The sequence below is a fragment of the Nicotiana tabacum genome, chromosome 11 (assembly GCF_000715075.1).
Source record: "Nicotiana tabacum cultivar K326 chromosome 11, ASM71507v2, whole genome shotgun sequence".
NCBI classification, from domain to species: Eukaryota; Viridiplantae; Streptophyta; class Magnoliopsida; order Solanales; family Solanaceae; genus Nicotiana; species Nicotiana tabacum.
Genome location: NC_134090.1, coordinates 83,001,299 through 83,073,387, shown reverse-complemented (window position 1 = coordinate 83,073,387; position 72,089 = coordinate 83,001,299). Strand labels below are relative to the sequence as shown.

Genomic DNA, 72,089 nt, shown 5'->3' with positions numbered 1-72,089 from the left:
CCGAACAACAACGAAAATAAGCACGGGAGAAACACCATTCTTGCTCGTTTATGGGACTGAGGCCTTAATTTCTGTGGAGATAGGAGAACCGAGTACATGGTACATGTATACAAATGAAGCGTCAAACCAGGAAGAACTTCGTACAAATTTAGATTTGATAGAAGAAAGACGGGAGACAGCTTTGGTTAGGATGACAACGCAAAAGTAGGGTATTGAACGGTACTACAATAGGAAGGCAAAGCTAAGGTATTTCAAGATTAGGGAATTTGTCCTTAAAAAGGTGTTTCGATCAACACACGCTGCAAATGCGGGAAAGCTGAGTCCAAACTGGGAAGGCAAATATCGAATTATAGGTATCACTGGAAATGGAGCATATGAGTTGGACACTATGGACGACAAGGTGTTACCATACCATTGGAATGCAGTTCACTTGAAGAGGTATTACTTCTGAAGAAAATAGTACACACGATCAAGTATCGTAAAAGTTCCTTTTTTACTTTGATTCGTTTTAGTTTGCTAAACATATTAGATGATAGGCAAAAGAAGAGCTATTACTTCTTAAGAAGATAGTACACACGATCAAGTATCGTAAAAGTTCCTTTTTTACTTTGATTCGTTTTAGTTTACTAACCATATTAGATGATAGGCAAAAGGCTAGCATGTACCAGATGATGACATTAGACTCTAAAGACATGCGAAATACTTAATTATTTTCGGTCTAGGTTACAATAATTCTGATAAAAAGGGTTAAGCAGTCACCATTTAAAAAGTTACCTCTGAGTCCTGTGTGTATTTCCTTTTTTAGGAAAAGGACCAAAGTAAGGAGTTGATCCAGTGTTCAAAAATTTATACATTACTGCTTAAACACTGGGGGGGGGGCTATACATATAGAGAAGTACACAAAGGAATAAGATGTACACCATGAAAGTATAGCTTAGCCAATGGAAAAACCTTGAAGAAAATGTCAAATTTTCAAGCTCGCAGAAAGAATAAGAAGTAAAGAGTTGAAGAACCTGCAGAAAACTCCCACAAGCTTTTAGGTTGAGCCATAAATTTAGTCACGGGGTTAGCATACCCATACTTGTAAACCCGCTATAAAGAAATCAGTTATGAAAATATTGTATATAAATATTTGTTTGAAAGTTCAAATAAAACTTCTTCAAATTACTTAATGTTCTGTAACTTTTACCAATATGAAGATGAGACGTCATCATCATCGGTGTTGTTAATATAAAAGAGTCATCTTTTATGAAAAGGTTTGTGCATATTAAGATGCGTCATATTAGATTATTTCGAATGCGAGTAAATGCTCAAAAAATTAAAGAGCAAAAAAACATTATATAAAATATGCAACAAAATAATATTAGCATTAGCGCCCCAAAAACAGGGAAGGAAAAGTTCCTAAATACACTTCAAACAAAAACAAAATGTTCCATAAACACTAAAAAAGGAAATTTCTAAGGTGAAGGCTACAAACTAAGGAGCATCATCAGCAGGTGTGGAAGGATCAACTTGAGAAAACGAAGGTTGGGCATCGGCTTGGTCTGCATCGCGCTCCCTTTTTCTCGCGAAATCAGATTTATGACATTTGGAGAGACAACTCGTTCCTTTTGGAAACTGGGTTTTCATTTGAAAAGTCGTCACCTAATAATTAAGGTGCATTAGGACACCAATAGATATTCAAATCTGAGTTGGTTTGAATAACCAGAGATTGGGTAAGGGTTTGAAATTATCCCAAGGGGAAGGTGTTAGGCACCCCTCAAGATCCACTAGTGTGGTTCCCGGCCAGACAGTTATTGTGAATTTAGCGAACAGACAAGTATGGGCTCAAATATTAGGGGATTTAAACACATAAAAGAAATAACATTTGAAAGAAGCGTTTTAAAAAAGAAAGAGTTTGCAAATAAAGGAAAGGGGTCCTTGATTTATATTTAATATGGATCACCCCACACAATGTCCGGTAATCACTCATCAATGAATGGATACACGTGACATTATCACGTGGTCATCATATCCATATCTACCATTCCCACCCCTTTAAGGTATTAAAGTGCGGATTGGTCTCGATTACTTATTGCATGCTATTACCCGTCCCATTCCTATCAGTCCCGGAGGCACTTAAGACTACTAATCCTAAGAGGGAGGGATATTAGACTGACTTGAGGTTTCAAAGGTAAAAATCTAAGGCGGCATACAAAACATATAGAAGACTGCACGTTAAAGGGGAAGCACATAACACATAAGGCTCAAGTATACCTCCTCAAACAAAAGCACATAACTAGCATAACTTGCACACACTTTTTTGGGTATGATTAAAGAACATAAAGATGAGAGAAGTTAATTATTGAGGCAGATTAGTTTATTACATAACTCAGATAAGAAGTCTGAATCAGGCCTGCTTGCTAGTTGTAGCGATTAACAAAAGCAGATGCAATTTACAGTTATTACTCAAAGGCTTGCCTAAGTGTTTAGACGGGGTCCTATAGACATGATATCTACTGAGTTCAGAAGGTGATGAGACAATAATAACTCAAAACAAAGTGTTTGAGATCCTATAGGCATGCTTGCTAAACCTTGTTAAGTAAGGGAATTAGATTATTAAAAGAGATGCAGAATGTATAAAATTAAATTAGACTGATTACAGATTCTGCAGGTGATAGTATCTACTATTACATATTTTAATCCCTATGAACATGATATCTAACATCAAATGTGAATAAAGTGAATCAGAATTATTTAAGAATCCATATAATCATGATTTCTATGCGTTACTGATTTTAGATCCTTATAGATATGATACCGAGCATTGCATGTGAGTAGAAACGAACATGATTTTACTTATGAACCCCTATAGGCATGATTTCTATATGTTACTGATTTTAACGCGTTTCTGGATTATAACCACTTGGGCCCTAAAACATGGTATCTAAACGGTGACAAATGCACAGGATTTTAGATGATCCCTATAGGCAGGTTATCTAGATATGAAGTTGAACAAGAAGTCCTATAGACATGGTTTCTAAATGCAGTTTGAATATGCAGAAATTTAAAATAGCCCTTTAGGCATGATTTCTACCCTTGACATGCATAAAATACCCACCCTTTTCACCAGCCAGCCCCAAATATTTATTACAACTTATTACAAATCAGGAATAATAAATACTAAATACATCAGGAAAATACAAAGAAAAGAATTACAACTAGAGGAAGCCTGATTCTTGGCTTCCTATCTGAGTTATGAGATGAACCAACTCAAAGACCCTGATCCAAAGCCTTTCTCGGACTTGAGTGTGTCAGAGTTACCTAAGGGACTCAATAGGAACCCGGGCAGTGCTCACACTCAAGTTTCATAACCAGAATAGGGACAAGTGCAGTGTGGAAATGCCATCCCTCATGTGTCCAAGTTCAGAGGGAGCTCATGGGTCCCAAGGCAAGGCTCACATGAGGGGGGAGGGGGGAAACTTAAGTCTAAGAGGAGAGTGAAAGTGCAGAAACAGATCTTTAAGAACTAAGGAAGTAAAGAAGAGGGAAAGAGGTGCTGGGAAACAGCCATTAACACTTCAAACAAGTTGATAATTTTACATAAAATGGGGCAGGAGTTTGGGAATCCATTGCAAGGAGCCTATACACTTAGGCATAAGTTAATTCTAGGCATGCACATCAATCGGGAGTGCTGTCATACTTGTAAAATCAACCAGAACACACAACATATAAGGGTAACATGGAGATTATGATCCTAAGAGGACCCAGTTTGAGTCATGTTCAACAATATTCAATGCTGCCATGCCCCAAACAAACCATAAGTATCAAACACATTTGGGTAGGGATTTAGGATTCATAATACATTGATTCAGAATAGGAGAAAAGAAATTACAACATGCTAAATAAGGTACTAAATTAGATTCAAGCAATAGGCAGTCAAGAAAGCAAGAATATTAAGTAACCATGTTGTTGTTGATGCTGAAAACTTAACTAGAACATACCAGTCAAAGAAGCAAAAAATGCAGTAAAGAAAGCTAGCAGGACTTCGAAATATAGCTTTGGCTTTCAGCCGGCTAAACATGCCACAGTACTAGCAGTGAAGCAAGAGAGAGTGTTTTTAGTGTAAGGGTGAGTTCAGAACTAAAAGTGTTCCTGTTTTTGAAAGAAGAGGGATGCAGAGTATTTATAGTTTTGAAAACATGTGAGAAATAAGGTAATAAGTAAAGTTTCAATACAAATATGGAAACAATCAACAGTCATAATCGATTAACCAGGTGATTCCCCTTTAATTAGGGAATCCTTGTTTAACGGTAATGACAGGTTTAAAATAAGGAAAGAAAATCAATTTGTAAGTAGACTGATTGTTGCCATAAAAGGAGCAGTAAAACCACTAAGTAAGTAATCAAGTCTAAATGCAGAAATATACTTATTCTGGAAAAAGATTCAGTAAGGCAAAATAAGGAAAGAAATCAATTAACTTTAACAGGCGAGTGCAATTAGAGTTCACAAAAGAATAGTTTTGAATTTAGTCACAAGATTGAAGGTGAATCAAATAGGGAACCTCAACATATAAATAGAGAGAACAAACCAGACATGCGAGGCCAAACCCATTGGCAAAAGAGATAGCATACAGAAATAGGCATAAGGTTCAGTAGTAAAGCAGACATTCGAATCATAGTAGTCAAGTAGGTCAAGTCACATTGAATCGATAGTGGAGAAAACAAAGTATCAGAAACATGCGAAGGTCTCACAGTAGTAGACGAGAAAAACCTCTTGAAAAGTTAGGGTTTCAAGCATAGTCGAGTTTTAAAGATAACAAAAACCCAGAATCAGAGGAATCACATAACGAAAAAAGGGGTTCTAAAACAAAGAACTTTAAATCTAGTCAGGTATTCAAACGAGCAGTTTCAGACCCAAAGACATAGATCCTTCAACAATAGTCGAGCTTAAAAGATGATAAACAGATAAATCAAACAAAAACTTAACCAAACAAGCACTCATCTAACAAACAGCCGAAAGAAAGTAGGGTTTTCAACATGCTAAATCAGATAAAAGAACAACACGAGCAACACATAGCAAAATCGGAAGCATGTTAAAGTCAGAGAAGATATTTTGATATAACTTAAGAGAAAAACCCTAACCGAAAAAGATAAAGAGTCGTTTTGAAAGCAAAGTTAAAGAAACTTTGAGAAAATATTTAAAAGTTCAAAGCAAGCACAGATCTAAAGTAGATCTGAAAGAAATCGAAAGGTTTTAGAAATTAGGGTTTCATAAGAACCCAAAAGAAACGAGAAAGGCCTTGAAAGTTACCGATCTAACCAGGAGAGTCAAAGGTCTGACTCGAGCGGCCATGACTGGCCGAAGAAAGGGTCAAAGATTACCGGAGAAAGGCCATGAACCAAAATCGAACGAAGACTGGACCAGAGTTCTTCATAGTCCGGCCTTGAAACCATAAGAACAAACACTTAGAAGCCATTGAAGGCTGGTACAAGTCTCCGATGACCTCGGAAGGCCATGGATTAGGGCGGATTAGGGTGGCGGCGGCTAGGGTTTGAGGGTGTTGTAGAGAGCATTTGGGAGAGGAGGGATTTCAGAGGTGGCTTATGGTAACAAATGAAATAGGTTAAGGGGGTCTTTTGGGTTTAATTAGGAAAGGGCAGCCGGTAGCCATTGATCTAAATGATCACCGACTAAGATTTAAGTGGTTAGGTGGGGATCCGAGTATGGGTCAGCTTTAATTGGGTCGGGGTCGGGTATGAGTAGGAATTGGTCCGGGGTAACTGGGTTTGAATTGGGGTAGAATTTAGGCTACAATTGAAATGAAATCTGGCTAGATTTTAAATAGCCATTTTTCCTTTTATTTTATAAAAACTAGTAATTTAATTCCTGGCAATAAATTAAAAATACTAAAATGATTTTTAACACATAATTATCAATTTAAAATACTGTACTTAATTTTATAAATATAAATGCAATTAAATCTTAAAAGGGGATAATATTGCAATTATATGCAATTTAGCTTTAAAAATACTAAATGAATTTGTAAAAATATGCAAAAATTATTTTAGCTATATTTTAGTATAAATATGAGAATAAAATAAATGAATCACCAAAATGATAATTTTGGGAATTATTACTGGGGGTTTTTATGAATAAAATAGGGGAATAAATTGGTTTAAAAATCTTTAAAAATTAAGAAAAAATAATAAAACATCTGGACATACTTATATATGCATACATATGTTATTTTGAAAGTATTTTGCATATTGAAAAATATATAGAGAAAAATTGGATATCAACAGCTGCCCCTCTTTATCCGGGAAGGTTGAAAGAGTTCTCGGGTAAAGATATGATGGCCAATTTTGATCGAGCAAAATAGTTCGAAGAGGATTAGGCCGTGCCCTAGCTTCTGAGCTGCCTACATATCCCTAGTTTTACAGGAATCAGGCCATATGTAGTTCAGGATCCGTCGGCGGAGTATGCCGATAGAGACTCTTCAAGAACGGACGCAATACCCAAGATGGGGTGGTTAAGGTTTGACATGGCTGCGGGAACTGGAGCGGGCTTGCTCCTGCCGGGATGGTCGTTGCTTGCCGGTGTACCTATAATTAGAAATAATACAGGCGTATACTGTGCATGAATTTAAACATGGTGCAAGTTCCCGTCGGACCATGAATGTTGTCTTTGGATGGTTAGGATGATGTCCTTTAGACCATGATGTCATGGGCCATGAAGCATGCAATAAAGGATTCGCAGGCCATGAGATGATTCCCTCGGGCTATAAGGATGATGCCTCCGAACCATGATGCCTTTGAATAATGATATGCAAAAGATTAAGGGGGGAGGGGGGTTCCTCAGGCCATGACATGGTGTTCTTGGCTATGAAAATGGTGCCTCCGAATGATGACGCCTTTGGATAATTTGGTGATTTTTCAGCCCATGAGATGCAGTAGGTGGCGATCTTTCAGCCCATGAAATGCAGTATTTGGCGATCTTTCAGCCATGCAAATGTAGGGGTGACGATCTTTTAGCCATGCAAATGTAGGGGTGGCGAACTATCAGCCATGGAAATGTAGGGGTGGCGATCTTTCAGCCATGCAAATGTAGGGGTGGCGAACTATCAGCCATGGAAATGTAAGGGTGGCGATCTTTCAGCCATGCAAATGTAGGGGTGGCGATCTTTCAGCCATGCAAATGTAGGGGTGGTGATCTTTCAGCCATGCAAATGTAGGGGTGGCGATCTTTTAGCCATGCAAATATAGGGGTGGCGATCTTTCAGCCATGCAAATGTAGGGAGAGGTAAAGCTTAACCTCGGAAGGCAGAATGGTAGCCTTATGCAATACAGAATTGCAGATGGAGACAACGTTTAGTCTCGGAAGGCATGCGATGCAGAAAATGTAGATAGAGACAACGTTTAGTCTCAGAAGGCAAAATGGTAGCCTTATGCGATGTAGAAAATACAGATAGAGACAACGTTTAGTCTCGAAAGACAGAATGGTAGCCTTATGCAAGAAAAAAGGGTAAATGGTAATAGAGTTTTCTTAGATGATAGCAGATTGCTGTATTGTGACTGTTGGGGACATTGTGACACACGGAATGTCACTGGTGTGCGTGGATAGCAAATGTTGGTAAGTGCGATAGTTCTGAGAGTTGTATTCTTGAACAATGTTTGTCTCGTGAATGTATAGTATGTCTGATGCTTTTGTAATCCCAGTGCCTGCATCCAAAGAAAAATCGTGAGTTTTGTAGAGGGGAGGGAGGTTAGTTCGTATCCTCGTTGGCTCTGCTTGACTTGTTCGGCTTTGATCTGGTGATACTGTATGTATCATTAGGGTAGCGTTGCTAAACAAAGCAATTTCAGTAATAAACATGCATGATTTTGTAAAATATGACATAAGTATGTAATTACGAATAACTTTTAGATGATCCGACGACTGTGACGTGGTTCAGGACATTGCAACCTCTCTTGCTATGGAATTTTGAGGGTCCTCTTCAAAATTCTGCCCCAGTTTAACGGGTTGAGGTTTCTGACTATTGTTTGCGACGAATGGCTGAAATTACTTCGGAATTTTGAGGGTCCTCCTCAAAATTCTGCCCTAGTTTCCAATTGTGAGGGGAATGAAAATTTTATTGAATTGTTACCTGAACCTATAGGGCTGCCTACGTATCCCCTCTTAAACGGGAATCAGGTTAGGCATAGTTCAAATTACATCATATAAGGAAAGCATAAAGATCACACATAGTAACGCTTGACTGCATCTAAATTGATCGGCTTTGGCCAGACTTCTCCGTCCATTTCTGCGAGTATGAGGGCTCCTCCTGTCAGAACCCGGTGAACCATGTATGGACCCTTCCAGTTGGGAGAGAACTTCCCTTTGGCTTCATATTGGTGCGGGAAACTTTTCTTTAACACTAATTGTCCCGGTGTGAACTGTCTCAGCTTGACTCTTTTGTCGAAGGCTCTGGACATTTTGTTCTGATAAAGCTGACCATGGAAAACTGCATTTATTCTCTTTCCATCTATAAGGGCTAGTTGCTCATAATGACTTTTCATCCATTCTACGTCGTCGAGCTCAGCTTCCTGTATCATCCTTAAGGAAGGAATTTCTACCTTAGTGGGAATGACATACTCTATACCGTAAACCAGCATATAGGGAGTTGCCCCGATTGATGTGCGAACTGTGGTGTGATACCCCAATAAAGCAAATGATAACTTCTCGTGCCACTGTTTATGCTTCTCTATCATTTTCCTCAATATCTTCTTGATATTCTTATTGGCGGTCTCTACAGCTCCATTCATTTGAGGCCGATAGGCTGTAGAATTCTTGTGTCTGATCTTGAAAGTTTTGCACATGGCTTTAATCAAGTCACTGTTGAGGTTGGAGCCATTATTAATAATGATTGATTCTGGAGTCCTGAATCGACAAACAAAGCGGTCGCGGACAAAGTATGCCACGACTTTCTTAGTCACTGCTCTGTAAGATGCTGCTTCAACCCATTTGGTGAAATAGTCGATTGCTACTAGGATAAACTTGTGCCCGTTGGAGGCGGCAGGCTCGATTGGCCTAATAACGTCCATTCCCCAGGCGACGAACGACCATGGTGATCTTGTTGTATTAAGCTCATTTGGATGCACCTTTATCATGTCTGCATGTATCTGGCAGTGGTGGCATTTCCAGACATACTGGATACAGTTTGTTTCCATAGTCATCCAAAAGTAACCAGCCCAGAGTATCTTCTTTGCTAAGACAAAACTGTTCATATGTGAACCGCAAGTCCCAGCGTGAATTTCCTCTAGTAGTTTGGATGCTTCCATGGCATCGACACACCTTAGTAATCCCAAATCAGGAGTCCTCCTATACAGGATTCGTCTGTTGTGAAAGAAGTTGTTGGAAAATCTCCGAAGCGTGCGTTTCTGAGTAGGATTTGTAAGCTCTGGGTACTCTCCTTTTGCCAAATATTCCCTGATATCATGAAACTAAGGTTTTGCATCTACTTCTTCTTCAACATGGGCACAATAAGCTGGCTGATCATAGATCTTTACTGGAATGGGATCAATGAATTTTTGTCTCGATGTCGTATCATGGATGGCAGGGTGGCCAATGCATCGGTGAACTCATTCTGGACTCTAGGAACATGTTGGAATTCCGTCTTCGTGAACCTTTTTCTTAATTCCTGCACGTGACGCAGATACGGGAGTATCTTAGAGTTCTTGGTTGGCCATTCTTCACGCACCTGATGTATGAGTAGGTCCAAATGTCCAATCACTAGCAATTCTTGAATGTTCATGTCAATGGCTATTTTGAGCCCTAGGATGTAAGCTTCATACTTGACCATGTTGTTGGTGCACGGGAACCTGAGTTTGGTAGACACCAGATAATGCTAACCGGTTTCTGATACCAGGACTGCTCCTATGCCAACTCCTTTGAAATTTGCTGCTCCATCGAAAAACAATCTCCAACCACCATAGGATTCTACAATGTCCTCTCATATGAACGATACCTCTTCATCAGGGAAATATGTTTTCAGCGGTTCGTATTCTCCATCCACGGGATTCTCGGCAAGGTGGTCTGCTAGTGCTTGTCCCTTGATTGCCTTCTGAGTCACGTACACAATGTCAAATTCACTAAACAGGATTTGCCACTTGGCTAGCTTGCCAGTGGGCATAGGCTTCTGAAAGATGTACTTCAAAGGATCCATCCTTGATATGAGATATGTTGAATAGGCATAGAAGTAATGCCTCAACTTCTGAGCTACCCAGGTCAAAGCACAACAGGTGCGCTCCAACAGAGAATACCGGGCCTCGTACGGGGTGAACTTCTTACTGAGGTAATAAATGGCCTGCTCCTTCCTTCATGTTTCATCATGCTGCCTCAGAACGCAACCGAACGCTCCATCTAATACTACGAGGTAGAGTAATAGAGGTCTACCTGGCTCGGGCGGGACCAAGACTGGTGGTGTCGACAGGTATTCGTTGATTTTGTCGAAAGCTTTTTGGTAGTCATCAGTCCATTTGGTAGCGACGTCCTTCTTCAACATCTTAAAGATTGGATCACAAATAACTGTGGATTATGCTATGAACTGACTGATGTAGTTAAGCCTCCCCAAGAAACTCATCACATCCTTCTTGTTCTTTGGCGGCAGCAACTCTTGAATAGCTTTGATCTTTGATGGATCCAATTTTATTCCTCGACGACTCACAATAAACCCAAGTAGTTTTCCAGCAGGAACCCCAAATGCACACTTTGCGGGATTCAGTTTCAGGTTGTACCTTCACAATCTATTGAAAAACCTCCTCAACTCTTCCATGTGATCAGTGGCCTTCTTGGACTTGATGATAACATCATCTACATACACCTCAATCTCCTTGTGTATCATATCATGAAAAATAGTAGCCATGGCCCTCATGTAGGTGGCCCCTGTATTCTTTAACCCAAACGGCATCATCTTGTAACAATACATTCCCCACAGCATAATGAAAGCCGTTTTCTCAGCATCTTCTTCATCCATCCAGATTTGATGATAACTAGCAAAGCAATCTACGAATGACTGTAATTCGTGCTTGGCTCAATTGTCGATTAGGATGTGTATATTTGGTAAAGGGAAGTCATCTTTCGGACTGGCCTGGTTGAGATACCGGTAGTCGACACAGACTCTAACCTTTCCATCCTTCTTTGGTACTAGCACTATGTTGGCTAACCATGTCGGGTATTCTACTACCCTGAGAACCTTAGCTTTGACCTGCTTAGTGACTTCTTCCTTAATTTTCAAACTCATATCAGGCTTGAACTTTCTGAGCTTTTGCTTTACCGGCAGACATGTTGGATCGGTTGGCAGTTTGTGATCCACAATAGATGTACTTAGGCCAGTCATGTCATCATACGACCAGACAAATATGTCCTCATATTCTTTTAGAAATTCTGTGTATTCCTTCTTTTCTGATTGTGATAAGTGAACGCTGATTCGTGTTTCTTTGACATTTTCTGCATCTCCCAGGTTGACAATCTCAGTCTCGTCCAGGTTGAACTTAGGTCTGTTCTTAAGATTCTCAACTTCCTTAACAATCTCTTCTGGTATGTCATCTTCCTCCGAATCTATGTCCGTTTGTTGCTTTGTCTCGTTGCATGTCACAGTCATTGGTTCATCAAGATAAGTAATAGTAATGCTGTGTAAGTAAAGTAATGAGAGAAAAATAATAATGAGTGTTGATTTATAAGAGAAGTCAAAATACTTTGATAAATTGCATAATCGTTTTGAACATTGGAGATCCTATTGCAGGAATTGAAAACATGCGAGAAATAAAAATCTTTTAGTAAATAAGACAGTGCTTGTTTTAGCCTTGCTACCCCGAGGCTCGTCGAGCTCTGGTTTTCCTGATGTCCAGTTATTGAGGCATGCCCCTCTGCTTACTGCATGTATAGAAGGGCCTTCCTCCCCTCCTCCTCGAGAACAACACAACATTCCATGTCATTATCTTCTAGGAACAAGTTCTTCACCGCTGCTAGTGCTTCTTTTTCTTCTAACCCATAAATAATATGGGCCGGTTGGAAAGACTGCTCCAAATGTGGTATTGGCTGCTCCAGCAGATAGTAAGGACCACGCCATGGTGGCGACCAATTGTTGAATTCTTCCCAAGTGTACTCATATCAGACCAAAAGTGGTGCCATGTTTCTTGAGTTTTATGGGCTTAGCGATTCCTTGGAGGTTCTTGACGAGCCCTTTGCTAGGTATGTATCCACTCCAATTCAGTATACTCTCGATCTTGTTATCCCGCCATTTGTCTTTGTCAACAGCATTTACTCGTTCGATGTGATGGTAAGTATCTCCACCTAGCTTTCTTCTTCCCTCGATTGATGGAATAGTCTGGCGACTGTATATAGGGTTGCTACCATCGCCGTGAATGATCACTTCCTGGTGGTTCCACTCGAACTTTACTGCCTGATGCAGTGTTGATGCTACGACTCCTGCAGCATGAATCCATGGCCGTCCCAACAGTAGATTGTAGGATTCTAGCACGTCTATCAATTGGAAATCAACATCGAACCAAGTTGGCCCCATTTGCAAACACAGACTAATCTCCCCAATGGTGGACCTTTGGGAGCCGTCGAAGGTTTTCACGTTGATAGCTCCGTCCTTTATTTCATGCAATCCCTTGCCCAATTTTTTGAGTGTTACCAACGGACAAATGTTGAGACTAGACCCTCCATCGATCAAGATTCTAGTGATAAAATAGTCTTTGTATTACACGGTGATGTGCAGTGCCTTGTTGTGACTCAACCCTTCAGGTGGTAGCTCATCCTCATGAAAAGTAATTTTATGACTTTCTAATACCTGTCCCACCATGTTAGCCATTTCCCTGCCAGTGATGTTGCTTGGCACGTATGCTTCACTCAGCACCCTCAACAGGGCATTCTTGTGTGCCTCAGAATTTTGTAGCAAAGCAAGGATGGAAATTTGCGCCGGTATTTTGTTCAACTAGTCGATGACCGAGTATTCCTTGGCCTGTATCTTTCTCCAAAGATCGTCTGGACTTGTCTCAATGATGGGTGACAAATTAGAGGCCTGCTTGCTTGACTCAGCTAAGTGTTCCGGGGTATAGACCCTACCAGTTCTCGTTATACCCTATGCGGCAATAGTTTCCTCGAACCTAACCTTGCCTTTCCTCCTTGCCTCGGCTATATAGTCCCATGGTATAGCCTTTGTATGGAATGGTATCATGGTTGACATCGCCACTGGGATCGGTGTGGGTATCTTTACTCCGAACGGAGCATGTGCCTTAGGCGACAAGACTACAACTTCAAATGGTATGTGTGCATTTGCTGGAGACACGAATTCAACCTTAATTGGCGCTGGTGTCTTTGTGGATGACGTTGCTTCAAACTCAAGCGACACAGACATATTTACCTCAGCGTCCCCAGATGTATGCATCTGGACCATGATCGGATTAAGAGTAACTATTGGCTTCTTTGGGTTATCACCCTCTACGATCAACCCGATTGATCCCTTGGGACCCTAATCATCCTCTATTTCAATTATGCGAACACCTCCACCATTGTGGTCTGGTAGAGGATTATTGCAGACATTTGGAGCAGGTTCCTTTGCCACAATAATCTTGTTATCAATTAAAGTCTGGATCTTGTCTTTCAGAGAACGACATTCGTCAATGGTGTGTCCTTTCATGCCGGAGTGGTATGCGCAAGATTTGTTTGGGTTAACCCACTGAGAAGGGTTTTTTCAAGAGTTGCAGTAGGGATAGAGGTGATATAACCAGCAGCTTTGAGTCTCTCGTATAATTGGTCAATAGGTTCAACAATGGCGGTATATTGTTTCGGAGGTCTAGAGTCAAAATTCGGTTGAGGTCTAGGGAAGTTTTGGCGTGTAGGAGGTGATTGATAGTGGGATGGTTGGGCATTGTAGGTTTGGTAAACATGTGCGGGTTGGGAATATCTGGGTGAAGTAGGCTGATATGTGGGAGGTGGAAGTGATTGATAATCGGGTGGTGGAGTTTGGTAGGAGGGTGAGGGTGCTTGGTAGTTCAGAGTAGGCTGATATGTCAGTGGAGGCATTGGGTAGGTTTGGTATTTAATGGGAGATTTGGTTCTATGCGCAACCATTACGGCTCCTACGTCCCTTTTCTTGTACACACCACCAGACTGTAAGGCCTTATTTGTAGCTTGCAAGGCCTCGAAGTTTGTAACCATACCGCTTTTGATGCCCTCTTCGATCCTTTCACCCAGCTTGATATTGTCAGAAAATTTATGGCTCTCAATCAATATTAGTCGTTCAAAATACTGTGGGTCTTGGGCCCGGACAAAGAATTTGTTCATCCTTCCTCCTCTAAGGCAGGTCTGACCTTAGCAGCTTCGGACCTCCAACGAGTAATATACTCATGAAATATTTCTGTGGGCTTCTTCTTTAGGTTCTGAATGTAAAACACATCCGGCGCATTCTCTGTGTTGAACCTGAATCTGTCCATGAAGTCGGATGCCATGCCTACCCAGTTCGACCGCTTCTTTGGATCTTGGCTAATATACCAAGACAAAACATATCCCTTCAAACTCCTCATGAACAACTTCATGCGGATTCTCTCGTCTTTCCCTACTCCAACCAGCTTGTCACAGTAAGTTCTCAAATGGACCCTTGGATCCTCTGTACCATCAATCATTTTGAACTTTGGAGGTTTGTACCCCTCGGGCAGTTCGACATCAGGTTGTATGCAAAGATCTTCATAGTTCAGCCCTTCAATTCCCTTACTTCCTTTAACACCTTGAATTCGGCTAGTCAATTTCTTAAGTTCTTCAGCCAGGTTCCTGATGAACGAGTCTTTATCATCAGACTCGGGTGTGTTTGAGATGGGTTAGGTGGAGCATGGCATAGTCTCCACGTAGATGGGGGTGCTATGATGGGTGTGGAAATGGTCATTTGTGGAGTTCAGGGGTTCTGGGATGAGCAGCGGGGTGTTGTTTGAGGTATGGCAAGTGTTGCAGTGGCGGTGAGGAACGAGATGGTTTTGTTGCTTTGGGATATTCTGTGGAGGTGTGGGGTTCTGAGAATTTGGGAAATTGATATCTGGAGTGGTGAGAGAAAATGACAGATTTTCCAGATTCCGAACCTGATCAAGTTCTTCTTGAAATTTCAGCAGCTTTTGTTCGAGTTGGGATGTATTTTCTTTGGAAATCTGAGTACCATGACCATGAGTGACCTCTACCCGTTCAGTTGAGTTCTCTTTTCTGGCATTGTTCAAATCTCCCATCTTCCTTTGCTCTTGTTTTTGACAGGACTGAGATGAAGAGTGGGTGGAGGGCCCCTGGATCTCGTGGAATAAGATGATGTTGCCAGAGTGCACGAACTAACCTTTGGGGATGGGGTAATAATAAACAAAAGTAAAAAAAAAGGTAACCAAGTTAGTGGGGATTATAAAAAGGGTTGCGATATTTAAATGCAAGAATGTAAATCGTGTCTTAATATGGGGACCTCTTTGTGCCTGAGGTAGGCCTAGCGATAAATTGATTTGGAGAACTTAGAATGCTAAATGCCTCATTTTATTGATAAAAAGTAGACGAATCCCAAATCGATACTAAATAACAGGAAATAAAAGTCACTAGTGGCCATTGGCCTTATTACATTTCATAAAGCAAAAAGAGAAACTCCTATCTATTTGGTCCCAGAAGGCCCTTCCCCAGATTCGGCATCCTTGTCTCCGTCGAACAGCTTTCCCAGCTTGCGAAGTCCTAGCAGTAGGTAGGCTCTGGCTAGATGTCCACCTTCGTTTCCTTCAGCATTTTGGCAGTCTTCGACCCTCTTGAGAAACTTTCTTTCCAACTCTACTATGCCCCGCTCCAAGTATCCCAGTCGCTTGTTGGCACTGACAACCATGTCCTTCCATTCCTCAATTAACTTCTGATTGGCTTCTTGTATTTCACGGTGCTCGCTTTCGCACTCACGGATCCTCTTGTGTAATTGGTTTTATTTGACCTGTGCCTCGGCCCTTTCATCTATGATCCTGTGGCCCCTAACAAACCCTGGTTGGCCCAGTCCATCATGATTATTTTCCAACTAGCCTGAATAGTAGGGAGCGTAACCAGTGTGGTATCTGTCTAGCTCGATGGTATCTCTCCCCATGACTATCTTGCAGTGCCACATATGTTGAGCTGGGCACTTATAAGGACTATCATCAGCCTGGAAGTTAGCCCGGAAGTGACTCATCTTGTCGACCCTAGGTATAACCTGCTTCCTACCAGCCTGTCTCATAACTCGGAGAGGGACATAAGGATATGCTCCTCTCAGACCGATTAATATCAGAAATGGTGCATCCCTGGATTGGGCGATGAATTCCTCGGTAGGGAACCACTCGAACATCTATTGTACCTGACCCTCCGTTAGATTATCAAATAACTCTACCCATCCTTTGGCATCTTCCGGCTGAGCGAACATATTGGGCATGTAATTCATTCGCCTTGGATGATGGAAGGCGATATGATCATCCCAGTCCCTTCGCTGGATCTCTTGTTGGTACTCAGCCCTTTGGAGATGCTCCATGAACCAGAGCTGAAGTAGCAAATTGCAGCATTCGAAGTGTTTGGCTCCTCGTTGACACTTCTAAGGTGAAGTCTAAATGCACAGTTTAAACAGAGTAAGGATGCTATGGGGTTTTAGACTGGTACCCTTGAGTGGACAACTCAAAGGGGGAAAGACACGGAACCGTCGACTATACCATTGATCGATTGGTTTTACCGCTAATATACCTTTTCTGGATTTAGGGGTGATAATATCGGAAGAGCGCAACCACTCATTATAAGCGTTACTATGGGATTTGTTTGTAACGAGTGGAATATTATGTTGAGCATGATTATGCAATAATTAAAAATATGTTGGCACGTATTTGCATGCTAAGAAAGCAGTAAATACAGCAGTTTCATAATTTAAAGTAGTAATAAAAGGAGGAAACAAAAAGAGAAGCCAGTTTTGCAATTGGAAAGAGAATATAATGCTTAAAAAAATTAAACAAGTAATTGCACATAAAGGAGCATAAATTCACAATAATAGTCTGAAATGGTAAAAACCTAAAAATCCCTAGCAGAGTCGCCATGCTGTCGCACCCCCTTTTTCTCGCGAAATTGGGTTTATGACATTTGGAGGGACAACTCGTTCCTTTTGAGAACTGGGTTTGCATTTGAAGAGTCGCCACCTAGTGATTAAGGTGCATTAGGAAACCAATAGAGATTCAACTCTGAGTTGGTTTGAATAACCAGAGAATGGGTATTAAAGCGCGGATTGATCTCGATTACTTATTGCATGTTATTACCCGTCCCATTACTATCAGTTCCGGAGGCACTTAAGACTACTAATAATAAGAGGGAGGGATATTAGGCTGACTTGAGGTTTCAAAGGTAAAAATCTAAGGCGACATACAAAACATATAGAAGACTGCACGTTAAAGGGGAAGCACATAACACATAAGGCTCAAGTATACCTCCTCAAACAAAAGCACATAACTAGCTTGACTTGCTCACACTTTTTTGGGTCTGATTAAAGCACATAAAGACGAGGGAAGTTAATTATTGAGGCAGATTAGTTTATTACATAACTCAGATAAGAAGTCCGAATCAGGCCTGCTTGCTAGTTGTAGCGATTAACAGAAGCAGATGCAATTTACAGTTATTACTCAAAGGCTTGCCTAAGTGTTTAGACGGGGTCCTATAGACATGATATCTACTGAGTTCAGAAGGTGATGTGACAGTAATAACTCAAAACGAAGTGTTTGAGATCCTATATTCATGCTTGCTAAACCTTGTTAAGTAAGGGAATTAGATTATTAAAAGAGATGCAGAATGTATAAAATTAAATTAGACTGATTACAGATTCTGCAGGTGATAGTATCTACTATTACATATTTTAATCCCTATGAACATGATATCTAACATCAAATGTGAATAAAGTGAATCAGAATTATTTAAGAATCCATATAATCATGATTTCTATGCGTTACTGATTTTAGATCCTTATAGACATGATACCTAACATTGCATGTGAGTAGAAACGAACATGATTTTACTTATGAACCCCTATAGGCATGATTTCTATATGTTACTGATTTTAACGCGTTACTAGATTATAACCACTTGGGCCCTAAAACATGGTATCTAAACGGTGACAAATGCACAGGATTTTAGATGATCCCTATAGGCAGGTTATCTAGATGTGAAGTTGAACAAGAAGTCCTATAGACATGGTTTCTAAATGCAGTTTGAATATGCAGAAATTTAAAATAGCCCTTTAGGCATGGTTTCTACCCTTGACATGCATAAAATACCCAACTCTTTTCACTAACCAGCCCCAAATGTTTATTACAACTTATTACAAATTGGGAATAATAAATACTAAATACATCAGGAAAATACAAAGAAAAGAATTACAACTAGAGGAAGCCTGATTCTTGACTTCCTATATGAGTTATGAGATGAACCAACTCAAAGACCCTGATCTAAAGCCTTTCTCGGACTTGAGTGTGTCAGAGTTCCCTAAGGGCCTCAATAGGACCCCAGGCAGTGCTCACACCCAAGTTTTATAACCAGAATAGGGACAAGTGCAATGTGAAAATGCCAGCCCTCATGTGTCCAAGTTCGGAGGGAGCTCATGGGTCCCAAGGCAAGGCTCACATGAGGGGGGCAGAACTTAAGTCTAAGAGGAGAGTGCAAGTGCAGAAACAAAGCTTTAAGAACTAAGGGAGTAAAGAAGAGGTAAAGAGGTGCTGGGAAACAACCATTAACACTTCAAACAAGTTGATAATTTTACATAAATGGGGGCAGGGGTTTGGGAATCCATTGCAAGGAGCCTATATACTTAGGCATAAGTTAATTCTGGGCATGCACAACAATAGAGAGTGCTGTCATGCTTGTAAAATCAACCAGAACACACAACATATAAGGGTAACATGGAGGTTATGATCCTAGGAGGACCAAGTTTGAGTCATGTTCAGCAATATTCAATGCTGTCATGCCCCGAATAAACCATATGTATCAAACACGTTGAGGTAGGGATTTAGGATTCATAATATATTGATTCAGAACAGGAGAAAATAAATTACAGCATGCGTAATAAGGTACTGAATTAGATACAAGCAATAGGCAGACAAGAAGGCAAGAATATTAAGTAACCATGTTGTTGTTGATGCTGAAAACATAACTAGAACATACCAGTCAAAGGAGCAAAAAATTCAGTAAAGAAAGGTAGCAGGACTTCGAAATATAGCTTTGGCTTTCAGCCAGCTAAACATGCCACAGTACAAGTAGTAAAGCAAGAGAGAGTGTTTTTAGTATAAATGTGAGTTTAGAACTAAAAGTGTTCCTGTGTTTGAAAAAAGAGGGATGCGGGGTATTTATAGTTTTGAAAACATATGAGAAATAAGGTAATAAGTAAAGTTTCAATACAAATATGGAAACAATCAACAGTCATAATCGATTAACCAAGTGATTCCCCTTTAATTAGGGAATCCTTGTTTAATGGTAGTGACAAGTTTAAAATAAGGAAAGAAAATTAATTTGTAAGCAGACTGATTGTTGCCATAAAAGGAGCAGTAAAACCGCTAAGTAAGTAATCAAGTCTAAATGCAGAAATATACTTATTCTGGAAAAAGATTCAGTAAGGCAAAATAAGAAAAGGAATCAATTAATTTTAACATACGAGTACAATTAGAGTTCACAAAAGAAAAGTTTTGAATTCAGTCACAAGATTGAAGGTCAATCAAATAGGGAACCTCAGCATATAAATAGAGTGAACAAACCAGACATGCGAGGCCAAACCCATTGGCAAAAGAAACAACATATAGAAATAGGCATAAGGTTCAGTAGTAAAGCAGACATTCGAAGCATAGTAGTCAAGTAGGTCAACACATATTGAATCGATAGTGGAGAAAACAAAGTATCAGAAACATGCGAAGGTCTCACAGTAGCAGACGAGAAAAACCTCTTGAAAAGTTAGGGTTTCAAGCATAGTCGAGTTTTAAAGATAACAAAAACCCAGAATCAGAGGAATCACATAACGAAAAAAGGGGTTCTAAAACAAAGAACTTTAAATCTAGTCAGGTATTCAAACGAGCAGTATCAGACCCAAAGACATAGATCCTTCAACAATAGTCGAGCTTAAAAGATGATAAACAGATAAATCAAACAAAAACTTAACCAAACAAGCACTCATCTAACAAACAACCGAAAGAAAGTAGGGTTTTCAACATGCTAAATCAGATAAAAGAACAACACAAGCAACACATAGCAAAATCGGAAGCATGTTAAAGTCAGAGAAGATATTTTGAAATAACTTAAGAGAAAAACCCTAACCGAAAAAGATAAAGAGTCGTTTTGAAAGCAAAGTTAAAGAAACTTCGAGAAAATGCTTAAAAGTTCAAAGTAAGCACATATATAAAGTAGATTGAAAGAAATCGAAAGGTTTTAGAAATTAGGGTTTCAGAAGAACCCAAAAGCAATGAGAAAGGCCTTTAAATTTACCGATCTAACCAGGAGAGTCAAAGGTATGACTCGAGCGGCCATGGCTGGCCAAAGAAAGGGTAAAAAATTATCGGAGAAAGGCCATGAACCAAAATCGAACGAAGACTGGACCAAAGTTCTTCATAGTCTGGCCTTGAAACCATAAGAACAAACATGTAGAAGCCATGGAAAGGTGGTACAAGTCTCCGATGACCTCGGAAGGCCATGGATTAAGGTGGATTAGGGTGGCGGCGTCTAGGGTTTGAGGGTGTTGTAGAGAGGATTTGGGAGAGGAGGGATTTCAGAGGTGGCGTATGGTAACAAATGAAATAGGTTAAGGGAGTCTTTTGGGTTTAATTAGGAAAGGGCAGTCGGTGGCCATTGATCTAAATGATCAACGACTGAGATTTAAGGGGTTAGGTGGGGATCCAGGTATGGGTCAGCTTTAATTGGGTTGGGGTCGGGTATGAGTAGGAATTGGGCCGAGGTAATTGGGTTTGAATTTGGGCTACAATTGAAATAAAATCTGGCTAGATTTTAAATAGCCATTTTTCCCTTTATTTTATAAAAAATAGTAAATTAATTCCTGGCAATAAATTAAAAGTACTAAAATGATTTGTAACACATAATTATCAATTTAAAATACTGGATTTAATTTTTATAAATATAAACGCAAATAAATCTTAAAAGGGGCTAATATTGCAATTATATGCAATTTAGCTTTAAAAATACTAAATGAATTTGTAAAATATGCAAAATTATCTTAGCTATATTTTAGTATAAATATAAGAATCCAATAAATAAATCACTAAAATGATAATTTTGGGAATTATTACTGGGGGTTTTATGAATAAAATATGGGAATAAATTGGTTTAAAAATCTTTAAAAATTAAGGAAAAATAATAAAACATCTGGACATACTTATATATGCATACATATATTATTTTGAAAGTATTTTGCATATTGAAAAATATATAGTGAAAAATTGGGTATCAATAGTTAGCTGGCAGACCGTCTTCATCACCTTTGGAACTTTCATCCTCGGATGTTGAAAAACTTTGACGTTGCTGAGTCTTTTAAATTTCCTGTTTAGCTTTGGCAATTTCAACCTTGAGGTGTAAACTCTCCTGGTTAGCCTCGATCAAAGTCTCTAGACGAGTGTTTGGAAAAGCCCAGCTAACATCAAGTGTTAATTTGTCTTAGAGAGCTTCATAATTTTTCTCAAGTTGCTCTATCTCTGCTCTCAGGTCTTCTTTTTCAGCTTCTGATGCTTCATAGGATGCCTACAAAGTTTCAAGGGTATCCTCAAGAAACTTGATCTTGTCAGAAGAGGCACACAGATCCTCTCGAGCTTGAGTAATCATTTGAACTATCTCACCGACGTACAACTACTTCTGATTTAGAAGTTCCTTTAGGCTCATAATCTCCTTAGTAGCGCTAGAGAGGTTCTTAACAAAGGAGGATTCCATTATATCCTTGTCTTTTTTAATCTGATTGGAAGAAGCCTTTGAAACAGCCAATTCAGCAGATGTAAATTTGAGCAGCTACTCCAAAGTCTCTTTTTCTTCAGCTAAGGCCTCTTTTTCAAGCTGAAGGCTTTCAAATTGCTCCTTCTAGTTGTCAGCCTTTGTACGGAGCTCTTCCACTTGCTGCTCAGTCCAAGATATCCTTCTCATCAACTCCGTACCTGTTAAATTGATCTGCATAAAGACAATATAGAAAGGTTACAAACTTATAAGAGAAGAAGAAAACATATAAGAAGAGGAGTATACCTTAAGGGCAGAATGAATAAGATCATTCATTAAGGTTATAGAGATGTGAGACTCGAGCTTTTCCCTCTCCATGGGGATTATTAACAGTTTCAATCACACCACAACCCGGCCAGACTTCTTTAACAAGTTCCCACCATCAGGGACTTCGATCAAAACTTGCTTCATACCTCTTCTCCTGTTAAAAGGGCCAGCTTTTTCACGGGAGACAATAGCAGGTGTAGTAACAGTAACAACTACAGCTGTGGAAGCAAAAGAGATGAAAAGATTAACAACAGGAGCAATGGGGTTCATTGGAAGTGTAGCAAGAGGTGGCTCTTCAAAAACTGCGCCTAGATCTTCTTTACTCTCAAATCCTTTTAGCAAAAAGTCTATCAATAGGACTTGAAGGAGGATTGACAGAGTGGACAATATCTTCATCATCTAAGAGGACTAAGGGGACACTCTCGGGCTCATCAAGAAGTTTGAAAGGCACAGGGCCAGGAGGTGGATCTTAAGGAGCAGGAGCTTCATCATCTAAAACCATAAGTCTCCTGACTCGTGACATTCTTACCAAAGAGCCATCATCATCATCTTCCTCTTCTTTAGAGTCGCGAGCTTCAACATTCTTCATTGTTGAAGAGGACGCACTCAGAATTTGTTCATATGCTATGCTAACAGAAAGCCTAGTAGTAGCAACATAAGCGGGACGAATGCCACAAGCAGCAAACCCTAAGAACAACGAAAAACGTAAGAACAAAAGAAAATGCAATAAGGAAAAGTCATGGTAAAAAATACTGTGGGTTTTCACTTTCCACCCAAACTTCTCGGAGAGAAATTTCCATGATCTCTGTTCCATAGGGGAGACGTTCAACATTTTTTCTACCCAATCACGAAAGTCAGGAAGTTCACCAAAAAATTTCATGATTGCTGAAAATTAAAAAATGCACGCCTGAGAAAATTGAAACCTTAAGAGAAGCAAAAAAGTAAAGAAAAATACTCATGTGCAAAGTTCCACTTCTCAGGTAAGGGCATGTTTTCATCATCCACCAAATCACGAGTGAGAACAACCACGAATCCGGATACTAGCCACGGTCACGATCATCTCGGGGATGACTAAAAACTCTCTTGCTCCTCGCCACAAGTGAGAAAACACCTTCACAAAAAACCTTTGGGGAATACAAATGGAGTAAGTGTTGAAAAGTAAAAGGGGCAGATACCAAGTTTGACAAATAACGAAGGCAAGCTACTGCCCTCCACATAATCCGACCTATCTGACTAAGACAAACATTAAAATAACGACAAAATTCAATGATCACAGGGTCGATAGGTGGGTTGAATCTTAAGGTAAGAGAATAGGTATAAACAAACGAATAACCTTCATGATAGGAGGTTATTCGATCATCAACACCAGGATCTATCACGGGAATATTAGATCTCCAGTTGCATTCACGACGAACTAGAGGAAGGAAACCAGGAGTGATCAAAGAAGGGTAATGATCGGCAGGGTTGAGTGTCTCTATGGAAGAAACTTGTTTTCTCATAGCTTCACAGTCCGATATAAATGAAAATTCCTGAGGGACAATTTCAGAAACAATAGGTTCTTGCATCGGTTCATTATGGTCTTTACCCGAGAAGAGGATCTAGGAGTTGATGCAATTTTGGCTTTGGAGGAAGAAGGTTTTGTGGCATTTTTTTGGGAAGGAGTAGAGCTATGGCTTGATAAAGAACCTAAGCTACGAAGTCTACCACATCTTCTACTCCTGACTGGGGCAAAAGAGGGAGTAAGTTCATCAACAATAACAACTTTACGAGGGTCAGTCGATGAAGAAGGATTCGAAGAAGGGGAAGTCATCTTTAATGGTGAAAGCACGAAGAGAGGGAGAAATTGAAGAAGAAGTTGGAATATAGATGCAAGAAAGAAGAAGAAATTTTTTAGAAGTATGTGATGCGATATTTATAAAGAAAGACCGTCATTATGGAACTGTCACTTCGAATTGACGCAGTCGTAGAAAATTCTAAAAAGGCGTTATAAACTGCAGAGCCAATCATAACAGGACACGTGTCCCGAGCATTAAATGAAAAGGACGTATGTCTCTTCGCTTATGAGGAAAGCATAATGACGTTGGGAAGAGGCGGCAAGACATTCCCACCATAAATAAACTTGTCACTTCCCGAATATTCAGTTGAGAATATTCAGAAAGTGGGGGGACTATTTGTATTGGTAGAAAAAATAGGTGTGACACATGGATTAATGGAGCGATGACAGATGACATTTGTATTAGGTTAATAAAGAAAAATGATGAGGCACGATTAAGATACGCACGGGATTTATGAAAGAAGGTACTATACCTGACAATTGGGAAAGAAGAAACATGCACAAGATGCATGATAACCATAAAAGGGGAAGATTCATGAATCAGTTATAAATATGGAAAGAGAATCAGCATTATCCCTGATTATGCGCGATCGCCTATTATTACCATAACTGTTACAAGTAGTTTTAGTAACGGAAAATTAATGTAGTTAATGTTAGTAACATGTAGGAATTAAGTAAAGGAAACTGTTACATCTGTGTATCCATATATAAGGCCATTACCTTATTTTGTACAATTATCTGAATATTCTCTAATATATGCAATCAATCTTTTACTTTTATACTTCTGTTTGATTGAAGATTCAAATCCATAATTCTGGGAAGAAAACAATGATCATCAATAAGATTTCTTTCCTTAATTTATCATTTCAATTGTTTATTTTACTTTCGCATTTTTGGAAAAGTACGGTAAATTTGGTTATTAGAAACCCGATTTTCTTTAATATTGACTTTGGCCACAAAAACTATTTTTTGGTTAAACATTAATAAAGTAAGGTAAAGGAATTGTTAAATCTGAAAATTTAAAGAAACTGTACAGTTCATGAATACCTTTCCATGAATCAACACTTGAACAAGAATGAGAGCTGAATTTGACAATCTATTTTGAAGCTTATGAACACAAGTACAGTGGCTAAATATGTGTCATCCTCCAATAAGAATCAGACCAATGGCTGTAATAATAAGCGTAGATGGAACTCCAAATTTCAGATGACTCCAGAATGACAGATTGTAGCCGAAGTGTTGAGCGCGACGAGCCTGCTCACACACTATTAAGTTTGCTGCTGAGCCTAATAGTGAAAGGTTCCCTGCAACAGTGCTGACCCAGGCTAAGATAAGCCATGCTTTCTGCTCGCTAGCAGGAGATATTGTAGCTGCTGATGCAGCTACGCGTGCTCCAAGCAGCAACACTGAGACCAAGTAAAAACATGTCATTATAACCAAGATGCATGCATATACACTGGATCAACAACCATTCTTATCAGCAGCATTATCAATCACTATGGAACTGTAAAAGCTAGACAACTGTGCAACAATAAGGAATATCATGTTAGCTCAAAAAGTGTACTTAGAAAGGAAGTTACAAGGCAATATTTGGGCAGATTAAACAAATAGTGTTACTAGATCATATATTGAAGTTCTATATATTGTCAAACACCCCAAAGTTTATCAGCTGGTTGTCTATTCATAAATTATCGAGGAGGCAGCAGAAGGCGCTATACTCTTTTACAGAACTGAAGTTGCTGTGATTTTCTTCTTTAGGACATACATACATGTCCTTTGTTTTCCTTCTCTGTCTATATTTTTTTAGTACTTCAAAGAAGTAAATTGAAAATTAGTTCTTGAATTAGGATATACTATGTTAGTATGATTTTAACTCACATTTAGGCAAGAGAGTATGCTGACCGCTTGATTTACTTTTTGTCATGGTTCTCAACAGACTAGTAACCATAGGAGAATGAAAGACTTGTTTTTCGAGTGAACATCTAGGTAAAAATCATCTCTCAACTAAAGGCAAGTAATCCCAGAAGAAACTGTTATTTCCTGGATAATTTGCTCTAAGTTAACTAACAAATCATGTCAGAAGTTTCATAGACATTGTCAATATGCTTATCTTATTCATTCTTTCTTTTTCTTCTTCCCTTCCTCTAGGATTTCACATAGCATCATAATACTCCTTAGGCACTTGTCTATATATTATTTTTGTAAACACATATTGGCGAACAATTGTATCTCGTAAAGCATATAGTAGATGAAGAAATGAAATGCAAGCATATGTAAGAAAAAGAGGGTTAATTTGGGGCTCAAAGAGTGCAGAGACACACACCAGTAGGCACATTTGAAGCCACATTTGACAGAACTAGTATGACCAGAGCAAGAACTGCTATTCCCGCAGCATGATCTATCTTGGAATATGGCTCCATAAGATCCCAAAGAGCACTTGGAATCCCAGTTTTGTTAAAGCCATCAACCGTGATGAACATACCACAGAAGAATATCAAGAGCGAATAGGAAACCTGTACAGCCAAATACGAATAAGCTTTTATCTGGTGTATATGTTTTAGTACATCAACACTTGATAGATGAAGAGGGAAATCAGTTACCTTTTCTAAGGATGGCCTAGCATCTTTGAAATCAAGAACGACGAGTACAAGTGCTGCAGTGATAGCAGTCCAAGACATATTCAGACCGATTAACAAAGCTATTAGCATCCCGATGGTAACCAGATAAACACATACTTTCCACAACATATTTTTCCATTTCTCTTTTTCGTCATAAGATGTGAAATTTTCGTCTTCATATTCATCGGTTTTTGAAGACACATTCTCTTCTCTTTTCTGTACTGATCCATCATTTGATCCTTCTTTCGAGGCATTTTCTATTTCACTTTCTCCAAAATTGCCACGATTTCTAAGTGTCTCAGCATGATTCCTAGGAGAGCTGCTGATAGTCATTGAATCCAAGGCATTGTTCAATTCTTGAGAATTCGAGGAATTAAGATGTGACATTGTTGCTGGAGAAAACCGATGGGAGACTACTTCTTCCTTAGGAACTACGTCTTCTACGTCCTTCTGGACAGACAACACCTTCCAATACATACAAAGCAGCAGCACGGCATTAACAACTACGCCAACAAGCAGTGCAGGAAGAATTCCAAATAAAAACTTCCCGAAAGATATCTTGCTTTGTACTGCTATAACTAAATTCTGAGGATTCCCAATTGGAGTTGCCGATGAGCCAATATTTGCACTCGAGGCTAGAGCTAATAAGAAAGGATGGGGTGGGAGATTTTGTTGCCTAGCTATTTTCAATACAAACTCGGTTAACACAACACAAGAAGTATCGTTGGTAAAAAAGGCGCTTGAAACAGCTGAAATCAAGCAGATTCGACAAAGTAAATCCTTGGCTCCTTGGCTCTTCCAAGCAAGCAATTTACCCAAATACTTAAACATGTCTGCTCTTTCTAGATAAACACTAACAACCATAGTCCCAAAGAGAAGGCCTAAAATTGGAAGATCAATAGCAGCATAGGCTTGATCTGGAGTCAAGACTCGAAAAAGGACCATGAGCATAGCCCCAAGCAGAGACCCTGCAGTTCTTCCAATAGGCATGAAAGGGACAGCAGGAAAAACTGCCAACACCCAAAAAATAGCAAAGGCAATTGAACCAAGAACCACTTTAACAGTTGGTTCCATAGCCATTTTTTGTACCTAATTAGTATAAGTCCAAACTCCGATTGTCACAATCAGAGCTGATGCGAGTTAGCTCTTTCTGTACAAATTATGGAAAACACATCAAGACCAAATGAATCACAAAATAACACAAACAATTTCTAACATCCAAAATATTCAGAGCATCGAAATACAAAATTCTTGGAAGTTAGGATCTTAGATCATTCAATAGAATCAGAGTAAGTTCAGATTCTTTCACAGCTCAAAAAGATCTATAAATTTGTATCACAACAAAAGTTGGGAAAGTCAAACTTCAAGAACAAAAATTTATGCCCAAAAAAAAGAAAGATTAGAAAACTCACTTTGACCAAAAAAGCAAGTGTACTTTCCACTGAATCTTTAGCCAAAAAGGTTGTAGGATGCAAAGGGATTCTTTGGCATTACTCTCTGTACTCTGGATTTGAATACTTATTTAGCAACAGTTTGAAAAGGGAACTAATCCACTTTTCACCAAAACATTTTAAGAATCTATTATGTCAGTATGGTTTTCAGTAAAATACACACCGACTCTACGTCGCCAGTATTCACATGCTGAGAACTGATATTGACAGCCTCAGGGATCTATGTTTCAGCTTCAGCAATTATTGTTTGAATAAAAATAAAAAAAATTTGTCATGCAATTAGTTAAAAGAGTGTTTAGTTTGCTTAATCATGTACTATCATTGATTATGATATTTCATCGTAATATGTTATTTAATGTTTCTTGACTTGTTTGCTTTTATTTAACTTATCCCCAAACCGACGACGCCATCACACTGGCTACTTACTAAAAGGGGAAAAGAAAATTGGAAAATGAAACTCGTTTGTCCATACAATTTCTTTTTATTTTTTTCCAAAACTTGTTTGGTAATACATTGGACTGAATTTTTTAAAATATTTTTGAAGATGAGTTTCCGAATTTAAAAAGTAGTAAAATTTCATTTTACCTCACAAAAATGTAACATGTTATTCGAGTGAAATACATATCCAAGTACAATTCAAATTCCAAATAACGTTTTTTAACTTAACTCTAAAAATTACTTTTTTCAGAAATTATATTTTTGTATGTCCAAATGTCTATAAGATCGATGAAGTCTGTGGATGACTGGATGCCAATAGGTTCGTTATATACTTTTATATTTTATAATTTCTTTCTTTTACGTGATTGATGTTACCACAAACCAAAATCAAGAAAGCTCATGACGAGGCGTAGTAGTTTGGTTGGTGAATAATGTCATGAGATGTTCTTATAATATTTATAGTTTATAAATGATATTGTCCGGTTTTTGTTCCGTGTCATCAACAAACTTTATCTTTAACTCTTTCGCCGTATCAGACTTTCTTGTTCTATTTTTGTACAAGTATACGACAAGTATTTACAGTGCAAATAAAAAATTAATTAGACAAGGAGCTTAATTATAATAAAAGATAATCAGACCAGAGATCCCTGTACTATTTCTTGTTAAACTATCACATCTAGATACTGCGATATAATATTACTTCCACGTCCCAATTTGCAAACTCAATTAAGTAACCTGTTGGAGTTCCAGATCTATCTCAGCCCACTACAGAGTTCAGAAGGCCCAATTGGAGCATCCTTGACCCATTAGACTTAGTTTAATTATTCAATATGTCCATTCTTTTTCCTGCAAATATATAAAGAGATCTGTTTTTTTTTACCTTGTACAGATTTTATTCATCACTTAATAATATCATTTTCTTTCTCCACACACTCATCTATGTTCTCTCTAAGACCTAGGGTTTGTATCACATATTTGATCAAAACTAGCTCGAATTCTGAATATTATCATGGTATTAGAGCAAGGAATTGACTAGCCCCGATCATTCCCGTTCCTCCGGTGTTACCCTTGTCGGGTGATTCGACATTTTTGTTCGATTTTTTTGATGGCCATCTTATGGCATTCAGGCGAGTATTTCAGTGATTTTTTTGATTGTTCTATTGTTTTCCTTTTCCAAGTTATTGTCAAAGTTTGGTAATTTCTCGTCATTCTCGTTTTTTGCTACTGCTTCCGTGGACTTGTGTTGGTTTTCGTCGGAATTTTACCAATTTTGCTCGATTGTGCTTGGTGTGGGTGATTTTGTCTCGGTGAAATTGTTGTCTGATTGTTTGTGTGATAATCATAATCCGAATTTGCTTTAGTATAGTTGAATTATGGGATTTGTTGGGGATTCTTCTATTGTCGGCTCTTTCAGCACGTCTTCTATTGTTGAACCGTCTCATCCCATATATTTGTACCCTTCTGACTCCTCTGGCACAATATTGGTGGCTAAATCCTTTAATGGCATTGGTTATGGAGGTTGGAGGAGGAGTATGTTGATAGGTTTATCTTACAAAAATAAATTAGGGATTATTAATGGGACGGTTGTTAAACCAAATGAAAACTCTCCTCTATTTGCACCATGGTGTCGATGTAATGATATGGTGACTGCTTGGATATTAAACAGTTTAGAGACATAAATTAGGAAAAATGTTATGTACACCGAGTCTGCACAAAAGCTATGGAAGGAAAATGAGCAACGTTAGGAAAAACCAAATGGTACTAAGCTCTTTCAGATGAGAAAAGACATTGCTTCCATCTCCTAAGGCTCTTCAAACATTGCTTCTTATTTTAATTGCATTAAGAAGCTTTGGGATGAACTTGCCTATTCCATCTCATACCCAGAATGTATACCTTTGGATGTAAGGAGGCATTTCAGAAGTTGGAGGATGAACAAAAGGTGCATCAATTTCTTATGGGTTTGAATGAGGCTTATTCTGGTGTTTGGAGGAATATCTTACTCATGAAGCCGCTGCTTGACATTGATAGTGTCTATGCTATGTTAATTGAGGATGAGATTCAGGCAGAGGTTCAGCCTGTTACTCTAAGTTTAAGTACTGACTCAACCTCCTTTTGATGCTTCTAATAAGGTGAATTTTGATGCTTCCAGAAAAGGGAATTCTAATATGGTGTGAAGATATTGTAAGAAGCCCGGGCATTCGATTGATAAATGTTACAAATTGCATGGATATCCCCTGGTTCTAGCTCTAAAATCAAAAGAACAACAGTTTATGCTCATGTCATCCATCTAGAGCAGGTGTGCCTGACAATCACCATCATGTTACTGAAGGGTCCAAGACTGTTCCACTTGATATTAGGGGCAATATTTTGTCAAAAGCGCAATATAAACAGCTGGTTTCTTTGCTTCAACTTTCCAAGCAATCCTCCACTCCTCAGGACCTTAGTGCTGCCTCTGCCAATTTTGCAGGTTTGATAAGTGTGTTGATTTTAGTAATTGTGTATCTCATACTTGCAATTTCTCTAAAGTAGATGATAGTTTGTGGATCATTGACTCTGGTGCTACTAATCACATGACACCTTACAAATCTTTACTTACTGATATCACACTTCTACCTTTGCCTTACCTGGTAACTCTCCCAAATGGGTTCAAGGTTAAGGTTACCTGTACTGGCTCACTTTCTCTTTCTCCCACTATTTCTCTTCCTCATGTGTTATTGGTCCCTTCCTTTCACTATAATCTGATTTCTTTGCATCAATTGCTTCTTCATCTCAAGTGTAATGCTTTCTTTACTCCTGCTCTTTATGCTTTGTTACAGGGCCTTTTTCTGAAGAAGCCTCTGGTTCTTGGTAAACTTCAGAAAGGGCTATACATTCTGCAATCTAATGCTTTCTATGATTCTAGTTTTTCTAGTCTTTTCTCTGTAAATACCATAACTGCTAGTGTAAATAATTGAGTAAGAGCAGTTTTACTTCTTGTTCTTCTGTGTCTGCTCTTTTGATATTGTTTTACCTGGTTTTGATATTTCTGTTATTTCTACTTTATCTGTTGACCATATGTGGCACTTGAGATTAGGCTATCCTTTCACTAAAATGAAACATATGCCCTGTCTTTCTGGTAAATTACCTCAAAAGCAAATTTTTCTTTGCCATATTTGTCCTATGGCTAGGCAGCAAAGACTTCCTTTTTCTTGAAAGTTCCATTCATTCTACTTATCCTTTTCAATTGATACATGTAGATTTATGGGGTCCCTATTACACTCAAACATACAATGGCTTTAGATATTTTTTGACTATTATGGATGAATTTACCAGGGCTACATGGTCTCACCTTTTGTCTTCTAAGGCTAATGCCTTCACTGTTTGAAATCTTTTATTCATATGGTTCACACTCAGTTTGGTTCCCATGTTAAAACTGTAAGATCAGACAATGCATTTGAGTTGTGGTAGTAGTTCTGAAGTTATTTTTTTCCTGCTCAAGGCATTATCCATCAAACTTCCTGTACACACACACCTTAATAGAATGGTGTGGTAGAAAGGAAGTACAAACATCTTTTTGAGATTGTTAGGACACTCCTTTTTCAATCCAAATTGCCTGTTAAGTATTGGGGTGAGTGTGTTTTAACAACAACATATCTCATCAATAGGTTCCCCTTTCCTTTACTTTAACATAAATAACCTTTTGAAATTCTGCATGGACGTTCTCCATCCTTCACACATTTAAAGACTTTTGGTTGTTTATGTTTTGCTGCTGTGCCTAAGCCCTGTAGGGACAAGTTCAAGTCTAGGACAATTTCAGTTGTTTCTATTGGTTATAGTACTGGCAAGAAAGCTTATAAATTGTTAAACTTGTCCACTTCTGCTATTTTTCATTCAAGGGATGTAGTGTTTCATGTACATATTTTTCCTTAATCTAACTCCTCTACTACTCACTTGTTCCCTCCTCACCTACTAACTCTCCCTTTTCTGTCTCTTCCTCCCTCTTCAGCTCTCTGTTCCCTCTTTTATTCCTCCTCGCAACCCTACACTCTGCTCCACCTCTCAGAAGATCTGGTAGATCAACTCAAACTCCTGCCTATCTAAGTAATTATGTATGCACCTATGTTTCTGATTCTAAGGCTATTCCTTCTTCTTTCTCTGAGAGTTGCCAGCTTGAGCCTCAATTTTATCATCATGTTGCTTCAAATCTGCTTGGCAAGAGGCTATGATGCAAGAATTTCACGCTTTGGAGGCAAATAATACTTGGTTTATTGTGCCTCTTCCTTCGGGGAAGAAAGCTATTCCTTGTAAATGGGTGTATAAGATAAAACAAAAAGCAGATAGTTCTATTGAAAGATACAAAGCTAGACTAGTCATTAACGGTGATAATTAACAAGAGGGAGTGGATTTCACTGGGACTTTTTCTCCTGTGGTCAAATTGACTACAGTTAGATATTTGTTGACTGTGGCTATTAAAAAAATTGGGTTGTTTATCAATTGGATGTAAATAATGTTTTTTTGCATGGTGATTTGGACGAAGAGGTGTACATGAAGTTACCCCCTGGTTTGTCTGTCCAGTCCACTGATAATTCTACTCTTGCTTGTAAACTTCATAAGTCTTTTTATGGCCTTAGACAAGCTTCTAGGCAATTGTATGCTTAGTTGTCCGTTGCTCTTCAATCTACGAGGTTCCAACCTAGTGTAAATGATTACTCTTTGTTTACTAAGCTTTATGATGGTTGTTTAACTGTGGTGGTTGTTTATGTTGATGATATTCTTGTGTCTGGGGACATCCTCTATGAGATAGATGCTCTCAAATTTTTTTTGGATGCCCAATTCAAGATCAAAGATCTTGGTGAGATACATTATTTTCTTGGGCTTGAGGTTGTCAAGCAGTCCTCTGGTTTCTTGATCAACCAGCACAAGTTTCTCCAGGACCTTCTATTAGAGTTTCATTGTTCAGATGTTACCCCTATGGTGTCTCCCATTGATCCTCATATTAAGTTGTCCTCTGAGGTTTGGTACTTGTTATCTGATCCTTCATTATATAGACGGTTCGTGGGTAAATTGAATTTCTTGCAACATACTAGGCTAGACATTTCTTTTACGGTTCAACACCTAAGTTAGTTCATGTCAGCCCCTAGATTGCCCCACTTGGCTGTTGCGTATCATGTTCTCAGGTACTTGGCTCACACTCCAACTTTTGGTATTTCTCTCTCTAATTCTCCTGGTTTTGATCTCAAAGGATATTGTGACTCTGACTGGGCCAGTTGTGTTGATTCTAGATGGTCAGTTAGTGATTTTATTTTATTTCTTAGTGGCTGTCCCATTTCATGAAAATTTAAAAAGCAACCAACTCTTGCTCTCTCTTCTGTTTAAGCAGAATATAGAGCCCTTACGTTGCTGGTTGCTGAGGTTGTTTGGGTTGTTCGATTATTGACTGGGTTTGGTCTTGTCAATTAGGTTCCTGTTGAGGTTTATTGTGATAGTCAGTCGGCTATCCACATTTCCAAGAATCTTGTCTTTCATGAACGGACTAAACGCATAGAGGTCGATTGCCATTTTGTTAGGGATGCTTTAAAGTCTGGGTTTATCAGTTTACATGCTACTTTAACTTATTCTCAGATTGTTGATGTTTTTACCAAGTCTTTGCTAGGTGCTCAACAACAGAGCTCCATTTCCAAGCTTGGAATGGGCTCCCCTTCCAGCTTGAGGGGGGCTATTGGAGATCCAGATCTGTCTCAGCCCACAACAGAGTTCAGCAGGCCCAATAAGGGTGATCAGGCCCAACTGCAGCCTTCTTGACCCATTAGACTTAGTTTAATTATTCAATATGTCCATTCTTTTTACTGTAAATATATAAAGAGATCTGTTTTTACCTTGTACAGATTTTATTCATCACTTAATAATATCATTTTCTTTCTCCACATGCTCATCTATATTCTCTCTGAGACCTAGGGTTTGTATCACATATTTAATCAAAACTAGCTCGAATTCTGAATGTTATCATGAACTAGTATCATAATGGTAATATATTTATTTGCGCCACATATTTATATCAAATTAATAAATGCATGATATATGTTTGCACATAGACTTCCATCATTTAATCATGATATATATATATATATATAACGACCCGACCGGTCGTTTTAAGAATTTATGTCCCGATTCCCTATTAACTGCTTTCCCTGTGTTTGTTTCTGTTGTTGTGAGTTACCGAGGAGAATTATTGGGAGTTTCGTAGAGTTTTGGGACACTTAGTCCCTAAATGAGAGCTTAAGTTTTGGAAATTTGACCGTAGTCGGAATAGTGTGAAGACGGCCTCGGAATGGAATTCTGATGGTTCCGTTAGCTTCGTTGGGTGATTTGGGGTTTAGGAGCATGTTCGGATGGTATTTTGGAGGTCCGTAGCTAATTTAGGCTTGAAATGGCGAAAGTTGAATTTTTGAAGTTTCCGGTTCAATAGTGAGATTTTGATCCGAGAGTCGGAATGGAATTATGGAAGTTGGAGTAGCTCCGTAATGTTGAATGTGACATGTGTGCAAAATTTCAGGTCATTCGGACGAGGTTTGATAGACTTTTTGAGCGAAAGCGTATTTTCAGAGTTTTTGAAGTTCTTGGGCTTGAATCCGATGCTATATTGGTGTTGATGTTGTTTTGAGTGTTCCGAAGATTGGAACAAGTTTGAATTGTGTTTTAGGATTGGTTGGCATGTTTGGTTGAGGTCCCGGGAGCCTCGGGTATGTTTCAGATGCTTAACGGTGCATTTTGGAACTTGTTGAAATTGCAGAAAAACTGCAGCATCCCAGTTCTAGTTTCCTTCTTCGCGTTTGCGAGTAGGGTATCGCATTCGCGAAGAGGATCTGGTGCTAGGGGAGTTTTTGTGCTTCGCGTTCGCAAAGAGTCTCCCCCGTTCGCGAAGCTGGGAGGTTTCATACCCACGCGTTCGCCATGTTGTTCCCGCGTTCGCGTGGGAGCATGAGGTGTTGCATCGCGTTCGCGACCTGGGCATCGCGTTCATGACCTGGGTATCGCATTCGCGATGAAGGAATCCAGACCCAAGTGAATTTGTACTTCACAAACGCGAGGGGCCTTCCGCGTTCGCGAAGAAGGAATACCTGGGTAGTATTTAAATAGTCCATCCGCGACCCTTTTTCATTTTTTCCACCATTTTTGAATGGGATTGAAGCTTTTGAGGATGATTTTTGAGGAAACCAAAGGGTAATCACTTGGAGGTAATATTTTTGACTTCATAACTCGTTTATATGTGATTAAAGGTCTAATTAGTGGTAAAAAATTTGGAAAAATGGGTGATTAAGGCTTGAGATTAAAAGACCTTAACATGGGTATTTGACGGGTCAATTGAACTCCGATTTCAGTGTTCTTGTTATGTATAGACTCATGAGAGTGTGAGGATTCTGAAAATATAAATATCACCCAATTTCGAGACGTGAGACCGAGGGGCATTTGGGTCATTCTACCTAATTTCGCGTATTAGCTTAGAATTTATTTGTAAAATCAGTTACTTGAAGTGTTATTTACATTATGCAATTAAATTGAATAGATTTGAGCCATTTGGAGTCGAGTACTCGTGGCAAGAACGCGGTTTTGAGTTGACTTTTGAGCCGGTTCGAGGTAAGTGGCTTGCCTAACCTTGTGTGGGGGACATTCCCCTTAAGATTTGGTATTGTGGTAATTGAAATGTCTTGTACGTGAGGTGACGAGTGCGTACTTGTGCTAATTGTTGAAAATCCTGTTTTCACTTAAGTAGCTTTAATTGTGTTTTCCTTTCTCGCTTACTCTACTTGAAACTTAAATCTGCTGTTAGCTTAGAAAAACATGTTTAATTTCCTTAATTGCTTTATTGCTTAAAACTGCCGTAATTGTATTATGTGAAGCATGTTAGGTTAAAATTGCCTATTTTACTTGGTATGAAATTTAGCTTAATTGAGTATTCCTTGTGTTGTTGCTGTGTGTTTTACTTTGGGACTACGGGACGACATCCCGGGAAATCCCCTGTACGTATTTATGATTTGAGTTGAGGTGTGGGATACTGAGAGATCACTAGCACGTATATTGAGGATACCAAGAGATCCTTGGGATACCAAGAGATCACTAGCACGTATATTGAGGATACCAAGAGATTCTCGGGATACCAAGAGATCCCTAGCATATATTGAGGATACCAAGAGATCCCTGACATGTATTGAGAGTACTAAAAGATCCTCAGAATACTGAGAGATCCCCCATTATTATCTTTGAGAAGAGTGGTATTCCTAGTGATTGTTTCTGTTCAGTTATAGTTATCCTTATTATCCTGTATTGATTCTTATTGTTATCTTGCAATTGTGCTGCTTTATCTTATACTGTCGCACCTTATATTTCATTTAATCTTAGTAGGGTCCTGACCTTCCTCGTCATTATCCGACTGAGGTTAAGCTTGACACTTATTGAGTACCGATGTGGTGTACTCATGCCCTTTCTGTGCATGTTTTCCATGTGCAGATCCAGGTACCTCCATTCAGACTCATCACGCTTGAGACGAGGTGCTTGTAGAGACTCCGAGGTATATCTGCTGCGTCCGCATACCGAAGAGTCTCTTTTTACTTCCCCTTTTTAGTATTAGCCCTTTTGTATTTTCCCTTCCTTTGTTAGATATTCTGGAGTTAGATACTTGTAGACATTCAAAGGCTTGTGATCATGAGATTCCGGGTTTTTGGAAAATGTATTCAGATTTCGAGAGTTGTTATTGTGTATGTCGAGCGACACTTTTAAATACTGTTTTATTTCACTATTTCGTTTTTATTATGTCTTCCACAAATTGATTTATTTTTCGCATTGTTAGGCTTACCTAGTCGTAGAGACTAGGTGCCGCGATGGTTCACGGAAGACGAATCGGGGTCGTGACAATATATATATATATATATATATATATATATATATATATATATATATATATATATATCTTACTTTCAATCATAAGCAGAATTAACAAAATAATTAGGCCTATTAGATTAAGAACAAGCAATGTGGAAAGAGATTAGATTTATAATGTGTAACAAGTTTAAGATTTCTTTGTTTTTAACCTCACGGCCTCAACAAAAGGAAATCACGTGCAGACTGAAGCTTCAGGATATTAGAAGAATGTATTATAAAATGATATGAAAGATTAATCAAAGAAGAATATGGTGGCATCAAATCATGTTAGTTTTCGGAAAATGTTATAATGAACAATTATCGTTAATTAAAAAAATATATCATAAAAGAACAATAATTATTGGATGAGACTTGAATGTCAAGTCATCTTGTAAGTGCCAACGATATTACTGAACCTTAAATTAGAGTAGTTGAACTTGACCATGACGGATGACCTGGATAATAGGTCCATCTCCAGTACTCTGTCACTGCTAGTAGTTCCTTTTTTTTTGAGTCCGAAACCGAAATTTTGTCTTTTTGGACTCAAAATACTTTTTTAGATGGAAAAAAAACTAAGCTATCAAAATATATAAAATGCGGTTTTGAACCGCGTTTTGCCTTAACGGCCGTTTGGGACGTTAAGATAAAACGCGGTGCAAGACTGCGTTTGTGATTTTACAAAAACGTGGTTTCAAACCACGTTTTACTTTAATTCTCCTTTTCACTCTTACCTTTAGTTGAACTTAGGCAGCAAAAATGATCGTTATTAGGCAAGAAGTAGAAACCAATCGTTGCTAGCTTTAGGTATAGTAGATTCACCTCATGCCCTGATTTCTGCAAACCTTTAACATAAGCCAATTGCCAATCTTGAACAAGATCCAAACCAACTAGGCTCTTTGGAAACTTAACTCCTCCTAGATTTTTACCTCTAGGTCCAAATATATTACACGCCGGATGGTCCCTATCTTCTCCTTGTGGTAAATACGTTCTCCAATACCAATCCCTATCTTCAATTTAAGTTAAAAAGTTTACCATCCAATCTATTCTCAGATTCAGTCCTCTTTTGCCACCAAACATTGGATGAAGGAGAATATTGCCTAATATTTCGACCCTGTTTTCAGCAGCCCTCGATCGCAAAATTTAACCTAATTTTTGCCTTTAGTTTCTTTAATCACTTTATTACCCCTCTTACCTTTTCAAGGCATCGACCTGTTAAGAGCAGCTTGGTTATTAATAAATGAAAATAGTTTCTACCTAGTTCAAACATTACTTATACATGATGTTTAAAATGAAGCGACATAAACAGTGAAAATTCATAAATGTGATTTTAATATTTGTGATTATGACTTTACAAGGTGGACCGGATAACTTTCAATATGCTTTAGGAGATAAATTACAGGAACTCCAGTCCTGGCCTAGTTACCGTTTTGATAGTAAACCTTAAACCACGGTCCTCATCACAACCTTTTCATGCCTATCCACGCTTTAACGGGTTAACCGAGGACCACCAATTAAGTTGCCTTAACCAAGGTTTATTAACAAAACTATTAACTGCCTGAGCTATATAGTTCCAACCTTCAGCACCATTGGGGTGACTCAGTTGTAGCTTAATAGCAAATCATGTTTTGTAAATAGCTTATGGATACTAAGTTTAACACTTAAGTTTTTAGCCTATCATTTAGGCTAAACAGTAATAAGCAAGGTGGACCGGATCGCTTCCAATATGCTTTAGGAGATAAATTACAGGAACTCCAGTCCTGACCTAGTTATCGTTTTGATAGTAAACCTTAAACCACGATCCTCTTCACAACCTTTTCATGCCTATCCACGCTTTAACGGGTTAACCTAGGACCACCGGTTAAGTTTCCTTAACAAAGGTTTATTAACAAAACTAATAACTGCATGGGCTATATAGTTCCAACCTTCAGCACCATCGGGGTGACTCAGTTGTAGCTTAATAGCAAAGCATGTTTTGTAAATAGCCTATGGATACTAAGTTTAACACTTAAGTTTTTAGCTTATCATTTAGGCTAAACAGTAATAAGAATAAGTATATAAATAAACAAACCAAAATTCAATACCTGAGACCGCCAGATTCTTGGCCACGTAACCTTTTTGATTTTTATTTTTAATTTAAAAGATTACAGAAGGGTTCTTTACAAGAGTAGAGATAAGTTAGAGAGAAAGGAGAGCGATGCCTAATGTCTGCCTCTCTTTAAAGAATAAAATGATCCTTTTATAATGGATCAACAGCAAAAACAAACCGACATAATAATTACAAGATGACCAACACGAAAATACCATTATTACTACCGGATAATCTACTTTTATAAAAGTAGATTCCCTCTAATAATGGAGGATCCATGACTTTATTAAAGTTTTGTCTTTGTTCCCCAATAATTGATGTGCGGGGTTAGGCCTTCAATTATTCAAGCTTTATCTTTTCCTTTGTTGTCGTTTTTTTGCAGAAGATTCTTCTGCATTTTCTTTCAATCTTGCCAAGAATTCTTCAAGCTCCTCAAGATTAACACTTGTATTTTGGCTTCCTTGAACTTCCCCTGCTATACAGGTTTCTTTATCTGAAGTATTACAAATGGAAGTCACTGATATATCATCACTGACTTCTGCTCCGAAATTTCTTGCCAAGTCCTTTTTTATTTCTTCAAAGTATGATTCAAGGATTTCCTTTTTGGAGATGGCTCATTTATTCATTTGAAGTTTTCTGCTTGTTGAAATGGACTTAATTCTACCACTTCAGTTTCTTGCATTTCCTGAGTTGCATAAGCCTCTACCTACAGAAAACCAAGAACATGAAGAAGTAAGATAGGGAAGAGCTCCAGGCTGCGAATGCCAATAGCTACCTAGAGACTCCTCGGATTTGCCTGAGCCGAAAATGATCAGCACTCGGGAGCGGGACCAGATATGCCTGAATCTTCACACAGGGTGCAGGGAGTAAAGTGAGTACTCCAACTCAATGAGTAATAGTCATAAATAAAGACTGAAAGCAAGAAATCACGTAAGGCACAAAACATGCTATAATGAAGTAGTAAAACCATTAAAATAGTAAACCAGTGAAAGATAGGTAAAAATCCTTTAACTCAAATTTAACTTCATGAAAAGCCTTTTTCAACAATTAAGCATCGTAATTGACAGGCAATTAAGATAAGATAAACACATAAAGGTTTGCCCCTCGAGCACCGTATCAACAAATCTGCCCCTCGGGCAACATCTCAGAACAATACCAGCCCTTCGAGCTCAATCTCACATCACAATGGGTACCCGCGCTTACTGGGGGTGTGCAGACTCCTGAAGGGGCCCTTTATGGCCCAAACGCAATATCAAGCCATCTCGTGACATCATCACTAGGCCCTTGGCCTCATATCAATCAAGCCACCTCGTGGCATACATTTCTAGGCCCTCGGCTCATAATCAGTATCAAATGTTTCCTCACAACATAGGCCCTCGGCCTTACTCAGTCAAAAACCTCACAAGCCCCTCGGGCAACAGTAAAACAGTGATTCTCAGCCCAATTATCATTAAAAGTTCATTTAAGTATTTAAAATATAGTAAACATGGCTGAGTACGAAAACAGTGAAATATATCATGACTGAGTTCAAGTATAAAGTCGAAACGGTGATGAAATATCAAAAATCTCCAAAGGGTTCAAATAGTTGGCACAATGCCCAAATATGACATTCAGCCCAAATCATGATGATAACAAATAGATTTCAGTCAAATACGGGTAAAATAGTCATCCGGGACGGACTAAGTCACAATCCCCAACAGTGCACGACCCCACGCTCATCATCAAACATGTGTGTCACCTCAATATAGCACACCGATGTGCAAGTCCAGGGTTTCATACCCTCAGAACATCATTTACAATCATTACTCACCTCGAACCGGTCAAATCTCTAGCTCGCGACGCCTTTGCACCTTGAATCAACCTCCACTCGTGTCGAATCTATCCAAAATCATAACGAGGACGTCAAAATATGCTAAGGGAACGAAGACCAAGCGAAAATAATCAATTTACAACATAAATCCCGAAATTACCAAAACCCGACTCCCAGGCCCACGTCTCGGAATTCGATAATTTTTACATCAATAGATTTCTTATCTCACCACGAATGCATACATATCAAAAGTTCTGAAATCTGACCTCAAATGATCCTTCAAATCCTCAAGCAAAAATTTAAGTTTCCAAGCCCTAGTTCTTCAATGTTTTTGGCTTAACACCACTGTTTATAATGTAATTAATTTTTGGCAACTTTGTTGCTGCCTCCTTTTTCTTTTCTTTGAACAGAATTGATATACAAAATACTGACTTCTAACTAAAAGCAAAGATGTGTTGTATTATTTTTATAAATTCCGAATATATATATACCTTGAATATCTGATTTATCAAGTTAAAACATTTTAAAAACTTGAATTACCATGGCAAAGTGAATTGTTGTTGGATTGTTTCTCATGGTTTATGATAAAATTGCACTTCAAACTTGAGGATATTGTCCTGAAGTTTGAAGATAAGAAGTTGTGCCATTATTTTTATGTTGTATTATATTTTAAAAGGATTTTTTCATACCTATACACTATTTGAAACTTTATTACCCTTAATGTCCATGTTTAGTTAATTACCCTGCATAACCAAGTTTTGTTTACAAAATATATATAATCTACCTTATAAGGCTCCTAAATTCATTATTTGTGCCTTCAATCAAGGGATTTAGTTACCTCCTTTTTTTTTTTAAATGATACCACTTGATCCTAACTAGTTCAATCCTATAGGAAGTGTCTAACTTGGAAAATAGATAGAATTTGAAGTCATAATCTCGTCAGTTTTGTGTTCCCTTTAGCAACAGTGCTATATTTTTACAGTGAAATGTACTTTGGTTCTTAGTTCTTAATTTTCAGGTGAGTTTATTCCTAAGTTCAAAAGAAGCTTAAAATCTAGTAACTCACTCTCGATAATCCAAAAGTGCTACTCCATTCATTTTAGAAGCTTGATGAATGATGATTGAAGGATTCTATCGCAATCTATGCTGCTTATAAGGTGAATCTTAAACAAAGCTCTGTATATTAGACTACAAACAAGATCAACAAATTTGGCATTGGAACATAGTCAAGCCAGTGTATGGTGTAGTGACAATTGGTATGAAAACTGATTTTGTAAGATAGTTTGTTATTGACAAGTTGGAAGTGGGATTCTTCCCACAACGGAAGAAAGAAGTTCCGTGCCTGTCATGTGAAACACTCCCGGGACCGACCTTACTCGTACCGTGTCTGTTAGCCTCGGAACTAATCATTATAAAATAGCACATAACAGGCACGAGATTGTCTCAACAGGCACGAGACTGACTCAACAGGCACAAGATTGTCTCAACAGGCACGAGACTGACTCAACAGGCACGAGATTGACTCAACAGGCACGAGATCCTAGAGTTAATTATTTTTAACAGAAAAATAAAATTTATTTGAATTTTAGATTCAAAATTCGAATAAATAGCCGTGTCTGTTTGTGAAACAAGACATCTTTTCTGAAAGGGTCTGTTGGTTGCCTATAAATACACAAGAATTCTAACGAAGTGGATATAGAAAATCACAAGTGTTATTGCAGGCTCTGTTGTATCCTGAAGAGAATCGTTTTGTATTTTCCCTAAATAATTATACAGGCGATAACTCTTTAAGGACAGTCGATTTTCACGCCTCAAAGCCAATTTTGTTATTATTTTCTAACAATCTTAAAGAGTTATTCTGCTATAGAGAAATTGATGTCTGTTGTTGAGAATCCGAAGGAGTTCATCAAACTTGATCGCTTTGATGGAACGAACTTTACCCGTTGGAGAGACAAGATGATATTCTTGTTGTCCGCTCTCAATATCTACTATGTTCTTGATTCTGCCTTGCCTCCGATGCCTGAGCCCACAACAGAAGATTCTGACGTAGTCAAGGAAGAAAGGAAGAAACGAGAACATGATGAACTGTTGTGTCGCGGCCATATTCTAAATACTTTGACAGATCGACTCTATGATCTTTACTGCAATCTGAAGTCGCCAAGAGAGATTTGGACTGCTCTACAAACTGTATACCAGAATGAAAAACGAGGTATTGACAAATTCCTGGCTCTGCAGTACTTTGAATTTAAAATATTTGATACTAGACCTATAATGGATCAGATTCATGAACTGCAAATCTTAGTATCAAAACTAAGTGATCTTGAAGTTAAAATTCCTGATGCACTTCAAATAGGTGCTATTCTTTCGAAATTGCCTTCCTCGTGGAATGACTATAGAAAGAAAATCCTACATTCTATGGATAAAATGACTGTGGAACAATTTCGTACTCACATTCAAATTGAAAGTGAGACTCGTGCTCGTGATGCTATTAGTCAGCCTTCGAGTTCCGCAGTCAATTTTGTCAGTCAGAATGATTCAGGAAGTGGGAAAAAATATTTGAAAGTTTTCAAAAAGTCTTCTTTTAAAAAGAGAAAGAACTTTAGTTGTCATCATTGTGGAAAGAAAGGCCATATGATTTGGGACTGCAGATATAGAAATGCAGGAATAAATTTCAATGCAGGCAAAACCGAAAAGTCTGAAAAGATTAAAAAATCTGGAAATTCTAAAAAGGCAAACCTAGTGGAAAATTCTGCCCAAGGACTGGTTGCCATGGTTTCCGCAATGCAAATTGGTATGGTCACAGAGTTGAATGTGGCTACCGCTGCTACAAATACTCAAGACTGGTGGCTAGATTCGGGTGCTACTATTCATGCCTGTTATGACAAGAAGATGTTCAAGACATATGCAGAAGTGCAGGATTCTGAACAAGTCTTGATGGGAAACCATGTTGCGGCTGATGTTGCTGGAAAAGGAAGTATTGAGATTAACTTCACATCTCGCTAGAAGTTGCCATTACTGAATGTGTATCATGTTCCTGATATGAAGAAAAACTTAATGTCCGCTGCTTTGCTGTCAAAGAAAGGCTTCAAGATAGTTATTGAGTCTGATCATGTAATAGTGTCTAAGAATGGTGTTTTTGTTGGAAAAGGCTATAACTGTAACGGCATGTTCAAATTGAGTATTAATAAAATAAATTATGTTTCTGCTTACATCGTTGAGTCTGATTCTTGTTTATGGCATGCTAGACTAGGACATTTAAATTTTGGCTCCTTGAATTATATGTCCAAAAATGGTTATATCTCATGTAAAACTCAACATATAAAATGTGAAATTTGCATACAAGCAAAGATGACAAAGAAACCATTTCGTAAAGTTGAAAGATCCACAGAACTATTAGATTTAATACATTCAGATTTGTGTGAATTAAATGGAGAATTAACTAGAGGAGGCAAAAGATATTTTATTACTTTTATAGACGACTTCTCTGGATTTACATATGTTTACCTACTTAGAACTAAGGACGAAGCTTTTCAAAAGTTTAAAGAATACAAGTCTGTTGTGGAAAATCAAAGGAGTAGGAAAATTAAAATTATTCGAAGTGATAGAGGCGGAGAATATTTTCCTAACGAATTTAATAAGTTCTGTGAAGAGCATGGCCTAATACATCAAATGAGTGTCCCTTATACTCCTCAACAAAATGGGTTAGCGGAAAGAAAAAATAGAACTTTGGTGGATATGGTTAATGCTATGTTACTTAATGCACATTTGCCACATAATTTATGGGGTGAAGCACTACTAACTGCATGTTATATTTTAAATAGAGTGCCTTCAAAGAGTATGCATATTTCGCCTTATGAGCTTTGGAATGGTAGAAAACCAAATTTAAATTATTTTAAAGTGTGGGGGTGTATATCCTATTATAAAGTACCTGACCATCAAAGAACAAAATTGGGTCCTAGAAGAATTAAAAGTATTTTTGTAGGATATGCACAACACTCCAAAGCTTATAGACTGCTAGATCTAGAATCTAATGTCATTATAGAATCTATACATGTTGAATTTATTGAAAATAGATTTATAAATGACAATATTGATGAAATGACTGAAATAAATGGAAAACGTATCGATGCTAATAAATTGTCGCTTTCTGAAATTATTAAAACTAAGGAAAGAAGTGATGATATGCAGATAGAACCAAGGAAAAGCCAAAGAATAAGAAAAGAAAAACATATTGGTTCTGATTTTATTTCTTCACAATCTATAGTATTTCTTATTGAAGGAGATAGGACAAACGTTTGTAATCAAATTCCTATTGTATTAAATGTTGAAGAAGACCCAAAGACGTTTCAAGAAGCAATGTCTTCTAGAGACGCTGCCTTTTGGAAAGAGGCCATTAATGATGAAATGGACTCAATTATATCCAACAACACTTGGGTTTTGGTTGATCTTCCTCTTGGATCAAAACCTATAGGTTGTAAGTGGGTCTTTAGGAGAAAATACAATACAGATGGTTCTGTCCAAACCTTCAAAGCAATATTAGTTGCAAAAGGTTTCAGTCAAAAGGAAGGCATAGACTATTTTGATACATATGCTCCTGTTGCAAGAATAACATCCATTAGAGTCCTTTTATCCTTTGCCTCTATCTATGATCTTTACATACATCAAATGGATGTTAAAACAGCCTTTTTAAATGGGAACCTTAGTGAAGAAATATATATGCAACAACCTGAAGGATTTGTTCTTCCGGGAAACGAGAAGAAAGTTTGTAAATTGATAAAGTCTCTTTATGGTCTTAAACAAGCGCCTAAACAGTGGCATGAAAGATTTGATAGTGTAATACTATCAACCGGATTCGTACATAATAATGCAGACAAGTGCATTTACTCTAAATTTACAAAAGAATATGGAGTAATAATTTGTTTATATGTCGATGACATGCTGATATTTGGTACGAATCTACAAGGAATTACCGAGACCAAAAAGTATCTAACCTCAGTTTTTAAAATGAAGGATTTAAATGAAGTTGATACTATTTTGGGAATCAAGGTCAAAAGAGATAACAAGCAAGTGACTTTGTCACAAGCATATTATATAGATAAAATCCTTACTAAATTCAGTCATTTAGGAATAAAGGGGTATAATACTCCTTATGATTCTAGTGTTAAGCTAACTGCAAATACTAGAAGAGCAGTAGCACAGTTGGAGTATGCAAGTGCGATAGGTAGTATGATGTATGCAATGCATTGCACTAGACCCGACATTGCATTTGCTCTTTGTAAACTTTCAAGGTTTACCAGTAATCCAGGTAATGATCATTGGAAAGCAATAAGTAGAGTACTTGGATATTTAAAATATACAAAGCACTTAGGCATTTGCTATAATGGTTTTCCTAATGTATTAGAGGGATATTCTGATGCAAGTTGGATTACAAGTGTTAATGATAATAAATCCACATCAGGATGGATATTTACTCTAGGCGGTGGAGCCATTAGTTGGGCATCCAAGAAACAAACATGTATTTCCCATTCTACTATGGAATCTGAATTTATTGCATTAGCAGCTGCTGGAAAAGAAGCAGAATGGCTGAGGAATATGTTACTTGATATAAAGTTGTGGCCACAACCTATGCCAGCCATTTCTATATTCTGTGATAGTGAGACTACAATGTGTGTTGCTCACAATAAAATATATAATGGGAAATCGAGACATATAAGCTTGAGACATGCTTATATAAGAGAATTAATTACAAATGGAGCTATAACTATAATATATGTGAGATCAAATAAGAATTTGGCTGATCCACTTACGAAGCCATTAGGTAGAGATGTAGTACAACAAACTTGTAGAGGGATGGGGCTGAGACCCTTAAATTAAATACAAGGAATAGGAACCCCACTTTGAGTTAGTATACACTCTAACAATATAAGTTCAATGGGTAATAACAAGTTACTTGTATTGTTTAAGCACTGATCTCCTCTTTAGGAGCCCTAATTCTATTGTACTGCTTACTGTTATGTGAGGAGTTAAGGAGTTGTTAAATACTTGTTATAACAGGGCATAAAGACAAACTCCAAAGTGCATACTGTTACATTGAAGACGTTGATTAATCTTAATGGAATTATTAATGTCTGGAGTAACAGGGACATAGTAACCAATTCCACCTATATGAATATTGAAGTGGTGCCGCTTCTAGCAAGATTTAAAGGGTTGATCTTGTAAATATTCATGAATTCAGGATGAGCACATGGCCGTAAACGTGCTAAAGCGAATACTGGATTTTCTAAGCTACTAGATAATGCTGTGTGTGTGGTATTTTCGGTTTTGGCACAAGGATTTGTGGTTCAAATCTTAAGATACCATTAACTTCGTCAAAACTTTAATATACTTACACTAAAGGAAAGTTCAAATCTGTAAAAGATACTTTCAATTATTCACAAGTGTTATGAAGTGAAATAACAAACTAGTGGGGGATTGTAAGATAGTTTGTTATTGGCAAGTTGGAAGTGGGATTCTTCCCACAACGGAAGAAAGAAGTTCCGTGTCTGTCATGTGAAACACTCCCGGGACCGACCTTACTCGTACCGTGCCTGTTAGCCTCGGAACTGATCATTATGAAATAGCATATAACAGGCACAAGATTGTCTCAACAGGCACGAGACTGACTCAACAGGCACGAGATTGTCTCAACAGGCACGAGATTGTCTCAACAGGCACGAGATTGTCTCAACAGGCACGAGACTGACTCAACAGGCACGAGATTGACTCAATAGGCACGAGATCCTAGAGTTAATTATTTTTAACAGAAAAATCAAATTTATTTGAATTTTAAATTCAAAGTTCGAATAAATAGTCGTGTCTGTTTGTGAAACAAGACATCTTTTCTGAAAGGGTCTGTTGGTTGCCTATAAATACACAAGAATTCCAACGAAGTGGATATAGAAAATCACAAGTGTTATTGCAGGCTTTGTTGTATCCTGAAGAGAATCGTTTTGTATTTTCCCTAAATTGGTATACAGGCGATAACTCTTTAAGGACAGTCGATTTTCACGCCTCAAAGCCAATTTTGTTATTATTTTCTAACAGATTTGACGTTCAAGTTCTAGTGAAGCTAACCTCTATGCAAGTGACCAGCTCTCTTTCTCCTTCTCCTTTTCTTTTCTTACAAATCTGATCAAGTTTTTCTTTTACCATTGTTTTCTCTTTCATTAATTTAACTAATATCTCAATATCTTTCTTGCCTGCTACTTTGTCTCTCTTGAAGTAACTATCAAAGGAAATACTGTCCATAATATAGTACTATCCTATATCACATGCATGCAAGATTGTCACCACCCCAGTTTGCCCTACGTGAACTATCGTGACGGCACCTAGTTTTTACGACTAGGTAAGCCTAACAAATGCGGAAAAAGAACAATTTACAGAAAAAAATAATATAAAACCAAAATAACAACTGAAATAACATTTAGGATGCCGCCTGACATATAACAGTACAAGAATCTCAACCTAATACTTCTCAAAATCCGAAACCCCATGAATCACAAGCTAAGAGATACATAAGAAGCTCTAACTCCAGAAATGTCTAACAAAAGGAAAATACTGAAGGGCTATACTATTATATAAAGATAGAAAGGGACTCCTCGGTTTACGGACGCGGCAGATATACCTCGAAGTCTCTACAGTAGCGCCTCGCCTCAAGGATGATAACTGAGTGGAAGTACCTGGATCTGCACATGAAAAATATGCGTAGAAAGGGCATGAGTACACCACAGTGGTACTCAGTAAGTGCCAAGCTTAACGTCGGTCGGGTAGTGACGAGGAAGGTCAGGGCCCTATTGAAGTTAAATAAAATACAAAGTATAACAGTGTAGAATAAGACAGTATAATTAAGTGAAACAGTAAGAAATAACATAGAATATAAAGAATAACAACAACTAGAACAGAGATAAAATAATCATGGAAAGAAAATACAGCTCAACACAGAGATAACAACCAGGGTACCTTCTCGGATACCTTCCTGTAGTCCCAATTACAACTTTCCAGTGGATCTCCCGGGATACCACCCGTAGTCCATCATATATATTCGAAGGAGCTCTCGGAATCCTATCCCGTAGTCCAACTATCAATGCGTGGGGATCTACCGAAATTCCGATCCGTAGTCCTAAATATAAATACCCAGTACTGGGAGAATCTAACGGGTGCAGTCTCATAGTTCCATATAACTGTGCAGAGGAATCTACCGGAATCCCACATCCATAGTCCCAAATAAACAGATATGGGAGGGGGGGGGGATCTACCGGAATCCCACATCCATAGTCCCAAATGTAAATGCACAGCAACAACATGAAGAATATTTAGAAAATGTCAATTTCATATCAAGGCAAACAGGAAATTCTAGCCTAGCATGCGGCACAGAATTCAGGTAAAGCAGTTTGAGCAAATAAAGCAATTAAATCACGTAGACATGCTTCCCTAAGCTAATAACAGGCTTAAATTGCAAGTAGTAATAACAGGAGAAGAAACTCAATTTTAATTACTTAGTGAAAATCGGATTTTCAACAATTAGCACAAGTACACACTTGTCACCTCACGTACAAGGCGTTTCAAATATCAACAATACCAAAATCTAAGGGGAAGTCCCCCACACAAGGTTAGACAAGCCACTTATCTCGAACCAGCTCATAATCAACTTTGACGAGCCGGTCAGTCGTCTCATGAGTTACCGCTCCGTTTTTCCCATTTGAGCTTCTTATTTCTTTGTGTATCGGTTCTATATGTGATCGGGTTGGTTGGCTCGGGTTCGGAAAGGATTTGGTAAGGTTTGAGACACTTAGTCTCTTTTAAGGAAACTTGAGTTGGAAAAGTCAACCGGATGTTGACTTATGTTAGAGGGCTTGGATGTGAGTTCCGATGGATCGAATAGCTTCGGGAGGTGATTTGGGACTTGGGAGCATGATCGGAATAAGTTTTGGAGGTCCAGAGTAGATTTAGGCTTGAATTGGCGAAATTGGATTTTTGGTGATTTCTGGTTGATAGGTGAGATTTTGATATAGGGGTCGGAATGGAATTCCGAGAGTTTCAGTAGTTCTGTTGTGTCATTTAGGATGTGTGTGCAAAATTCCAGGTCATTCGGACGTGGTTTGGTTGGGTTTTTGATCAAAAGCGTAATTTAGAAGATTTTGGAATTCTTAGGCTTGAATCCGATGCGAATTTGGTGTTTTGATGTTGTTTTGAGTGTTTTGAAGGTTGGAACAAGTTTGAATGAGGTTATGAGATATGTTGTCATGTTTGGTTGAGGTCCCAGGGGCCTCGGGTGGTCAATCGGACCATTTCATGTTGTTTGGAATTGCAAAAAAACTGTTGTGTGTTGCAAAGGAATTAGGCCTTCACGTTCATGAGTAGGTCATCGCGTTCGTGAAGGGTTAGTTGGTGAAGGCTGGGATTTAAGTCTTTGCGTTCGCGAGGAAGGCTCCGCGTTCACGAAGGGTTGAGTGATCGAGCATCGTGTTCGCGAGGGAAGCTCCGTGTTCGCGAAGAGGAAATTTTGGTCAAAGTTTATTTGTGCTTCGCGAACACAAGGCTTTGACCGCGTTCGCGAAAAAGGAAATGAGGCCTGGGCAGAATGTTTAAATAGTCATCTTGTTCGCGATTTTGGGGTTTATTTGCACCATTTTTAGCGTTTTTTCGAGCTTTTTGAAGAGGATTGAAGAGGGATTCAAGGAGAATCACTTGGAGGTAAGATTCATGGACTTAAAACTCGATTCTAATGTGAAATTTACCTAATTAATCATGAAAATTAAGCCTAAAATTGAAGAACTAGGACTTGAAATTGGAGACCTAGAGTTTGGGATTTGAAGGGTCATTTATGGTTGGATTTTGATGCTTTTGGTATGAATGAACTCGGGGAGTGATAAGGAATCTATTGATGTGATTTTTACCGGAATCCGAGACGTGGGCCGGGTAGTCGGGTGTTGGTAATTTCGGGATTTATGTAGTAAATTGAATATTTTCGCTTGGACATCGTTCTCTTAGCATATTTTGACGTCGTGGTTCTGATTTTGGATAGATTCGACGCGAGTGGAGGTCGATTCGAGGGGCAAAGGCGTCGCGAGCTAGAGTTTGGACCGGATTGAGGTGAGTAATGATTGTAACTGATGTCCTGAGGGTATGAAACCCCGAATTTCACATCGTTGTGCTATATTGGGGTGATGCACATGCTAGATGACGAGCGTGGGGTCGTGCACTATTGGGGATTGTGACTTAGTCCATCCTGAATGACTATTTTACTGCGTATTTGACTGAAAACTATTTGATACCATCATGTTTTGGGCTGAACGCCATATTTGGGCCTCGTGCTAACTATTTGAACCCTTAAGGGATTTTTATTGATATTTCCTCACTATTTTGACTTTATACTTGAACTCAGTCATGCTATATTCCACTATTTTCATAACTCAGCCACGTTTACTCTGTTTTAACACTTAAATGATCTTTTAAATAATATTTTGGGCTAAGATTCATATTTTACTATTGCCCGAATGGCTTGTGAGGATTTTGACTGAGTAAGGCCGAGGGCCTATGTTGCAAGGAAACACTGATTATGATTATGAGGACAAGGGCCTGAGATATGTACGTCACGGGGTGGCTTGTTGATATGAGGCCGAGAGCCTAGTGATGATGCCACGAGATGGCTTGATGTTGCGCTTGGGCCGTAAGGGGCCCCTCCAGTAGTCTGCGCACCTCTAGTGAGCGCGGGTACCCATTGTGATGTGAGATATAGCCCAAGGGGCTGGTATTGTTCTGAGATATTGCCCGAGGGGTGGATTTATTGACATTGTGCCCGAGGGGCAAACCTTTATGTGTTTATCTTCCTTATTACCTGTCATTTACCTGCTTAATTGTTAAAAAGGCCTTTTATGAAGTTTAAACTGAACTGAAGTGATTTTATTTGCATATCTTTACTGATTCACTATTTTACTGGCTTTTACTACTTCATTATAGCCTGTAATGTGCCTTACGTGATTTCTTGCTTTCAGTATTTATTTATGATTATTACTCGCTGAGTTGGAGTACTCACTTTACTCCCTACACCCCGTGTGCAGATTCAGGCGTTGCTGATCCTGCTAGCGAGAGCTGAGAGCTCTCGGCAGACTTCGGAGTTCACGAGGTAGCTGCTTGGCATCCGCAGTCCCGTGTTTCACCCCCTTATCTCATTTCTTTTCCCTTATTAGTGATTTAGTAATAGCTTTGTAGACTTTTCAGACTTGTGTTAGAATTGGTAGATGCTCATGACTAGTGACACCCCAGTATCGGGCTGTGTTAGATTTTTTCTGCAAACTGTTCTGTTAACTGCTTACTTTTGTATTATTTATTACGTTTTAGACTTAATTCTTATTGTTAATTGTTTAAAACTAAAATGGGGAAGTGTCGATTGGCCTTGTCTTCACGAGAGGCGCTATCACGACTGGGTCCAGATTTATAGTCATGACATCAACCCGAAACCATGTTCTTGCCAGGAGTACTCGACTCCAAATGGCCAAAATCCAATCGATATCTCTAAAAATCCCTCAAAACCTCGCTCAAATCTGAGCTTCCAAGCTTAAGTTTTGATAAAAATGGTCAAACCCTCATTTTTAAAATGTTTAATATTACCCAGTTATTTCTTTCATTGCGATCGCAGAATTAGCCCCCCGATCACGAAGCACAAAAATGGACTGCCCTCAACTTACCTTACGCGATTGCGACACGCTCCACGCGATAGCGAAGCTAAACCACTAAGACTCACGAGATCGCAACAATGACTCACGTGATCGCGAAGCTATACCACAGACTCACGCGATCGCAACCTGACTCACGCGATCTAGTAGAACAAGCCTACGCGATTGCGACCCCTTATACATGATCGTGAAGAACAAAATGTCTGAAACAGACCTGAAGCAAAATCTACAACTTTTACCAACATGAAATGATCCGTTTAACCACTCGAAACACACCCGAGGCCCCCGGGACCTCAACCAAACATGCTAACCAATCCTAAATATCATTCAAACCTGCTCCAACCTTCGGAACGCTCAAAACAACATCAAAACACCAATGCAGCATCAGATTCAAGCCTAAGAACTCCAAAAACTCTCAAATTCTGCTTTCGATCAAAAGGTCTATCAAACCTCGTCCGAATGACCTGAAATTTTGCACACACATCCCAAATCACACAACGGACATACTCCAACTTTCGGAATTCCATTCTGACACTTAGATCAAAATCTCACTATCGAACCGGAAACTTCAAAAATTCAACTTTCAGCATTTCAAGCCTAAATTAGCTAGGACCTCTAAAACACAATCTGAACACGCGCCTAAGCCTGAAATCACCCAACTGAGCTAACGGAACCAAGGGAATTCCATTCCGAGGCCGTCTTCATACTGCTCTGACTACGATCTAATTTCTAAAACTTAAACTCTTATTTAAGGACTAAGTGTCCCAAAACTCTTTGAAACTCAAAACCAAACATCCCGGTAAATCAAAATAGCAAAAACAAACACGGGGAAAGCAGTTTATAAGGGATCAGGGCGTTAATTCTTAAAACGACCGATCAGATCGTTACATCCTCCCATACTTAAACATACGTTCGTCCTCGAACGAGCATAGAGACATACCTGAAGTAGTGAAAAGATGAGGGTAACGGCTGTGTAAGGCCCCGTGAAAATTTCTACTCGAAAACCTGAATCTCGTGGTGCCAAGTTAGGATCATGTGTTAGAAATTATGTTTTCTAGAAGACTGCATTCTTGCAGTCCATTATGCAGTCGCATAATAGGTATGCGGACCGCATAGTCGCCACAGAGTCAGTCAGTGTGATGGTTAACTTGAGGTCAACTATGCAGCCAATTATGCAATCGCATAATCGATATGCGGGTTGCATAGTCATCGCACAATCCCCTTGGAATATTTGTGAAGGGCGGTTCTACGTTGTATTATGCGACAGCAGAACAGGTATGCGGACCGCATTTCTGTCGCATACCCAGACAGTTTGTTCAGATTTTAGGACCATTTTTGTGGTCCATTTTGTGGGCCACATGTCCATTATACTATCGCATATGCGATCGCAAATCGTGTCGGGGCTCCTATTTTCTAACTTTTAAAACCTTACCCCATCCCATTAAAAACACTCCGTTAGACCATTTTTCTGTCAATTCATTGCATTTAGAGAGAGCGAAAATGATCTTCATCAAGTCTGGGTCCGGAAAGCTGCCTCATCCAGACTGTCTAACTCATAAGTACACCACCACTCATAGGCGGCTCCTCGAAGCTGGAAAGTAGTGAAGGAAACCCTGGTCGATCCTGCTATACCCATGGTACGGAGAATACGGTAGCACTCCTCCAAAAATCCCAAGGCATCATTTGATGCTAACCCACTGAATACAGGAGGATCATACTTATTGAACCTATCAAGCTTCCACTGCTCATCCTCTGAAGCCACTGCCCTATCCTCGGGCTAATCTGGGACTGCATGCTGTACAGGAATAATCTCTGGAACCTGACTAACATGCACTCGCTGCTCAGGAGTGCGGGCGGCGGGAGTCTGTGCTCCTCCCCTGGTCTGGGATGTAGTTGCAGCAAAGGGAAGCAACCCTGCCTGAGCCAAAGTGGTGTACATGCTCATGAACTGCGCAAAAGTCTCATGAAGATTTGGAGTAGTAGTAGCAGTAGGCGTATCAGGTGCCTAGACTCCGGCTGGCTCCTCGGTGGTAGCTCGCATGGGTGCTCTAGCTGCACCGCGTGCGCGTCCTCGACCTCTACCCCGACCCTGGCCTCTGACGGCTGTAGTAGGGGGCGCGGGTGCCTGATCATCTCAAGTAGTACGTGTCCTCACCATTTGTGAGAGAATAGAAGACAGAAGTTTAGAATTGTGATATCAAAATCTTGCAAGACAAGGAAATCAAATGAAGTGAAATTTTCCTAACTGTTACATAGCCTCTCGTAGATAAGTACAGACGTCTCCGTACCGATCCGCGAGACTCTAATAAACCGGCTTGTGATTCATGACTCCTATGAACCTAGAGCTCTGATACCAACTTGTCACGACCCCAGTTCACCCTCCGTGAACTATCGTGACGGCACCTAGTCTCTACGACTAGGTAGGCCTAACAAATGTGGAAAAAGAACAATTTGCGGAAAGAAAATAATATAAAACCGAAATAACAACTGGAATAGCGTTTAAGATGTCGTCTGGCATATAACTGTACAAGAATTTCAACCTAATACTTTCTAAAATCTGAAACCCCATGAATCACAAGCTAAGAGATACATAAGAAGCTCTAACTCCAGAAATGTCTAACAAAAGGAAAATACTGAAGGGCTATACTATTACAGAAAGATAGAAAGGGACTCCTCGGTCTGCGGACGCGGTAGATATATCTCGAAGTCTCTACAGAAGCGCCTCGCCTCAAGGATGATAACTGAGTGGAAGTACCTGGATCTGCACATGCAAAACATGCGTAGAAAGGGCAAGAGTACACCACAGCGGTACTCAGTAAGTGTCAAGCCTAACCTCGGTCGGATAGTGACGAGGAAGGTCAGAGCCCTACTGAGGTTAAATAAAATACAAGGTATAATAGTGTAGAATAAGACAATATAATTAAGTGCAACAGTAAGAAATAACATAGAATAGAAAGAACAACAACAACTAGAACAGAGATAAAATAATCACGGAAAGGAAATACAGCTCAACACAGAGATAACAACTAGGGTTCCTTACAAGATACCGTCCTGTAGTCCCAATTACAACTTTCCAGTGGATCTCCCGGGATACCGTCCCGTAGTCTATCATATATATCCGAAGGTTCTCCCTGGATCCCGTCCCGTAGTCCAACTATCATTGTGCGGGGATCTACCGAAATCCCGATCCGTAGTCCCAAATATAAATACCCAGTACTGGGGGAATCTACTGGGTACAGTCCCGTAGTTCCATATAACTATACAAGGAGGTCTACCTGAATCCCATATCCGTAGTCCCAAATAAACAGACAAGGAAGGGGGGGGGGGGTCTACTAGAATCCCACATCCATAGTTCCAAATGTAAATACACAACAGCAACATGAAGAATATTTAGCAAATGTCAATTTCATATCAAGGCAAACAAGAAATTCTAGCCTAGCATGCTGCACAGAATTCAGGTAAAGCAGTTTGAGCAAATAAAGCAATTAAGTCACTTAGACATGCTTCCCTAAGCTAACAACAGACTTAAATTGGAAGTAGTAATAACAGGAAAGAAACTCAATCTTAATTACTTATTGAAAATCGTATTTTCCACAATTAGCACAAGTACGCACTCCTCACCTCACGTACAAGGCATTTCAAATATCAGTAATACCAAAACCTAAGGGGAAGTCCCCCCACACAAGGTTAGACAAGCCACTTACCTCGAACCGGCTCAAAATTAACCCGAAACCACGTTCTTGCCACGAGTACTCGACTCCAAATGGCCCAAATCCAATTGATATTTCTGAAAATCCCGCAAAACCTCGCTCAAATCCAAGCTCCTAAGCTTAAGTTTTGATAAAAATGGCCAAACCCTCGTTTTTGAAATGTTTAATACTGCCCAGTTATTTCCTTCATCGCGATCGCAGAATTAGCCTCGTGATTGCGAAGCACAGAAATGGAATGCCCCTCGACTTACCTTACGCGATCGTGACCGCTCCACGCGATCGCGAAACTAAACCACTCAGACTCAAGCGATCGCAACAATGACTCATGCGATAGCGAAGCTATACCACATAGACTCACGCGATCGCAACCTGACTCATGCGATCACGTAGAACAACTCTAACCCTTCCCTCAAATAAGCCTACGTGATCGCGGCCCCTTATACGTGATCGCAAAGAACAAAATGTCTGCAACAGACCTGAAGCAAAATCTGCAACTTTTTCCAACATGAAATGATCCGTTTAACCACCTGAAACACACCCGAGGCCCACGGGACCTCAACCAAACATGCCAACCAATCCTAAAACATCATTCAAACTTGCTCCAACCTTCTGAACGCTCAAAACAATATCAAAACACCAATTTAGCATCGGATTCAAGCCTAATAACTCCAAAAACTCTCAAATTCCGCTTTCGATCAAAAAGTCTACAAACCTCGTCCGAATGACCTGAAATTTTGCACACACATCCCAAATCACACAACGGACCTACTCCAACTTCCGAAATTCCATTCCGACCCTTAAATCAAAATCTCACTATCGAACCGGAAACTTAAAAAATTCAACTTTCGACATTTCAAGCCTAAATTAGCTACAGACCTCCAAAACACAATCTGAACACGCCCCTAATTATGAAATCACCCAACGGAGCTAACGGAACCAACGGAATTCCATTCCGAGGCCGTCTTCACACTGCTCCGACTACGGTCCAATTTCTAAAATTTAAACTCTTATTTAGGGACTAAGTGTCCCAAAACTCTCCGAAACTCAAAACCAAATATCCCGGCAAATCAAAATAGTAGAAACAAATACGGGGAAAGCAGTTAATAGGGGATCAGGGCGTTAATTCTTAAAACGACCGGCCGGGTCGTTACAAAGATCGAAAACCTCTTGTAATCCCACATGTCCATTACATGGAAATAGCAACAGATTTTCTAAAAGTGCCAAAGGAGCAACCGAAACAATATACATTTATTACGGAAAACAAAAACAATAGATAGTGCTCGAAGCACTTACAGTGTACTCCCAACCATGTTTCTCAGCAAATGCCTTTGCTGCTTCTACACTATCAAAAGATAACCCTGCCTCACCTACATATTGTATATTTTGTATGTGATTTATACATAGTAAAAATAAATTTTATATAACTAATTATATATTATACAATTTATCTATAACTTTCACACATTATTTCTATTCAGTTAAATACAACTACAATAACATACAACTTAAACACAAATTTTATATAAAATTTATACAATATGTCTTTTGTATATTTTGTATCTGATTTATACATAGTAAAAGTAAATTTCATACAACTAATTATATATTATACAATTTATCTACAACTTATCGATAACTTTCACACATTATTTCTACCCAGTTAATTACAACTACAATAACATACAACTTAAATACAAATTTTATACAAAATTATACAATATGTCTTTTGTATATTTTGTATCTGATTTACAATTAATTATATATTATACAACTTATCTACAATTTTCATACATTATTTTTACTCAGTTATATACAACTATAATATTATACAACTTAAATATAATTTTTATACAATGTTGTTCAACTTTCATACAATAGCTAAATAAATAAAAGAAAAATATATAAACAACAGAATACAATTTTTCTACATTTTTACTACAATTTCGTAAATATAATGTATATCATGTCTTCTTCTTCTTCTTCTTCTTCTTCTTCTTCTTCTTCTTCTTCTTCTTCTTCTTCTTCTTCTTCTTCTTCTTCTTCTTCTTCTTCTTCTTCTTCTTCTTCTTCTTCTTCCACTATTTTTACTTTTCTGTACTTTACCAAAACTCCTCAAAATTGAAATATAAACTCCAAACCATATTCTCAATTGTTTGCAACAACACTCAATCCAAATAAATAATAATTTTTAAAAACCCAAATTCGAATTCAAAGCTTTTTAATGGCTGTCAATGGTGGAATTGCTGCTCTCTTTTCTTTTGCTTTACATTACTGAAATTAGGGATTGAGAGATAGAGAGAGACATAGAGAGAATTCTCAATTCTTTGCAACAACATCCAATTCAAACAAATAATATTTTTTGAAAATCCAAATTCGAATTCAAAGCTTCAAAGCTTTTTAATGGTTGTCAATGGTGAAATCGTAGGTGGGTGCAAGATACGTGGGGGAGGGGGTGGGATGTGAAAAGATAAACGTGGGGGAGTGGAAGATATATTAGAGTAATTTTAGGATACTAATTGTTATCATTAATTCCCTTAAAATGTACATAAATGGTAATTAGGTATATAAAATATAATTATAGTAAAACTTAAGTAGGGAGGGTAATATAGTTTCATATATTGTATAGGAATGTAAAAATTCCTATCTTAAGTACTTAAGATATAAGTATTTAGGATACAGGCTAGTGTAATAACCTAATATTTTTTCTTCATATACTTATTAATTATGAGAATAGAGAATTAATTTTTATTTATAGTTATTGGTCAAATATTAAGTTAATGGGATAAAATTTATTATAATGAATAGTTTATTAAATAAGTAATTAGTACCCCTAAAATCTATTGCTTGTACTATATTGTAAAAATAACATGGTATAGCCAGTTCTGGGACTGGTCACTCAAAAATAGCCAGCGTTTACGAAGTCAATGAAAAATAGCCACTATTTTGCTGCAATAGAGACCGGTCCAGCATAATATACTGGAGTTCGGTGCACCTGTGTATGAACTCCAGCATATTATGCTGGACCGGTATACTTTGCTGACTCCAGTATAATATACTGGAGACTGGAGCACCGGTGCTCCAAACTCCAGTATATTATACTGGACAATTATACTTGCTGGAACTCCAGTATATTATGCTGGAGTTCTAGTGTACTTATGCTGGAACTCCATCATATTATGCTGGAGTTCCAGCATACTTATCCTGGAACTCCAGTATAATATGCTGGAGTTCAAGCATACTTATGCTGGAACTCAAGTATAATATACTGGCGTATTTTTCGGGTTTTGAACAGTGTTTTCACTCAGATTTATCTTTACATAAAAAGTGGCTAAATTTCGATTACTTTTGAAACTGGACTGTTTTTGAACGACCAGTTGTAGATCTGGCTATTTTTGAATTTCTCCCAATTAGTAAGGTTGTAATTTTAAATAGTATGGATAAAAGAAGTGAGCCGCCCATACCTTATGATGCTACATTTAAGACTTGGGAGTTAGAATATATTTTTGGAAAACTACCAGCTATGTCCATTTATAAGGAGCTAATTACAAAAATTGGCCAATTCATAAAATATTACTAATATTAGCCAATTAACTATTTGTAGCAAAAAATAATATTACTAAATTTTTGAGTGGGTGTTATTAGAATAGATTATGTACATCTTAAGGAGCTTGAACCTCAGTTTTGGGATGATTTGATGAAGTTTTGAGGTGGTTGAATTGAAAATTCAAAGTAAAAATTGAAGATGAAAAAAAATAATATGTATATCACATTGTGTATCATTTGTGTATCACGCATGTATCATATTTGTATCAATTGTGTATCACATGTATATTCATGTATACCTGTGTGTGAGATACATGTGTGATACATGTTTGATACATGTGTCGCAGAAGAATTTTTTGAACTCGATTTAATTACGAATTTTGATAAAAAAAAATCAGTCCAAATCACCTCCAATGTTCCTCAAATTTTGTATATCGGCTTATCTGTATGTTTTCAATGAATTTCAACTATACCCATTGAAAAAGTTCATTTTTTACTAAGATTTTTTGAATATTGTATATATTTTTTTGTATTTAATCACTTTATTTGCTACCTCATCCATGAAATTTCCTTTTCTCTTGCATCTAATGTTGCTAATCTCGCTTAAAAATATGGAAGGTGATTTTTGCATATGATTCTTTGAGAGAAAGAACCTAATTTATATGGTTTTTTAATTTTTATATGTACTTAGCTAGTTTTGGAAAGCCCATAACTAATGGTTAGAGAATAGTTAGTTGAGACTTATTTGGTACATTTGTGTAAGTTTCCCTATGTTTTTACAACTAGGTTCTTGAGAAAGAATAGTAACAGTAGAAAATAGGGACTTTTTCATACCTATACAAAATTAGAAACTTTATTACCAAAAATGTCTATGTTTACATAATTACCCGACTTACCCATGTTTAGTCTACAAAATATATACATTCCATCTTAAAAGACTCCCAATCCATTATTAATGTCTTTAATCAAGGATTTAGCAAAGGCATGTTAGACGTAGATGCCTTTTTAATCAGCTGTTATGTCATTGTTGTAATTGAAACTACTAATCAAGAGCACACAAGATTTTCTGCTCTAAACTCGTTTTCCTTTCACAGTTTCTTTTCCAACTCATATACTGTGTTTACTCGTCTAACTAGGCGTAGAATCACATACTTGACAACATCTGCATCCTTATAACAAAATTATGTGATAATGCTTTTGGTATTTCGGTAGTGGCACTGAACATGGAGTTGTATTTTTATCCTACAAGTTGCTTGCAAAATGGACAATTATACCTTGAGAAAAAAACCTAAATAAGAAGTGATACTGGAACTGTTAAGTTGTAGAAGCATTGGTTGCTAAGAAAAATCAATTTGTCAAGAAAATTAACTGGAAATGCGGGAACAAACTAGATATCATATCTCTATGCAATAAAAGTTCCGATAAGTTTGAAATTAAGATTGGGCTACACAGTTATATACAACTACAATATCATACCACTTAAATATAATTTTTATATAAATTTTATACAATACGTTTTTTGTATATTTTGTATTTGATTTAAACATAGTAAAAATAAATTTTATACAACTAATTATTGTCATGACCACCCTCGGGAGTCGTGATGTCGCCTACTAGTGAAAGTTAGGCAAGCCGACCATTTGCACAAATTACCTTTTTCAAATTTTAATTCTTTAACAAGTGTGAAACAACAGTTTATAGACAGCGGAAATTAAAACAAGCGGAAGAAACTATTAAACCATTTAAATAATCCCAACATAATTTCTTGAACAAAAAACTACCCAGAACTGGTGTCACGCTTCACAGACAGTCTAGAATTACTACAAACAAGGTCTGAAAAATAAATAATACACTATTTCTAAAATATGTAAATGAAACAGGATGAAGGGATAGCGGGAGGCGTCGGGGCCTGCGGACGCCTGCAGGATTACCTCGGAATCTCCGACTGGACTGAAGGCAACCACCCAAGCTAAGGTCTGAATGCTGTTGCTCCGGGATTTGCACACAATGCAGAGTATAATATCAGCACAACCAACTCCATGTGCTGATAAGTGCCTGGCCTAACCCCGACGAAGTAGTGATGAGGCTAGGACCAGACTACCAAATAAACCTGTGCAGTTATATCATATACAATGAAAAACAAAACAGAAATATACATTAAGGATGGGAGGGGGCATGCTGCGGGGAAATATCATTTACCAACAGTAACTCATGAGAAAAAACATAAAGAACAATCTAAAATTTGTGGCAGAAAAAATCAGGAAACTATAACCAATCAATAACCACTTTTATCATTTATTGTTGCGGCGCGCAACCCGATCCAGATCATAAAAAAACATTGTTGCGGCGTGCAACCCGATCCATATCATTTATTAGTATTGCGGCGTGCAACCCAATCCAATTATAATGTTGTTACGGCGTGCAACCCGATCCAAATATAATATTATTGCGGCGTGCAACCCGATCCAAATATAATATTATTGCGGCGTGCAACCCGATCCAAATATACAATTCAACACCAATCACAAAAAGAGTCCCTGCAAGGGAACAATAAGGAAACAACACTATCCCAGCAAGGGAAATCGACAGAATAACTAAATACGTCCCGACAAGGGAATCAACTATAACCAAACTTATTCTAACATTTAACTTCACAAAAGAAACCTCAACTAGCACTAGTACTCAACCATAAGCAAATTTCCACGGGAATAATCATTATTCTTGCCCAACACAGTGATTCAACAACTTAGGCATTCGTAGTAACTATTAAGAACACAACGATTTCGATTTAAGACTCACGGGCATGCTTGACACCAACGTATAGATACTCGTCACCATGTCTATACGTCGTACTCAACAAATAACACATAGCAAATAGGATAAAACTCCTAATCCCTCAAGCTAAGGTTAGACCAAACACTTACCTCGATGCCACGACCACAATTCAAGTCTCAACTTCCGCTTTACCTCTTGATTCCACCACTAATTCGCTCGTATCTAGCCACAAGTTACGTAACTACATTAATAAATGCTAATTAAATCAATTCTAATGCATGAAAATAAGTTTTCTAAAGTTTTCCCCAAAAGTCAAAAATTGCCCCTGGGCCCACATGGTCAAAACCCGAGGTTCGAACCAAAACCCGATTACCCATTCCCCCACGAACACAAATATATGATTTATTTTGAAATCGGACCTCAAATCGAGGTCCAAATTCCCAAACTTTTAAAAAACCTAGGTTCTACCTAAAACATCCAATTTCCCCATGAAAATCATTGATTTTGAGTTGAAATCATGTGAAAAGATGTTAAAGATTGAAGAAAACTAGTTAGAAACGACTTACAATCGATTTGGAAGAGAAGTTGTCTTTGAGAAATCGCCCAAGAGTATTTTGGTTTTGAAAGAGTGTGACAATGGTTGAAATGCGTCTAAGTTATGAATTTATAGGTTGCAGGTATCGCAATTGTGACCAGGGTTCACAATTGCGAACCCAGAAGTCTGCTACTCTCGCATTTGCGATAAATCTGTCGCATTTGCGACGACTGGTTACAACTGGAGGCATCGCATTTGCGATGAGTACCTCGCATTTGCGGGGTAATGCTGGCCTGAGCTCTTTTGCATTTGCGACATAACTCTCGCATTTGCGAGCTAGGCTTCGCAAATGTGAAGCCTGCAGGCCTGCAATATACCAGTTAAAATCTACAACATTCTAAGTCCAAATTTCACTCCATGGCCTATCCAAAACTCACCCGAGCCCTTGGGGCTCCAAACCAAACATGCACAGCAACCTAGAAACATCATACGGACTTGTTCGTGCATTCAAATCACCAAAATAACATCAACAACTATGAATTTTGCATCAAAATCATGAAATTATTTAAGAACATCAAATTTTCCAATTTTCTCAAATAAGGTCCGACTCACGTCATTTCAAGTCCGTTTCTTACCAAACTTCACAGACTCAACGTAAATAACATATAAGACTTGTACCGGGGTCCGGAACCAGAATACGGGCCCGATACCATCAAATATCAAACACATTTCATTTCCAAAAACTCATAAATATTCCAGAAAATAATTTTCTTCAAAAATTCATTTCTCGGACTTTGGACCTCAGAATTCGATTCCAGGCATACGCCCAAGTCCCATATTTTCCTACTATCCGTTTACCCAAAATATTGACCGAAGTCAACTTAAATTCATTTTAAAGTCAAAATTCATTATTTTTCACTGATTTTCACATAGTGGCTTTCCGGCTACGCGTCCGGATTGTGCACGCAAATCGAGGTAATACTGTAAGAGTTTTTAAAGCCTCAGAACACCGAAGTTATTTCCAAAACAAGTGATGACCTTTTGGGTCATCACAATTATATATAATACAACTTATCTACAACTTTCATACATTATTTCTACCCAGTTATATACAACTACAATATCATACAACTTAAATACAATTTTTATACAATATTGTTCAACTTTCATACAATATATAAATAAAAATATATATATAAACAACATAATACAATTTTTCTATAATTTTACTACAACTTTACTACAATTTCTGCAGTATAATGTATGTCATGTCTTCTTCTTCTTCTTCTTCGAGTTTCAATCTGAAATTCAACCAAAATCAAGTCTAATCTTCACCAAAACACCCTCAAAATTGAGATATAAATTCCAAACCATATTCCCAATTATTTGCAACAACACCCAATCCAAACAAATAATGGTTTTTAAAAATCCAAATTCGAATTCAAAGCTTCAAAGCTTTTTAATGGCTGTCAATAGTGGAATTGCTGCTCTCTTTTCCTTTGCTTCATTACTGAAATTAGGGATTGAAAGATAGAGAGAGACATAGAGAGAATCCCAATTCTTTGCAACAATACCCAATTCAAACAAATAATATTTTTTGAAAACCCAAATTCGAATTCAAAGCTTCAAACCCTTTTAATGGTTGTCAATGGTGGAATTGCTACTCTCTTGTGCAAGATACGTGGGGAAGGGGGTGGGATGTGGAGAGAAATGTGGGGGGAGTGAGATTTGTACGTTACAGTGGTTGTAGGAATTGATTAATTATCCTTAAATCCTAAAAATGTACATAATTGGTAATTTTGTATATGCTAAGAGCGAGGCAGTTCAATTAAGGTAGAGAAAAAGCTCCAAGCAACTACCATTTATCAACCTTATTCAGGCACATCAATCAAAGATCTTGCTTACCGGATAATTTTCCTGGTGAAGAGTTATGGAAGGGAAACCAATTCTTTTCGAAGAACGGTGCAATCGAGGAGCCATAAAACCAATGCAGCCTCGGGAAGAAAACCAACTCGGTTACTCACCTTGCGATCTCATGCTAATCATGGAAGCAAGCTCGTATTCCGCTCAAGGCCTATTCGATCTACTTGACGACTTCACCAACGCTTCTGGTCTCAAGAAGAAAATCAAATTGTTGATATCAGGAAAAAACATCCTATGCAGGCTAATTTCAACAATTTGCTTCTCGTATCGACGAATTAGAAGAGATGTCAACTGGAAACCGTATCCGGAAACAACGATTAGTGGATATTAGTACAAAAGGTAATTAAAGTAAAATTTGAATAGAAAAGGTAATAAAGTTTCCAATAATGTATAGATATGTAAAAATTCCTAAAAAATACTGGGGTAAAGCACCGTGCCTTCGGCGTGACTGCGCTAGAAAATAGAAACCAGACAACTTTTATCATTCAATGTGCAGAAATCCATATAAAGGAATCCAAGTTACAAGGTGTGTTACATATAATAAATGTTTTCGAGGGAATTGGGATAAAGTGAATATTAGTTAACTTTTAGAATGATTAAATAATGATGGGGAAGTTTGTAATAATGGCTGAATTTGTAGAATTCAATGTAAAGTTAGGATGTAAACATTGAGTATACAGTTTACTCAAGCAAGGATTAACCAATGAGAATTTTCTTTTTATAGCCATGTTCTTATACACAATTTGTACTTATGTTTCAGTCCATTGTTATAAGGAAGCTGTATTGGGAAAAAATTGAGTTTATATTAAAGATGATGTGGCATGACACGTGGATTAGTTAAATGGTCAAAGCGCAATAATTGACTAAGAGGCACGGATGGAGACAACCACGGGAAGAAGAATTTAAATAGGCACGAGACGACGTATAGATACGAGTCTCGTACCAATTTAAATTATTTACAGCCAACGGATTAGAAGACATTGAAGGCAAAGATCTGATGACAGAAAGGAGTCCAAATTCATTATTAAATACTTGATACGTTACAAAATTGGTATTTAATAGGAATGATTGTATAACGGCTTATTTAATGTCATTTATTACTCATGATTATATCATTAAAACTGAAGCTTCATTCCTTTACCTAGAATTATCTATAAAAGGAAGAAGTATCATCATTTGTAAGGACACGGAATACTATTGAGAATTTATTGAAATACACATCTATTTGCTTTTTACCATCGTTCTCAAAAGTATTTTATTTTTGTCTCCTGATTATCAGTAACCCGAATTTCTTTTTAGCTTTGACCAAAGACTCAGATTTTTGGTTAAACAAATTGGTTCCGTTATCGGGAATCTGATAATCTTTCCTTTTAAGCTATATCTTATCTATTGTCGTCACCATGTCAAACAACAACACCGACAACAATAGTAATAACACATTGGGAAACCATGAGAATCAAATACATCAAAATCAAGATGACGTGGTTCCCTCTCCTCTAAATTCACCACGTCAATCTCGTGAAGGCACTCCTGTTACTGAATCCCGTGCTGATCAACAAGAGCAATCTGAACATTTTGAAGGAGTTACAACTGAAGCTTTGCAAAAGCTAATTGATGCACAGGTCGGCAAAGCTCTTCAGGCACTTGTTAGTCGATTGCCTGCTGCGCCACCTACACCAACTCCTAATAATAATACATTGGAGAACCCCCGTTCTGGTCTTGATAATTCTGGAAACGGAGCAACCCCCAGTGAACCACAAGAAGGGGGACCAGGTAATTTAAATAATTCGTATTTGCAAAATTTAGTACTAACCTTGCAGAAACAGCTTAAGGAACAAAATGAGCGTATTGAACAAATCCCTGGAGTTCCGCCTGTAATAAAAGGAGTAGACATGGACAAATACTCACAACAACCATGGAAGCCTAGTGCTGCTCCCCTTCCAATTCTGAAAAAGTTCAAAATGCCTGACATCCCGAAATATGATGGTACTACAGACCCACGTGACCACGTGACTGCATTTACAACCAGCGTAAAAGGCAACGACTTGACCAAACAAGAAATTGAATCAGTATTGGTCAAGAAATTTGGAGAAACACTCACCAAGGGTGCATTAACCTGGTATTCTCTTTTATCTGAAAATTCTATTAATTCTTTTGCTGAGCTTGCAGATTCTTTTATTAAAGCACATTCGGGAGCACAAAAGGTTGAGAAAAGAATGGAAGATATTTTCAAAATCAAACAAGGGGATTCGGAGTTGCTTAGAAACTTCGTTGATAGATTCCAGCGTGAAAGAATGACTCTACCTCGTGTGCCTGACAATTGGGCTGCTATAGCTTTTGCAAGTAATTTAAATGACAAAAGTTCTGAAGCCACGAGACGACTCAAAGAAAGTTTTCGAGAATTTCCTGCAACCACATGGAATGATGTTTACAACAGGTATAGCACGAAGCTGCGAATCGAAGAAGATACCGTACCTAAGCTTCATCATGAAGAAAGGGGCGGTACCCGAAGGTCAGAAATCGAAAAAAGATCAAGTAAAAACAGGTACGATCCATATATGGGACCCGCAGGAAAGGACCCACGGTCGAAACAAGATAGCCAGCAATATGATCAAAAATCGAGGAACTGGGATTCTGGCTCTTCTTCAAAGTTCAGGAATGATCGGAACAGACAAGAATCACGAGATGATGACAGAAGTTTAAAGGCACGATTCGGTGGATATAATTTTAATGTCTCTACCTCCGAGCTCGTAGCTGTTTTAAGAAGCATGGGAGATAAGGTACGGTGGCCAAAAGAGATGCGGTCAAATCCAAGTAGACGCAATCCGGATCATTGGTGCGAATTTCACAACGATCACGGGCACAAAACTTCAGAATGTAGATTCCTGCAGAGTGAAGTGGATCATTTATTGAAGCAAGGGTACCTCACTGAGTTATTTAGTGAGAAAGGAAAACAAGCTTATATGAAAAACAGACAAGAGCCACCACAACCTCCTTCACCCAAGAGGACAGTGAATGTCATAAGCGGGGGAGAAGATATTCACGGCGTAACCTACACAGCCTCCAACAAGGTTTCTAAGGTAACGATTACACACGGGAAATGGGTTCGGCAGGTCCTTGAAAATGAAAGTATTTCGTTCGATGACGCAGATACCGAAGGAGTGACAACTCCACATAATGACGCACTGGTAATATCTTTACTTGTACATGATACTAATGTAAAACGAGTTTTGATTGATCCAGGGAGTTCTGTAAATATTATATTACTAAGGGTACTACGAGAAATGCAAGCTGAAGACAAAATGATACCCAAGGCGCACACCTTGTCAGGCTTCGACAATTCAAGTGTAGTAACAAAAGGTGAGGTATTTCTAACAACTTTTGCTATGGGTGTTGTGAAGGAAACTAAATTTCAGGTAGTTGATATGGAAATGGCCTACAATATGATCATGGGGAGACCATGGATACACGATATGGACGCTGTCCCATCAACTCTACATCAGGTTATTAAATTCCCATCACCATGGGGAATTTGCCAAATTCGTGGGGATCAGCAGATGGCTAAAAGTGTCAATGCTGTAACAAGTACAAGCGCCGAAAATAAAGAAAAGTAGCAATTACTGGAAACAGTTGAAGGTAAAAAAGATCAAACTTCAACTGAATAGGAAAAGACGGATTTGGACTCAAGACCTGACACAATACAAGAACCTGAAGAAAATGAAAGCATCAAAATGACAATTGAAGAGCTTGAGGCAGTGATGTTATTTGATCAATGGCCTGAACGGAAGGTTTATGTCGGGGCCAATTTAAGCACGAACATGCGAAGTATGATAATCGAATTTTTAAAAGCTAACTTAGACTGCTTTGCTTGGTCCCACGCTGATATGACAGGGATACCACCAAATGTGATGACTCACAAACTCAATGAGGACCCTTCTTTCACACCAATAAAGCAAAAGAAACGGAAACAAGGTGCTTTCAAGAACCAGGTGATTCAGGATGAAGTCCAAAAATTATTAAAAATCGGATCAATTCGTGAGGTAAAATATCCTACTTGGTTAGCTAACACGGTGGTTGTACCTAAAAAAAATGGTAAGTGGCGTGTTTGTGTAGATTATACCGATTTAAATAAAGCCTGTCCAAAAGATTCCTTTCTCTTACCGCATATAGACCAACTAATTGATGCAACCGCAGGTCATGAACTTTTAAGTTTTTTAGATGCATACTCGGGATATAATCAAATTAAAATGGATCCTGGTGATGAAGAAAAAACTTCTTTCATCACAGACAGGGGGACTTACTGTTATAAAGTAATGCCCTTTGGCCTAAAAAATGCTGGGGCAACCTATCAAAGGTTGGTCACCAAAATGTTCCAAGAACATTTAGGGAAAATAATGGAGGTATATATAGACGATATGCTCGTCAAAACCCAGCAATCTCATGATCATATTTCTCATCTATCTGTTACTTTTGAAATTTTGCGAAAATTTAATATGAAACTCAACCTAGAAAAATGTGCATTTGGAGTTGCATCAGGTAAGTTTTTGGGTTTTCTTGTTTCTAATCGTGGTATTGAAGTGAATCCTTCTCAGATCAAAGCAATAGAAGAAATCCCGGATATCCTTACTAATAAAAAGGAAGTACAAAGATTAACGGGAAGAATTGCAGCTTTGGGGAGATTTATTTCCAAATCCTCATAAAGGTGTTTTAAGTTTTTCTCTGCACTTAAAAAGCAAGATCATTTTGAATGGAATGAAGATTGTCAACAAGCCCTTAGAAATTTGAAAGCTTATTTGTCAAAACCACCGTTGTTGGCAAAACCGAAGGTGGGGGAAAAACTTCTCATTTATCTGGCCGTATCTGAAGTCGCAGTAAGTGCTGTTTTAGTCCGCGAGGACCAAGGTAAACAATCTCCTATTTATTATGTAAGTAAGTCCTTATTGGAAGCTGAGACACGATACCCACAGCTAGAAAAATTAGCATTAGCTTTGATCATGGCATCTAGAAAGTTAAGACCTTATTTTCAATGTCATCCCATTGTTGTAGTTACTGCTTTTCCGCTTCGAAATATTTTGCATAAACACGAACTTTCAGGAAGATTAGCAAAATGGGCTATATAACTAAGTGAGTATGCAGTTATTTATCAACCCAGGACCACTATAAAGTCTCAAGTACTAGCTGATTTCGTGGCTGATTTTAGCCAGGGGATGCATTTAGAAGCAGAAAAAGAATTACTAGTTTTTAATGGTGCGAACCCGGGGACTTGGGTTTTATACACTGACAGTTCATCTAATGTAAAAAGGGCAGGCCTAGGAATAGTCCTCGTACCACCTGTGGGTGAGACCATTAGACAGGCTATAAAATGTCATTCTATAACTAACAATGAAGCAGAGTATGAGGCTGTAATTGCAGGTTTAGAATTGGCACGAGAACTCGGCATAACACAGATTATAATCAAGAGTGATTCTCAACTCGTGGTTAATCAGATGCTGGGGACTTATACAACCAGAGAGTCACGAATGCAAGAATACCTCGCAAAGGTACGGGAGTTAATAAAGCAATTCCAAACTTGGAAAGTAGTGCAGATCCCAAGAGATGAGAATGTAGAGGCAGATGCTTTAACAAACCTTGCATCCGCAGCAGACGTGGCAAACAATACAGATGCTTCAGTCATACATCTATTTCATTCCGTTCTTGAATCTGATAAAAACGAGGTAAATTTTAATCATCTAACATGGGATTGGAGAAATAAAATTATTGCCTTTTTACAGCACGGAACCGTGCCTAATGACAAAGGAAAGGCTCGCGCTTCGCAAAAAAGCTGCACGATATTGTTTATATCAAGGAAATCTTTATCGAAAGATGTTCAGCGGACCACTAGCAAGGTGTCTCGGACCCTCTCAAACCGAATATGTCATGAGAGAAGTACATGAAGGACATTGTGGGAATCACGCAGGAGGACGGTCACTGGTAAGAACGTTAATTCGCACAGGATATTATTGGCCTAAGATGGAAGAAGAGGCAACTAGTTTCATGTCCAAATGTGATAAATGTCAAAGGTACGGCAATAATATGCATAGACCAGCTGAGTTACTACATCCTGTTTTAGCCCCATGGCCCTTTATGAAATGAGGAATGGATATCGTAGGTCCACTTCCACAAGCAAAAGGTCAGGTAAAATTTCTACTTGTACTTACAGATTATTTCACTAAATGGGTAGAAGCAGGGGCATTTAAACAGGTACGAGAAAAAGAAGTTAAAGACTTCATATGGCGAAATATAATATGCCGCTTTGGAGTACCAAAGGAGATCGTGTGTGACAATGGACCACAATTCATTGGAGCTCAAGTTACAGAATTTCTTCGAAGTTGGCAGATTAAAAGAATAACGTCTACGCCATATCATCCAGTGGGGAATGGACAAGCAGAATCAACTAACAAAGTTATTATCAATAACTTGAAAAAGAGGTTACAAGATTCAAAAGGTAATTGGCCTGA

The 72,089-nt window shown here is 38.3% G+C and overlaps 2 protein-coding genes and 1 long non-coding RNA gene across 3 annotated transcripts; 2 read left to right on the top strand and 1 right to left on the bottom strand.

Annotated features, from left to right (window-relative positions):
* Positions 1–25,112: 25,112 nt before the first annotated feature.
* On the bottom strand, positions 25,113–28,451 carry LOC107763867 (silicon efflux transporter LSI2-like). The gene is made up of 4 exons (XM_016582371.2): positions 28,125–28,451; positions 26,695–27,862; positions 26,418–26,607; positions 25,113–25,500 (listed from the first exon to the last, which is right to left on the bottom strand). Exons 2-4 carry the CDS (start codon positions 27,790–27,792, stop codon positions 25,235–25,237), a joined length of 1,554 nt encoding a protein of 517 aa, XP_016437857.1. The 5' UTR covers positions 27,793–27,862; positions 28,125–28,451; the 3' UTR covers positions 25,113–25,234.
* Positions 28,452–29,500: 1,049 nt separating this feature from the next.
* Positions 29,501–34,504, top strand: LOC142166306 (uncharacterized). The gene is made up of 2 exons (XR_012696627.1): positions 29,501–30,669; positions 30,751–34,504. It is a non-coding gene; the product is annotated as an uncharacterized LOC142166306 (long non-coding RNA).
* Positions 34,505–43,408: 8,904 nt separating this feature from the next.
* LOC142165920 (uncharacterized) lies at positions 43,409–44,395 on the top strand. The gene is made up of 2 exons (XM_075224309.1): positions 43,409–43,934; positions 44,073–44,395. The coding sequence occupies exons 1-2, from the start codon at positions 43,409–43,411 to the stop codon at positions 44,393–44,395; spliced, it is 849 nt and encodes a 282-aa protein (XP_075080410.1).
* Positions 44,396–72,089: the final 27,694 nt, after the last annotated feature.

What these genes read in the sequence shown, in the direction of transcription:
- LOC107763867 (XM_016582371.2), bottom strand. Translation starts at nt 27,792, where the DNA reads ATGGCTATGGAACCAACTGTTAAAGTGGTTCTTGGTTCAATTGCCTTT. An exon ending in CTAGGCCATCCTTAGAAAAG is followed by an intron (nt 26,608 to 26,694) that starts GTAACTGATTTC and finishes TTGGCTGTACAG; the next exon opens with GTTTCCTATTCGCTCTTGAT. An exon ending in GGCTTCAAATGTGCCTACTG is followed by an intron (nt 25,501 to 26,417) that starts GTGTGTGTCTCT and finishes ACTTGGTCTCAG; the next exon opens with TGTTGCTGCTTGGAGCACGC.
- LOC142165920 (XM_075224309.1), top strand. Translation starts at nt 43,409, where the DNA reads ATGCCTGAGCCCACAACAGAAGATTCTGACGTAGTCAAGGAAGAAAGG. An exon ending in CAGTCAGAATGATTCAGGAA is followed by an intron (nt 43,935 to 44,072) that starts GTGGGAAAAAAT and finishes ATTTCAATGCAG; the next exon opens with GCAAAACCGAAAAGTCTGAA.